Source organism: Hemiscyllium ocellatum, chromosome 1 (assembly GCF_020745735.1).
Source record: "Hemiscyllium ocellatum isolate sHemOce1 chromosome 1, sHemOce1.pat.X.cur, whole genome shotgun sequence".
NCBI lineage: Eukaryota > Metazoa > Chordata > Chondrichthyes > Orectolobiformes > Hemiscylliidae > Hemiscyllium > Hemiscyllium ocellatum.
This window is the reverse complement of record NC_083401.1, coordinates 40,742,185-40,814,273: the sequence shown is the minus strand read 5'-3', so window position 1 is coordinate 40,814,273 and position 72,089 is coordinate 40,742,185. Positions and strand designations below refer to the sequence as shown.

General features: G+C 42.1%; 2 protein-coding genes across 6 annotated transcripts; both read left to right on the top strand.

Moving 5' to 3' along the window:
• The first annotated feature begins 19,326 nt into the window (after window positions 1-19,326).
• LOC132831426 (UPF0729 protein C18orf32 homolog) lies at window positions 19,327-40,012 on the top strand. Its single transcript, XM_060849609.1, has 3 exons — window positions 19,327-19,448; window positions 35,114-35,289; window positions 38,182-40,012. Exons 2-3 carry the CDS (start codon window positions 35,116-35,118, stop codon window positions 38,284-38,286), a joined length of 279 nt encoding a protein of 92 aa, XP_060705592.1. The 5' UTR covers window positions 19,327-19,448; window positions 35,114-35,115; the 3' UTR covers window positions 38,287-40,012.
• A 13,609-nt stretch (window positions 40,013-53,621) lies between these two features.
• Window positions 53,622-62,818, top strand: LOC132831138 (zinc finger protein 664-like). 5 transcript variants are annotated; one of them, XM_060849241.1, is made up of 3 exons: window positions 53,622-53,705; window positions 58,305-58,391; window positions 60,598-62,818. In XM_060849241.1, exon 3 carries the CDS (start codon window positions 60,616-60,618, stop codon window positions 61,801-61,803), a length of 1,188 nt encoding a protein of 395 aa, XP_060705224.1. In that variant the 5' UTR covers window positions 53,622-53,705; window positions 58,305-58,391; window positions 60,598-60,615; the 3' UTR covers window positions 61,804-62,818. The 5 variants fall into 5 exon arrangements, with proteins under 5 accessions (XP_060705224.1, XP_060705156.1, XP_060705304.1 ...); XM_060849173.1 differs by having other exon boundaries at window positions 58,305-58,437; XM_060849321.1 differs by lacking the exon at window positions 58,305-58,391 and having other exon boundaries at window positions 53,623-53,705.
• Window positions 62,819-72,089: the final 9,271 nt, after the last annotated feature.

The following is a 72,089-nucleotide window of genomic DNA, read 5'->3' as shown; positions in this document are numbered from 1 at the left end:
GAATACAGGGGGAACTAGCCATTTGAATACAAAACTGGTTTGAAGGCAGAAGATAGAGGGTGGTGGTGGAGGGTTGTTTTTCAGTCTGGATGCCTGTGATCAGTGGAGTATCACAAGGATCGGTGCTGGGTCCACTACTTTTCATCATTTATATAAATGATTTGGGATGTGAGCATAAGAGGTATAGTTGGTAAGTTTGATGATGATTCCAAAATAGGAGGTTTAGTGGACAGCGAAGAAGGTTACCTTGGATTACAACGGGATCTTGATCAGATGGGCCAATGGGCCGAGAAGTGGCAGACGGAGTTTAATTCGGATGAATGCGGAGTGCTGGAATTCGGGAAAGCAAATCTTAGCAGGAGTTATACACTTAATGGTAAGGTCCTAGGGAGTGTTGCTGAACAAAGAGACCTTGGAGTGCAAGTTCATAGCTCCTTGAAATTGGAATACAGATAGATAGGATAGTGAAGAAGGCGTTTGGTATACTTTCTTTTATTGGTCAGAATATTGAGTACAGGAATTGGGAGGTCATGTTGCGACTGTACAGGATATTGGTTAGGTCACTGTTGGAATATTGTATGCAATTCTGGTCTCCTTCCTATCAAAAGGATGTTGTTAAACTTGAAGGGGTTCAGAAAAGATCTACAAATATGTTTGCCAGAGTTGGAGGATTTGAGCTATAGGGAGAGGTTGAACAGGCTGGGACTGTTTTCCATGAAGTTTCAGAGGCTGAGGGGTGAGCTTATAGAGTTTTATACAGTCATAGGGGCATGGATAGGAAAAATAGACAAAGTCTTTTCCCTGGGGTGGGAGAGTCCAGAACTAGAGGGCGTAGGTTTAGGAAGAGAGGGGAAAGATATAAAAGAGATCTGAGGGCCAACATTTTCACGCAGAGGGTGTTACGTGTATGGAATGAGCTGCTAGAGGAAGTGGTGGAGGCTGGTACAATTGCGACATATAAAAGGCATCTGAATGGTTATATGAATAGGAAGGGTTTGGAGGGATATGGGCAGTGTGTTGGCAGGTGGGACTATATTGGTTTAGGATATCTGTTTGGCATGGATGAGTTGGACTGAAGGTCTGTTTCCATGCTGTATATCTCTATGACTTTCTTTTTCCTCCCTCTCTTTTTCTATCTCTTTGTTTACAGGTCCTTGGTGAGGCCTCTTCTGGATTACTGTGTCCAGTTCTAATCACACTGTTACAGGAAGGAAATTATTAAGTTGAAGGAAGTCCATTAAAGATTTACCAGGATGTTGTCAGGAATGGAAGGTTTGAGCTACAAAGAAAAGCTGGATAGGTGAAGACTTTCTTAAGTGGTGTGTAGGAGGTTGAGGGATGATCGTAGAGTCTTATAAAATCATGAGCAATATGGATTAGGTGAATGGCAGGTATCTTTTCGCAAGGGTGGGAAATTTTAAGACATATTTCTAAGGTAAGAGGACAAAGATTTAAAAAAGACATGAGGGCAACTTTTTTTTTATATGGAGAGTGGATCATGTGTGGAATGAACATCCAGAGGATACAGGTGCAGTTATGATATTTAAAAGACATTTGGATAATTATATTATTAAGAATATTTTAAGGGATATGGGCCAAACGAAGGCAGGTGGGACTAATTTAGTTGGGATTATGGTCGGCATGAACTGGTTGGACACAAGGATCTGTTTCCATGCTGTATGACTCCTATGACTTATTTCAAGAATGAGTTTGCAGTAGTCATGCCTACCTATACTATCATGGACAGAGGAATCTGCAACAGGCAGTGTGGTGAGAATGATATCAATTATGATTTTTTTTTCTCTTGCTGGTTTCCTTACCATCTGCCAAGACTCAATGTTGCAGCTTTGTCCTTTTGGACTCTGCCAACATGGTAGGTAGTGGTAATGCTCAGCCACTCTTTGTGATGGAAATTGAAGTCCTCCAACATGAGTGCATTCTGTACCCTCGCCTCAGTGCTTCCTCTATGTTCCATCCATCAGAAGTGGACAGAGGTAATGATGTGTGGCAGTCAGCAGGAGGTTTTTATGTCCATGGCTGATCTGATGCCATGAGACTTTATGGGTTAGGATTCAACATTGAAGTCTTCCAGTAACTCCCTTACTACCTACACAACTGTGCTGTCACCTCTGTCGTGTCTGTCTTGCCAGTGAGTTAGAAATGCAGGGTTACATGGATAGGGTAGGGGACTGAGTCTGGACAGGATCCTCTTTGGAGGGTCAGTGTGAACTTGATGGGCCAAATGGTCTGCTTCCACACTGTAGGGATTTTACGAAATGGCCTGAGAACTGGTTGGCAGACAGATGTGATCATGATATTGCTTTAAGAGGTTATTTTGTATTTTTGTTTTAAAGAGAGGTTTTGATCTGCCTAGTTGAAATGCCAGTAAGCAGCTTGTGAGGCCTTGGTGATTTTAGAAAGTTGGAACAATAGAAGCATCCTGGATGGGTGTTGCCAGCTCTCATAGACTAGGATTTCTAGTTTTTAAGCTTTGAGCTTCAGCATCAGTTGCTGCTGGTGTCTCAACAAAATTGGAAGCTGCAGTTAAGATCTCTTGGCTGCTACTCTGGGTTTTAACTTAATATCTTTTCTCTCTCTCTGGATTGCATATGAGAAAATCTGATTTCTGAATTTGCCTTTTTGACGAGGGCAATGTGTTTATGGGATGTTACTATATTGGAACAGTTAATTAGTAATAATTACAGTATCCATTATTCTATTAAGTTTCTCTTTCTTTTGATGTATTTTGACTAGAATGTTTGAATTGTGTTTTGCTTAATGTTGAGTAGTTTGACCAGTTGAACTGCATCTGGAACATGGCACTTTACATTTACCTTTAAAATTCGAAAACGTTAAGATCGAGGCTACATTCTTAAAATATTTTGAGGCAGTCTGGTTTTGTCTATAGCACAGGAAACAAAGAATGGCAATAAAGTGGTATAGGAACAGGACTCAGCCAGACAGTCCTTAAGCCTGCTCAACCATTCAAAGTGATCATGGCTGAACTGTGGCCTAACTTCATATACCTGCCTTAAGCCCAAAACCCTTACTACCTTTTACTTAACAAAAATCAATCTTAAAATTAACAACTGATAAAACACCCATTGCCATCTGTGGAAGTGAGCTACAAATATCAACCACTGTTTTTGTGTAGAATTGCTTCCTAACATCTCTTCTGAATGGTTTGGCCCTAATTTTCAGACTGTGCCTATAGTTTAGTGCGACCAACAAGAGTGTGCAATCACTGGGAGTTGAGCTAAGTATGGGATTTTGAGTATAGCTCTTCATTGTTTGCATTCTTAAAATGTAAAATTGTGGGTAAGGAGGGGTAGACATTTAAGGGTTGTATTTTTTTCAGGCCTAGGAAAGTTTAAACAATCTCTCCTAGTTCTGTAGCTACTTAATCTAATTAAGTAAACTGGTTGGATCTAGTTCTCGCAGGCCTTGGACTATAACAATTCTATATTCTTCCAGCACAGAGTGTGCACTTGATGTGATTTGAGCTAAATATGGGAATTTAGGCAAGTGAGAGAGGGAACCATTGCTGTGTTGTGTTGTGGCCATTTTTGCCAAGGGCTGATTTGTGGTTGAGGTGCTGCTGGTTAGATCGGGCCTCGGTGAATATCAGGCTTTGTTGAGGTGGGTGAGCAGCAACAAGGTTAGAGTAAGAATTTTTTACCCCAAGTCTGCTTGTTGTTAAAGTGGCAGAGATGGCAGTCAGTGAAGTGCTCTCCAATGGTATGCTTCTCCTGTCAGAGATTTGGGAGATCAGGGAGCAGTCAATTGACTCGAGGGAAATGTGTCTGGCAGTAGGTCCTCTCTAGCATGGATTGGTTGGATGCACTGAGGAGCATACAGGAGGCAGAGAGTGTGATAGATAGTATCTTCAGGGTGGTGTTGTTGGGGTAGTTATACTAGTGGGGTGGGCACACTAGATCTAGGGAGGGAAAAAACTATAACTGTAACAAGTGCTTCTAATACCGGGCCTGAAATGGTTAAACTATCATGATTACTGAACTGGAAACTGCTGCAAATGTGTTGCTGGTCAAAGCACAGCAGGCCAGGCAGCATCTCAGGAATAGAGAATTCGACGTTTCGGACAAAAGCCCTTCATCAGGAATGAAGGCAGTGAGCCTGAAAGCGTGGAGAGATAAGCTAGGGGAAGGTGGGGGTGCGGAGAGAGTAGCATAGAGTACAATGGGTGAGTGGGGGAGGGGATGAAGGTGATATCTTCGAGTAAAAAATGAGGTCTGCAGATGCTGGAGATCACAGCTGCAAATGTGTTGCTGGTCAAAGCACAGCAGGCCAGGCAGCATCTCAGGAATAGAGAATTCGACGTTTCGAGCATAAGCCCTTCATCAGGAATAAGAGAGAGAGAGCCAAGCAGGCTAAGATAAAAGGTAGGGAGGAGGGACTAGGGGGAGGGGCGATGGAGGTGGGATAGGTGGAAGGAGGTCAAGGTGAGGGTGATAGGCCGGAGTGGGGTGGGGGCGGAGAGGTCAGGAAGAGGATTGCAGGTTAGGAGGGCGGTGCTGAGTTGAGGGAACCGACTGAGACAAGGTGGGGGGAGGGGAAATGAGGAAACTGGAGAAATCTGAATTCATACCTTGTGGTTGGAGGGTTCCCAGGCGGAAGATGAGGCGCTCCTCCTCCAGCCGTCGTGTAGTTGTGTTCTGCCGGTGGAGGAGTCCAAGGACCTGCATGTCCTCGGTGGAGTGGGAGGGGGAGTTAAAGTGTTGAGCCACGGGGTGATTGGGTTGGTTGGTTCGGGCGGCCCGGAGGTGTTCTCTGAAGCGTTCGGCAAGTAAGCGGCCTGTCTCACCAATATAGAGGAGGCCACATCGGGTGCAGCGGATGCAATAGATGATGTGTGTGGAGGTACAGGTGAACTTGTGGCGGATATGGAAGGATCCCTTGGGGCCTTGGAGGGAAGTGAGTGTGGAGGTGTGGGTGCAAGTTTTACATTCCTGCGGTTGCAGGGGAAGGTGCCGGGGGTGGAGGTTGGGTTGGTGGGGGGTGTGGATCTGACAAGGGAGTCACGAAGGGAATGGTCCTTGCGGAACGCTGATAGGGGAGGGGAGGGAAATATATCCTTGGTGGTGGGGTCCGTTTGGAGGTGGCGGAAATGGCGGCGGATGATACGTTGTATGCGGAGGTTGGTGGGGTGGTAGGTGAGAACCAGTGGGGTTCTGTCTTGGTGGCGGTTGGAGGAGCGGGGCTCAAGGGCGGAGGAGCGGGAAGTGGAGGAGATGCGGTGGAGGGCATCGTCGATCACGTCTGGGGGGAATCTGCGGTCCTTGAAGAAGGAGGCCATCTGGGCTGTGCGGTGTTGGAATTGATCCTCCTGGGAGCAGATGCGGCGGAGACGAAGGAATTGGGAATATGGGATGACGTTTTTACAGGGGGCAGGGTGGGAGGAGGTGTAGTCCAGGTAGCTGTGGGAGTCAGTCGGTTTATAATAGATGTCTGTGTTGAGTCGGTCGCCCGAGATAGAAATGGAAAGGTCTAGGAAGGGGAGGGAGGAGTCTGAGACAGTCCAGGTGAATTTCAGGTCGGGATGGAAGGTGTTAGTAAAGTTGACGAACTGTTCAACCTCCTCGTGGGAGCACGAGGCAGCGCCGATACAGTCATCGATGTAGCGGAGGAAAAGGTGGGGGGTGGTGCCAGTGTAGTTGCGGAAGATGGACTGTTCCACATATCCTACGAAGAGGCAGGCATAGCTGGGGCCCATGCGGGTGCCCATGGCAACTCCTTTAGTTTGGAGGAAGTGGGAGGATTGAAAAGAGAAGTTATTCAGGGTGAGGACCAGTTCAGTCAGTCTGGCCTCCTAATCTGATCAGAGGCTAGCTGATAGACAGCCTGTTAATTGTACCTCTGGAATTTGTAACTGGTAGACATTGCTAATTGGATCAGTTGAGCTGTCGATTGAACCATCGAAACTACTCACTTAAATGGTAATGAACTATTGTTTCTGGTAAACCACTAATTAAATAAGCAGGACCAGTGGCCCCACAATGTCTACGGGACTGGTCGCTCCGAGGCAAACGGACAGACAGCTCAAACCATCCAACCAGAGAGCGGAACGCTTTGCCCGGGAACGAGTAGCCAACAGGAAGGCCAGACGTGGACACCTGACCTGGAACACTGGTCAGTGAGGAGTATAACTGGAGCAAGCCCGAACAGAAGAGCAGAACGCGCCTTCTCCAGCAAGCCAGACGGCTTGCTGTATCACGGACGATTCTCTCTCTCTCCCAAACAAAGCGGGTTGTATTCTGAATCTGGTCGGGTGTCTCTCTCTCTCTCTCTCTCTCTCTCTCTCTCTCTCCAAAACGAACACCGGGACGGTAGTTTCCGTCCTAACAGAGGTCATGCCACAGGTACACCCAGGTAAATGGGTGACTGCCAGGACAGCTAGGCAGGTAGTGCAGGAGTCTCCTGTGGCTATTCCCCTCTCAAACAAGTACAGCTGTATACCATTTTGGATGCTGCTGGTTGGGTTGTGGGGATAACCTGTCAGAGGAAAATAGCAGCAGCAGCCAGGTTTTTGGCACCAGCCAGGCTCTGCTGTAGAGCAGGGTATGGCAAAGTCCAAGCAAACAATTGTGATAGGGGACTCTTTAGTCAGGGGCACAGACAGGCATTTCTGAGGTAACGATCAAGACTCCAGGATGGTGTGTTGCTGCCTTGGTACCACAGTCAAAGATGTTTTGGAACAGTTGCAACAAAATCTCAAAGGGTAGCATGAGTAGCTGGAGGTTGTTGTACCCATTGGTACCAATTACATAGGTGGAAGTCCTCGAGAGTGACTATGGGAAGTTAGACAGGAGATGTATAAAAAAGCAGAACCTCATCGATAGTAATCTCTGGATTACATGCTTGTGATAATAGGATTGGAGCTGTAGATGTGCAGGCACATAGTTCATTAAAAGTGGCCTCACAAGTAGACAGGATGGTGAAGAAGACATTTAGCACTCTTGTCTTCATCGATCAGAGCATTAAGTTACTGGATTTGGGACATCATGCTATGGCTGTACGAGACATTGTAAAGGGCACATTTGGATAATTGCGTACAATTCTGGTTGCACTGATAAAGGAAGAATGTTATTAAATTGGAATGTGTGCAAAAACGATTTACAAGGATGTTAGCAAGACTGGGGGCCTTAAGTTGTAAGGAGAGACCTGCAGCTCAGAAGCTGAAGGAAGATGTTATAGAAGTTTATAAAATCATGAGAGGCACAAATAAGGTGAATAGCCAGTCTTATCCCAGGGTAGGAGAGTCCAAAACTAAAGGGCACAGGATTATGGTAAGAGGGGTAAGATTTAAAAGTGATCTGAGGGGCAACTTTTTCACACACAGCGTGGCGCTTGTCTGGAATGAGCTGCCAGAGGAAGTGGTAGAGGCGAGTACAATTACAACCTTGAAAAGATATTTGGACAGATACATGGATAGGAAAGGTTTAGAAGGATATGGGTCAAATGCAGGCAAATGGGATTGGTTCAGTTTAGGAAACCTGGTCAGCAGGGATGAGTTGGGCTGAAGGGTCTGTTTCATGCTGTATGACGCGAAGACTCTAATCCCCAACCAGTGGAAATCGTTTACCTTTATCTACCCTGTCTTTTCCTGTTCCTACCTTCACTTCAATGAGATCACACCTTGACTTTCTAAATTCTTGAGAAAACAGGCCTAATTTGTGTAATCTCTCATCATAATTTTGTGAACCAGATGAGTTTTTAGAACAATCGATAATGGTTTCATGATCATCATTAAATTATACTCATCAGGGAATGATCATCTCAGTTGATAGTTTGTTTAAAACATGTTCACTTTTACAAGTTATGAGATGGACATTATAGCAAATCCAGTCTGTGCAACTTTCAGACTCTGTGAAGCTGTCACTACAGGAAGCATTAAATTGCACATTTTTTAACCTTAGTGAGACAACCTCCTGGAGAAAGATGTCTCTCAAAAATGTATGGGAGCATGCATACTACAAAAGAGCAAATGGATTGCATTGGGTTTAGAAGCTCTGTTTATAATTAATTACAACTATTCAACTTAGTGAAGAGGATATATTCACTTCAATTTTAGAGTAGTACATTTCATACATATCTATTCGGCAAAAGATTTATGATAGAGACTGACTATAAATCACTTGAGACAATTTGGAGAAAACCATTGACCGCTGAGTAATGATGGCCTGATTCAATTTAGCACCATCTTGAACGAGACCATTATGGCCTTTTTGGGATTATCTTGGCGTCTCCCAAGGAAGCATTTTTAAAGGAATTTAGATCATCATATTAGAATCATTGCAACCAAATATCCTTCAAAGCTTCACTTGTCACCTCTGGACAAATGGAGATATAAAGTTTCAATAGATTGTCAGTATGTCAGAAGTGATACCAAATTTTTATTAAGGGCCACGAGGTACGCAAAAAAGTAATTGACACCACACGGTATCCCTGCCCATCCTTAGTCCAAAATCAAATCCTTGATCTCTTTCATGTCCATAGAAATGACTACATTGTCATTTGAAACAACTAGTTTTCAGGATGCTCCTCCTTCATCAGTGTTCAAAAGCTAGTGCTTTCAAATAAACCCGTTGGACTATAACCTGGTATTGTGATTTTTATTTTTACCTTCTCCAACGCAGTCCAACACTGGCACCTCCATATCATACACTGTCAGTGTTGACATGATATCAAACATACCTTGTGGATTTATGGCCTTCACCTCAGGACAGAACTAAGCAGGATTGAGCGGGGAGAGCAGCGTGGGAAGTTAAGAGTTTGATTCTGAGGGGGAAATTGGAAAGTGATGTCACAAGCGGGCTGTGATTTTACTGGTTATTAGGAAATCTGCTAACTTTGAATCTTTGCAAATTATTTATTACAACTTGCATTCAGATTGAGAAAATATGCAGATGAAGAAACAAATAAACGCTTAAAAAACTAAATTCAAAACTAATTAAATAAGCATGGATGTTCAGGTGATGTGTTGTTTCTTCATGATGTGGGAGATGGTGGACACAATTGTGGTTCCCAGTGACCATGTCTGAAGTAAATGTTGGTTGCTGGAAGAACTCTGGCTCAGAGTTGATGAGCTGGAGTCTGAGCTTCCAACATTGCAACACGTCAGGGAGGGGAAAGGTTACCTGGACTCTGTCTTTCAGGAGACAGTCACACCCCTTAGACTAACTAATTCAAATTCACATGTGGTCAGGGACAGGAGGGTGTGGCTATGAGTGAGGCAGGTAGAGGGATCCAGGAGATGGATTTGCCAGAGCCGCAGCCTCTGTGCTTGTCCAACAGATTCAAGAGTTTTTCTCCCAGTATGGACAGGAATGGGGACTGCAGGGAGGATGAGCCAACTGACCACAGCACCGTGGTGCAGGGAACCATTCAAATGGGGGGAGAGAAGAAAATGTTATTGTAATTGTGAATAGTATAGTTAGAAGCACAGACACACTTCTCTGTGACCAGGATCAAGAATCCTGAGGGTTATGCTGCCTGCCTGGTGCTCGGGTTCGGGATATCTCATCTGGGCTGCAGAGGAACTTGGAGTGGGAGGGTAAAGAGCCAATGGTCGTGGTCCACGTAAGTACCAATGACATAGATAAAACTCGGGCAGAGGTTCTGTTAAGGGAGTAGGAACAGCTTAGAGCTAAATTAAAAAGCAGAACCAAAAAGGGTAATAATGTCAGATTACTACCTGAGCCATGAACTAATTGGGAAAGGGTCAATAAGATTAAAAAGATAAATGTGTGGTTTAAAGATTGGTGTGGGAGAAATGGGTTTGAATTCATGGGACATTGGTACATGTACTGGGGAAGAAGGGACCTATTATGATGGGACAGTCTTCATCTGAACTGTGCTGAGACCAGAGCCCTAGTGAATTGCATAGTTTGGGCTGTAGACGGGACTTTAAACTAAATGGGGGGGAGGAGAGGATTCAGTTATAGGGGAATTTCGAAAACCTGAATTAAAGGAGGAGGTAAGAGTACAGAACTTAAAGGAGGTTATTAAATTCTCCAGCACAGACTCAAATAGGACAGAGTGTTTGGAAAGCATTAGCAATCAAACTTCAAGCACACCAGACATACGAATGACAATGAGAAGAGGGTTGGTTAACACAGGACTCAAGGTGTTATTACTGAATGCACACAGTATAAGGAATAAGGTAAATGAGCTTTTGGCGTAGATCAAAATTGGAAGGTATGACATGGTGGGCATCACGGAGAGGTGGCTGCAAGGGGATCAGGATATTCAAGGTTGTACATACTACTGAAAAGATAGGCAGGTGGGCAGAGGGAATGGGGTTCCCTTGTTAGTAAGAAATGAAACTAAATCAATAGTAAGTAACAAAGTAGAGTCAGATGATGTAGCATTTGTGTGGATAGAATTGAGGAACCGCAAAGTTTAAAAAAAACGTTGTTGGAGTTACGTACGGGTCACCAAACAGCAGTCAGGAGCTGGAGTGCAAGATACACCATAGAAAAGATGTGTAGGAAAGACAAAGTTACAGTGATCATGTGGGATTTAAATATGCAAGCAGTCTGGGAAAATCAGGTTGTGGTGGCTTGCAAGAAAAGGAATTTGTGGAATGTCTACAAGATGGCTTGTGGTGGAGCCCAAGAGGGAACAGACAATACTGGGTTTAGTGTTGTGCAATGAGGCAGACTTGATAAAGGAGCTTAAAGTGGCAGAACCCTAAGGAGGCAGTGATCATAATATGATTGACTTTACTCTGCAATTTGAGAAGGAGAAGATGGAATCAGAAGTAATGGTATTACAGCTGAATAAAGACAACTGCAGAGCCATCTGGGAGGAGCTGGGTAGAATTGACTGGGAGAGGAGCCCAATAGACAATAGACAATAGGTGCAGGAGTAGGCCATTTGGTCCTTCGAGCCAGCACCTCCATTTATTATGATCATGGCTGATCATCCACAATCAGTATCCTGTTCCTGCCTTATCCTCATAACCCTTGATTCCACTATCTCTAACAGCTCTATCCATCTCTTTCTTGAATGTATCCAGACACTTGGGCCTCCACTGCCTTCTGGGGCGGAGCATTCCATATATCCACTACTCTCTGGGTGAAGAAGTTTCTACTCAACTCTGTTCTCAATGGCCTACCCTTTTTCAAAAACTGTGTTTTCTGGACTCGCCCATCAGCAGAAACATGCTTCCTGATTCCAGAGTGTCCAATCCATTAATAATTTTATAAGTCTCAATGGAAAGACAGTGGAACAGCAATGGCAGGAGTCCCTAGGAATAGAAATTATAGAGTCATAGAATCCTACAGCCCTTTGGCCCAAACTGGTCTATGCTGACCAAAATGTCAGTCCACGCTAACCCCATCTCCCTGCACTTGGCCCATATCCTTCTAATCCTTTCTTATCCATGTATTTGTCCAAATGCCTTTTAAATGTTGTTAATGTACCCGCTTCAACCACTTCTACTGGTAGCTCATTCCATATGCACACCACCTTCTGTGTAATAAAAAGGTGCCCTTCAGGTTGCCTTCTATTCTTTCCCCTCTAATTTTAAACTGATACTCTCTCATCCTCGATTTCCCAACTCTGGGGAAAAAGACTGAATTCACTCTGTCCATGCCTCTCATGATCTTATACACCATGATAAGGTCCCACCTCAGTCTCTTACGCTCTAAAGAAAAATGTCCTAGCTTGTCAAACCTCTCCCTATGACTCAGACCGTTGAGTCCAGGCAACATCCCTGTAAACTTCTTCTGCATTCTTTTCAGTTTAATAATATCGTTCCTATAACGAGGTGACCAAAACTGAACACCATACTCCAAACGCAGCCTCACAACGTCCTGTATAACTGCAACATAATTTCCCAACATCTATACTCAATGCCCTGACTGACGAAGGACAGTGTGCCAAAAGCATTCCTCACTGTCCTGTCTACCTGTGATTCCACTTTCAGGGAACTGTGCACCTGAATTCCAAGATCCCTCTGTTTCACTACACTCCTTAAGGCCCTACCATAATACCCAATCCTGTCTTGATTTAACTTTTGAAAATGCAATACCTCACACTCATCTATATTAAACTCCATTTGCCATTTCTTGGCCCACTGATCACGGTCCTGCTGCAATTTCTGATAACCTTCCTCACTGTCCACAATACTGCTTATTTTAATGTCATCTGCAAACTTACTAATCACGTCTTGTACATTCTCATCCAAATCATTGATATAGATAAGAAACAGTAATGGGCCCAGCAAATACCCCTGAGGCGCTGTACTAGTCACAGGCTTCCACTATTACCCCCTGCTTCCTACCATTAAGCCAATTTTGTATCCAGTTTGCCAACTCACCCTGGATTCCATGCAATCGAACTTTCTAGAACAGCCTACCATGTGGAACCTTATCAAAGGCCTTACTGAAATCCATATAGACTACGTCGACTGCCCTGGCCTCATCAATCTTCTTGGTCACTTCATCAAAGAACTGTAACAAATTTGATCTCCATGTTGACTACTGCTAATCAAACCCTGTCTTTCCAAATGCATGTATATCTCCTCTTTCAAAATCCTCTCAAGTAACATACCCACCACAGGGGTTACGTTCTGGTCTATAGTTCCCAGGATTTTCTTTGCAGCCCTTTTTGAAGAATGGCACAACATTGGCTACTTTCCAGACCTCCGGGACCTCACCTGTGGCTAACGATGATTTAAAAATATCAGCCAGGGCCCCACAATTTCTTCTCTAGCCTCTTGCAGTGTTCTGGATATATCTGGTCAGGACCAGGAGATTTATCCACCTTTACACATTCTAATACATCAACACCTCCTCTACTGTGATATGGACTGTCCATAAGATATCACCACTAACATCCCCAAGTTCCCAAATCTTCATGTCTTTCTCCATGGTAAACAGAGAGGAGAAATATTCATTGACGACCTTGCCATTTACTGCAGTTCTACACATACATGTCTAATTTGGTGCTTGAGGGGCTCTATTCTCTTTCTAGTTATTCTTTTACCTTTGATATACTTAAATACCTCTTTGGATTCATGCTAACCTTCTCAGCCAAGACTATCTTGTGCACCCTTTTTGCCATCCTGATTTCCTTCTTCAGTAAACTCTTGTATTCCCTGTATATCTGCAGGGATTCCCTTAATCCCAGCTCCCTGTACCTGAGCCATGCCTCTTCCTTTTTTCTGGCCAAATATCTCTTGTTACCAAGGATTTCCTATTCCTGCAAACCATGCCCACCCTACTCATAGGAACACATAAACCTTAAATTTTATCTCTCTTACTTTTAAGGGCATCCCACTTGCCAGAGGTCCCTGCAAGCAAACTACCCCTACACGTTCCTGTCTAATTCCATCAAAATTCACCTTGCCCAAATTTAGAACTTGAACCTGTGGACCAATTTTGTCCCTCTCCATAACTAATGTAATATTAATAGAATTATGGTCATTGGTCTCAAAGTGCTCCCCCACTGTTTAGGATACAAATGCTACAGGAAGGATAGAAAGGGAGGCAAGACAGGAGGGGGAGCGGTGTTTTTGATAAGAGATAGCATTACAGCTGTGCTGAGGGAAGATATTTCCAGAAATAAAACCAGGGAAGGTATTTGGGTGGAACTGAGAAATAAGAAAGGGATCATCACCTTATTGGGATTGTATTATAGACCCCCTAATAATCAGAGGGACATTGAGAAACAAATTTGTAAGCAGATCTCAGCTATCTGTAAGAATAATAGGGTGATTATGGTAGGGGATTTTAACTTTCCAAACTGGGACTGCCATAGTGTTAAGGGTTTAGATGGAGAGAAATTTGTGAAGTGTGTACAAGAAAATTTTCTGATTCAATATGTGATGTACCTATTAGAGAAGGTGCAAAGCTTGACCTACTCTTGGGAAACAAGGCAGGGCAGGTGACTGAAGTGTCAGTGGGAGAGCACTTTGGGGCCAGCGACCATAATTCTATTAGATTTTAAATAGTGATGGAAAAGGATAGACCAGATCTAAAAGTTGAAGTTCTAAATTGGAGAAAGGCCAATTTTGACTGCATTAGGCAAGAACTTTCAAAAGCTGAATGGGGGCAGATGTTCACAGGTAAAGGGACGGCTGGAAAATGGGAAGTCTTCAGAAATGAGATAATGAGAAACCAGAGAAAGTATGTCAGGGTGAAAAGGAAGGCTGGTAGGTATGGGGAATGCTGGCTGACTAAAGAAATTGAGGGTTTGGTTAAAAAAAAAGCATATGACAGGTATAGACAGGATAGATCGAGTGAATCCTTAGAAGAGTATAAAGGAAGTAGGAGTATACTTAAGAGGGAAATCAGGAGGGAGAAAACGGGACATGAGATAGCTTTGGCAAATGGAATTAAGGAGAATCAAAAGGGTTTTTACAAATACGTTAAATACAAGTGGGTAACTAAGGAGAGAATAGGGCCCCTCAAAGATCAACAAGGTGGTCTTTGTGTGGAGCCACAGAAAATGGGGGAGATACTAAATGAGTATTTTGCATCAGTATTTACTGTGGAAAAGGATATGGAAGATATAGACTGTAGGGAAATAGATGGTGACACCTTGCAAAATGTCCAAATTACAGAGGAGGAAGTGCTGGATGTCTTGAAATGAATAAATGTTGATAAATCCCAGGACCTGATCAGGTGTACCCGAGAACTCTGTGGGAAGCTAGGGAAGTGATTGCTGAGCCTCTTGCTGAAATATTTGCATCATAGATAGTCACAGGTGAGGTGCCGGAAGACTGGAGGTTGGCAAACGTGGTGCCACTGTTTAAGAAGGGTGGTAAGGACAAGCCAGGGAACTATGGACTAGTGAGCCTGACGTCAGTGGTGGGCAAGTTGTTGGAGGAAATCCTGAGGGACAGGATGTACATCATTTGGAAAGGCAAGGACTGATTAGGGGTAGTCAACATGGCTTTGTGCGTGGGAAATCATGTTTCACGAACTTGATTGAGTTTTTGAGCAAGTAACAAAGAGGATTGGTGAGGGCAGAGAGGTAGATGTAATCTATATGGATTTCAGTAAGGCGTTCGACAAGGTTCTCCATGGGAGACTGATTAGCAAGGTTAGATCTCACGGAATACAGGGAGAACTAGCCATTTGGATACAGAACTTGCTCAAAGGTAGAAGACAGAGGGTGGTGGTGGAGGTTAGTTTTTCAGACTGGAGGCCTGTGACCAGTGGAGTGCCACAAGGATCGGTGCTGGGTCTTCTATCTTTTGTCATTTACATAAATGATTTGGATGCAAGCATAAGAGGTACAGTTAGTAAGTTTGCAGATGATACCAAAATTGGAGATGTACTGGACAGCGAAGAGGGTTACCTCAGATTACAACAGGATCTTGACCAGATGGAAGTGAGGACTGCAAATGCTGGAGATCAGAGTTGAAAATGTGTTGCTGGAAAAATGCAGCAGGTCAGGCAGCATCCAAGGAGCAGGAGAATCGACGTTTCGGGCATGAGCTTTTCTTCATTCCTGAAGAAGGGCTCATGCCCGAAACGTCGACTCTCCTGCTCCTTGGATGCTGCCTGACCTGCTGCGCTTTTCCAGCAACACATTTTCAGCTCTTGACCAGATGGGCCAATGGGCAGAGAGGTGGCAGATGGAGTTTAATTCAGATAAATGCGAGGTGCTGCATTTTGGGAAAGCAAATCTTAGCAGGACGTATACGCTTAATGATAAGGTCCTAGGGAGGGTTGCTGAACAAAGAGACCTTGGAGTGCAGCTTCATAGCTCCGTGAAAGTTGAGTCACAGGTAGATAGGATGATGATGAAAGCATTTGGTATGCTTTTCTTTATTGGTCAGAGTATTGAGTACAGGAGTTGGGAGGTCATGTTGTGGCTGTACAGGACATTGGTTGGGCCACTGTTGGAATATTGCATGCAATTCTGGTCTCCTTCCTATCGGAAAGATGTTGTGAAACTTGAAAGGGTTCAGAAAAGATTTACAAGAATGTTGCCAGGGTTGGAGGATCTGAGCTATAGGGAGAGGTTGAACAGGCTGGGGCTGTTTTCCCTGGAGCGTCGGAGGCTGAGGGGTAACTTTATAGAGGTTTACAAAATTATGAGGGGCATGGATAGAGTAAATTTACAAAGTCTTTTCCTTGGGTTTGGGGAGTCCAGAACTAGAGGGCATAGGTTTAGGGTGAGATGGGAAAGATATAAAAGAGACCTAAGGGGCAACTTTTTCACACAGAGGATGGTACGTGTATGGAGTGAGCTGCCAGAGGAAGTGGTGAAGGCTGGTACAATTGCAACATTTAAGAGGCATTTGGATGGGTATATGAATAGGAAGGATTTGGAGGGATATGAGTCTGGTACTGGCAGGTGGGACTAGATTGGGTTGGGATATCTGGTCGGCATGGACGGGTTGTTTCCATGCTGTATATCTCTTTGACTGTATGTTACCTCCATCACCTGTCCTGTTCATTTCCTAAGAGCATGTCGAGTTTTGCCCCTTCCTGAAGAGGGTCCTGTATATACTGCTTGAGGAAACTTTCCTGAAAGCACTTAACATATTCCACTCCATCTAAGCCCTTAACACTCTGGCAGTCCTAGTCTATGTGAGGAAAATTAAATGCCTTACTTTGATAACCTTATTGCTCCTGCAACTCGGCATATTGGTTCCTCTAATTCCAATTGATTATTTGGGGGGCTATAGTACATTCCCAATAACGTCACCGCCCCCTTCTTATTTCTTAGCTCCATCCACAAAGCCTCACTGAAGTAATTCAAGAGACAGTAAAAATTGAACCAAAGGAAAAAGAAGCATAGTATAGGCAGGATGGCTTTCTTAAGGAAGTCACGGATAGCATAAAAGCAAAAGAGAAAGCATATTATGTTGCAAAGGACAGTGAAAAACCAGAAGACTGGGATGTTTACAAAGACCAACAGAAGGCAACAAAAAAGAAATAAGAAGGGAGAAGATTAAGTATGAGGGTAAGCTAGCCAGTAATATAAAGGAAGACTGTAAGAGTTTCTTTAGATATATAAAGGGAAAAAGAGGGGCACAAATTGACATTAGATAGCTGGAAACTGACACTGGATAGTGGGAATTAAGGAAATGGCTGAGGAACTGAATAATTACTTCACATCAGTCTTCACGGTGGAAGACACGAGTAATATCCCAAAAATCCAAGAGGGGGCTGAGTATGGTGGCCATCACCAAGAAGAAATTGCTCGAAAAACTGAGTGGCTTGAAGGTGGATAAACCTCCTGGACCAAATGGACAACACCCCAAAGTTCAAAGGGAGGGTCTCAGAGGACTGGAAAATCACCTGTTTAAAAAGGTGTAAGGCAAAGAATGGAAAATTACAAACTGATTAACCTAACCTCAGTCATGGGTAAGATCCTGGAATCCATTGTGAAGGATGAGATTTCTGAATACTTGGGAGTATATGATAAAATATAGCAAAGTCAGCATAGTTTCATCAAGGAGAGGTGAGCCTGACAAATCTTCTAGAATTCTTTGAGTAAGTAATGAGCAGGTTAGACCAAGGGGAGCGAATGGATCTTATCTATCTGGACTTTAGAAAGCCCTTGACAAGGTGCCACACAGGAGGCTACTGAGTAAACTAAGGGCCCGTGGAATTAGAGGCAAGGTGCTAGCATGGGTAGAAGCTTGGATGTCAGGCAGAAATCAGAGTGGGGATAAAAGGATATTTCTCAGGATGGCAGCCAGTGACAAGTGGCGCTGTGCAAGGCTCAGTGTTTGGATCACAGATTTTCACTTTATACATTAACGATCTAGGTGAAGGAACTGAGGGCATTCTGGCTAAGTCTGCCGATGATACAAAGATAGATAGAGGGACAGGTAGCATTGGGGAGGGGGGAGGCTGCAAAAGGATTTGGACACGTTAGGAGAGTGTGCAAAGAAGTGGGGCAGATGGAGTATAATGTAGGAAAGTGTGAAGTCATGCACCTCAGCAAGAAGAACAGAGGCATGGACTATTTTCTAAATAGAGAGAAAATTCAGAAATCTGAAGTGCAAAGAGACTTGACGGTTCTAGTCTAGGATTCTCTCAAGGTAAATTTGCTGGTGGAGTCAATCGTTAGGAAGGTAAATGCAACAATGGCATTTATTTTGAAAGGCTTGTATGTACTTCTGAGGCTCTATAAGGCTCTGATCAGACCACGTTTGGAGTACTATGTGCAGTTTTCGGCCCCAAATCTCAAGAAGGGTGTACTGACCCAGGAGAGTGTTCAGAGGATGTTTGTGAGAATGGTCCCAAGCATGAACAGCTTAACATATGAGGAATATTTGAGGACTCTGGGTCTATACTCAATGGAGTTTAGAAGGGAATCAATAGGAACTTACAAAATAATGAATTACCTGGACAGAGTGGATGTTGAGATGATGCTTCCATTGTTAGGAGAGACTAGGACCCGAGGCACAGCCTTAGACTAAAGGGAAGAGCTTTTATAACAGAAATAAGGAGAAACATCTTCAGCCATAGAATTCATTGCCACAAAAGGCTGTGGAGGCCAGGTCATTGAGTATATTTAAGACAGATTTAGAGAAGTTCTTGATTGTCAAGTGGATCAAGAGTAATGGGGAGAAAGTGGGAGAGTAGAGTTGAGCAACCTATCAACCATGATTGAATGGCAGAGCAGACTCAATGGCCTAACTTTTTGCTCCTATGGATCACGGAGTGCCCTATCATTTGTGAATTACAAAGTACATGACACAGAACTTCACACATACGTTAAGTTTTATTTTTAGTTTATTTGATTCCCTGGTTAGATCATTATGATCAATGGTCACAATTTATTGGTAAACCGTTGAATGTCTTGTGAAACAAATGGAATATAAGATTACAGTACTTCTCAGCATTATGTCAGGGTTAACGGTCTACTTGAACAATTTGGTTTTACTTCTAAAGCACCATAATTATCTCCAGTCTCAACCGTCTGCTTCATCAATTCTCTTTACCACCCCTTCAGCTACTCTCTCCTCCACCTTCATCATTCTACTTCTCTCTCTCTCTTTCGAGGTTCATCATTCTCCTCCAAGCTTCATCGTTCTTCTTCTCCTCCTCACTCTCCCCTCCAAGGTTCATCATTCCCAACTCCACCATTCTACCCTCACTTCCAGAATTTACTCTCTTTACCTCCTCCCTGTTGACAGACATATGATTGGTCACTTCATGTAGCGGTCTCTGTGACGTCGAGGACCTATGACGCTATGCACACACCGCCAACCAATCATAGCCCGCGCCCTCAAACATCAACCAACCAGGACCCGGCCTGTCCCCCGGCTGATGAAGGGCCAATAAGCGATAGTTACGGGGTAGATTGGGTCATAGGTAGCCAGTCAGGGAGCAGGAGTTGACCTTGTGACACGGACGTCAGTTGGGGCCCACACTTGCAGCTGCCTTTGGGGGAAGCCTTGTTGTTTGAGTGGGGCCGTGGAGGGTTGTTGAGTTTTGGAGCTGTTGTCGGTGAGTGAGCGCTCTCTCCCTAGGGCGGTAAACGGTCACCTTTAACACTGTGTACTCAGTGAAATGTGTGAGGAACTGGCCGTTACCTGTTAGGTAGGCCGTGGCGGTGTCAGGTTATTCGCAGGCCCAGGAAGTAAATAACAAGGCAGGAGTTCCCAGCGCTTGCTGCCACTTCGACGGCCACCTTTGCTAAACCGAATGAATCAGAGAGGACAAACTACGATGAATTTCGTTTTTAGACCCTAACAGCATCATACACAGAATTTGATGCTGCGGCATATAAGACGGTAGGATGCCGGAGGGATACAGAAGGTTATTTATATATTTATTTTTAATGTGCTGTGGGCGTCGCTGGCTCGGCCAGCTTTTGCTGTGCATTCCTAATTCCTCAAGCGTTCATCACGTTACTATGGTCCAAAGCATAACGCTACCGCTCTGGATTGCTCATTTAATAACATTGTCACCATAAAACTACCTCCTTGTCTGCCCTTCAGACTTTAGTACCCTGATAGCTGAAAGCACAGGCACCAAGAACAGTTACATTGGAATGTTGAAGTTAAAAAACACACACCAGGTTATAGTCCAACAGATTTATTTGGAAGCACTAGCTTTTGGAGTGCTACTCCTTCAGGTGGTTGACATCGAAGTCAGATGAATGTGGGTACCTACCTTGAGTTGAGGAACTAGAGATTACAGAAATGGAGTGTTGCCAGGCTCCTGGGAGAGGGGGAGATTTAGTGTGAATTTTCAGTGAGATTGGGATGTTGGGTAATCAGGGTTAGGGAATTTGGAGTTGGGAGGAAACTAATCTAAAAAAAGTGGAGGAATTGAGATTTGATTAAAAGTTAGAATGTGGTGTTCCAGGAGGATTAGTGTAGAGGCTACTATTAATAGTTCATACTATAAAGAACTTGGAATTTTAGCCTAATAACAACAAATTGCAGACAATTTAAACTTGTAGGATGACATTATAGTTAAAGAAAACTGCAACATGATGCAATAAATAATTGGAAAACTTGTAGATTTGGCAGTAAAATGGCAAATTAACTTGGATTAATTTGAGATGTATAGAAATCTTATCAATGTTGTAATAAAACTGATTTGGAGTTTTGAATTGGAAGCAAACCAGACAGACACAGACAGACAAAGACCCACATACACACACGTTTTGTGGGGTGAATTTGTACTTGCAGAGTAACATTGTACTTTGCTCAAAAACTGCATACATTCATGTAGAACTCTGATTCTAATCTCTTAAGTGAGATCAATCTAAACATCATGGCATAGACAGAGAACACAGGGGGCTAACACCTTCAACATATTGTTTAGCTATCACCATTGTTAACAGCTAATCTGAGAATACAACTTTAAAAAAAGGTTTTGTGACTTACACATGGAAGTGAAGCTATCACTGTATTCTAACAGATGAAAGGCTTAACAGACAATCAGTTTTTCAGTGTATAATTTCAGTTACATCACACTGTAAATTTTTGCTATAAATTCTGTGTTACAATCGAGCCCTCCACTATCACCTGATGAAGGAGCCTCGCTCCGAAAGCTAGTGTGCTTCCAATTAAACCTGTTGGACTATAACCTGGTGTTCTGATTTTTAACGGAATAAAACTGAGTGGTATGGAAGAGCAAATTGATCTAGAATATAGGTAAATAGTCATTTAAAGCAATATTCTAGCTTAGCTAAATTAAATACCAAGAAAGCCCTAGAATTTATTTCTAGAAATATAGAATTCAAAAATAGGATCTCAGACCCTGTTTTTGCTAAAACTGCATGAGGCACAAGTCCCACAATCTATAATCAGAGCCATACAGCACAGAAACAGACTCTTTATGTCCAACTCATCTGCGCCGACCTGACATCCCAATCTGATCTAGTTCCATTTGACAGCATTTAACCCATATCTCTCTCAACCCCATCTATTCATATACCCATCCAGACATCTTTTAAATGTTGTAATTGTATCCACCTTCCCTAGCTTGGCAGCTTGTTGACTGAGATGGTGGTGCATGTATGGAAAAAGCTGCCCTTCAGGTCATTTTAAAATCTTTGTTCCCTCACCTTAAACCTATGCCCTCTAGTTTTGGACTTGCCTCTCCCTAGGCAAATGACCTTAGCTATTCACCCTATCCATGCCCCTCATGATTTTATAAACCTCAGCCTCATCTGGTGAACATTTTGAGCTCCTTTGTAGAAAGATACTGGTCTAGAGGCAGACCAGAAAAGGTTCATTAGGCTGATAATAGGTATGGGAGAGATTCTTATGCTGCTTTTCGCAGCAGAGTGTGGCGGGAGCTGGGCGGAAGTGAAGTCGGAGCGCAAAGCCGGTCGGGAAGGTAAGTGATTGTTATTTGAGTGGAGAAGGAACCCGAGACACATACATGTAGTGTCTCTCACCTTCCCTCCTCCTCTAACTTAAAAAAAAGTAAGCTACTTAGTGTTCTTGTTTTGGAGACACTGTAGAGTTATGGCAGCGCAGGCAGTGGAATGTTCCTCCTGCAGGATGTTTGAGGTAGGGGTGACCACCGATGCTCCTGCTGACTTCAGCTGCAGGAAGTGCAGCCAGCTCCAGCTCCTCACAGACCGCGTTAGGGAACTGGAGCTAGAATTGGATGAATTGAGAATTATTTGAGAGGGTGATAGACAGAAGCTACAGGGATGTAGTTACGCCAGAGAACAGAGGTAGCTGGGTAACAGTTAGATGTGGGATGGGGAGGAAGCAGGCAGTGCAGGGATCCCCTGTGGTCGTTCCCCTCAACAATAAGTATACCGCTTTGGATACTGTTGGGGACGGCCTAGCAGGGGTAAGCTGCAGTGACCGGGTCTTTGGCACGAGGTCCGGCTCTGAGGCTCAGAAGGGAAAGGGGGAGAGGAGGAGAGCCCTAGTTATAGGAGACTCTATAGTTAGAGGGACAGACAGGCAGTTCTGTGGACGTGGGCGAGACTCTCGGATGGTTTGTTGCCTCCCGGGTGCCAGGGTCTGAGACGTCTCGGCCTTCAGAATCCTTAAGGGGGAGGGTGTGCAGCCAGAAGTCGTGGTGCACTTTGGCACCAATGGGATAGGTAGGAAGAGGGATGGGGAGGTCATTCAGGAACTCAGGGAGTTAGGCTGGAAGCTAAAAGCTAGGACGGACGGAGTCGTCATCTCTGGGTGGTTGCTGGTGCCACGTGACAGTGAGGCAAGGGAGAGCGTGCAGTTGAACACATGGCTGCAAGGATGTTGTAGGAGGGAGAGCTTCAGGTATTTGGACAATTGGACTGCATTCTGGGGAAGGCGGGACCTGTACAAGCAGGACGGGTTGCACCTGAACCAGATGGGCACCAATATCCTGGGAGGTAGGTTTGCTAGCACTCTTCGGGGGGATTTAAACTAATTTAGCAGGGGGATGGGATCTGGGCTTGTAGTCCAGCAAGTAGGTTAGCTGTTTTTCAGGATGTCCAAGAATGTAGGGAGGCAGTGGAGAAGGTAGCACTGACAGGGAATACTTGCGGACACAGAGATGGGCTCAAGTGTGTATACTTCAACGCAAGGAGTATCAGAAATAAGGTGGGTGAACTTAAGACGTGAATCGGTACTTGGGACTACGATGTTGTGGCCATCATGGAAACGTGGATAGAAGAGGGACAGGAATGGTTGTTGGAGGTTCCTGGTTATAGATGTTTCAGTAAGATTAGGGAGGGTGGTAAAAAAGGAGGGGGTGTGCCGTTGCTAATTAGAAATGGTATAATGGCTACAGAAAGGCAGTTCGAGGGGGATCTGCCTTTGGAGGTAGTATGGGCTGAAGTCAGAAATAGGAAAGGAGCAGTCACCTTGTTGGGTGTTTACTATAGGCCCCCCAATAGCAGCAGAGACGTGGAGAAACAGATTGGGAAACAGATTTTAGAAGGGTGCAGAAGCCACAGGGTAGTAGTCATGGGCGATTTCAACTTCCCAAATATTGATTGGAAGCTCTTTAGATCAAGTAGATTGGACGGGGTGGTGTTTGTGTAGTGTGTCCAGGAAGCTTTTCTAACTCCGTATGTAGATTTTCCGACCAGAGGGGAGGCCATATTGGATTTGGTATTTGGTACTTGGTAACGAACCGGGATAAGTGATGGGCTTGTTAGTGGGTGAGCATTTTGGTGATGGTGACCACAATAACCAAACCTTGGTTACGGAGAGAGATAGGTGTGTGCAACAGGTAGGTATTACAATTGGGGGAAGGGTAAATACGATGCTGCAAGACTGGATCTGAGGAGCATAAGTTGTGAGCATAGGCTGTCAGGGAAGGATGTCATTGAAATGTGGAACTTTTTCAAGGAACAGATACGACGTGTCCTTGATATGTATGTACCTGTCAGGCAGGAAAGAGATGGTCGTGTGAGGGAACCTTGATTGACGAGGGAGGTGGAATGTCTTGTAAGGAGGAAGAAGGAGGCTTACATAAGGTTGAGGAAACAAGGTTCAGACAGAGCATTGGAGGGATACAGGATAGCCAGGAGGGAGCTGAAGAAAGGGATTAGGAGAGCTAAGAGAGGGCATGAAAAATCTTTGACGGGTAGGATCAAGGATAACCCCAAGGCCTTTTATGCGTATGTGAGAAACATGAGAATGACGAGAACGAGGGTAGGTCCGATCAAGGACAGTAGTGGGAGACTGTGTATTGAGTCGGAAGAGATAGAAAGGTCTCGAATGAGTACTTTTCTTCAGTATTTACAAATGAGGGACCGTATTATTTAAGAGGAGAGTATGAAACGGACTGGTAAGCTAGAGGTGCAAATGTGTTGCTGGTCAAAGCACAGCAGGCCAGGCAGCATCTCAGGAATAGAGAATTCGACGTTTCGAGCATGAGCCCTTCATCAGGAATAAGAAGATTTTAACCTACTGCGAATCCTCTTACAAGGATGCCTATCTCCAGCATCTGCAGACCTCATTTTTTACTGGTAAGCTAGAGGAGCTACTTGTTAGGAAGGAAGATGTGTTGGGCATTTTGAAAAACTTGAGGATAGATAAGTCCCCTGGGCCTGACGGGATATATCCTAGGATTATGTGGGAAGCAAGACAGGAAATTGCAGAGCCGTTGGCAATGATCTTTTCGTCTTCACTGTCAACGGGGATGGTACCAGGGGACTGGAGAGTAGCGAATGTTGTGCCCCTGTTCAAAAAAGGGAATAGGGATAACCCCAGGAATTACAGGCCAGTTAGTCTTATTTCGGCGGTAGGCAAAGTAATGGAATGGGTACGGAGGGATAGGATTTATTAGTATCTGGAAAGACACTGCTTGATTAGGGACAGCCAGCACGGATTTGTGAAGGGTAGATTTTTGCCTTACGAGTCTTATTGAATTCTTTGAGGAGGTGACCAAGCATGTGGATGAGGGTAGAGCAGTGGATGTAGTGTATACATGGATTTTAGTAAGGCATTTGATAAGGTTCCCCATGGTAGGCTTATGTGGAAAGTCAGGAGGCATGGGATAGTGGGAAATTTGGCCAGTTGGATAGAGAACTGGCTAACCAGTCAGAGAGTGGTGGTAGATGGTAAATATTCAGCCTGGAGTCCAGTTACAAGTGGAGTTCCGCAGGGTTCAGTTTTGGGTCCTCTGCTGTTTGTAATTTTTATTAATGACTTGGAAGAGGGAGTCGAAGGGTGGGTCAGTAAATTTGCAGATGATACGAAGTTTGGTGGAGTTGTGGATGGTGAGGAGGGCTGTTGTCAGCTGCATAGGGACTTAGATATGATGCAGAGCAGGGCTGAGGAGTGGCAGATGGAATTCAACACTGTCAAGTGTGAGGTTGTCCATTTTGGAAGGACAAATAATGCAGAATACAGGGTTAACAGTAGGGTTCTTAGTTAGGTGGAGGAGCAGAGGGATCTTGGGGTCTATGTTCATAGCTCTTTGGAAGTTGCCACTCAGGTGGATAGAGCTTGTAAGAAGGCCTATGGTGTATTAGCGTTCATTAGCAGAGGGATTGAATTCAAGAGTCGTGAGGTGATGTTGCAGCTGTACAGGACCTTGGTAAGGCCACATTTGGTGTACTGTGTGCAGTTCTCTCGGTGGAGCAGGTAAGGGCTGTTTGGCGGTGTCTCTCTGTGGACATGATTACGTTTTTTAATGGTTTCAATTTAAAAGTTTTTTTAAAGCGCGGAGCGGACCCGGAAGCTGGTGTAGCGCAAGCTTACTTGGGTAAGTTTTTCGTATAAAGGCGCGCAGGAGAGGAACCGAGGCACTATGCGGGTAGTGCCTCCCACCCGCCCTCCTCCTCTAACCTAATAATAAGTCCGGTTGTGGTAAGCAGGTAAGTGCTGCATTTTGCTTGTTCTATTCCTTAGACCTAGTTTTTTTTAAAGTTACTTTTTAGGGGGGCAGTGAAGGCAGTGCAATGTTCCTCTTGCAACATGTTTGAGGTGAGGGATGCCATGGTCGTCCCTGCTGATTACACTTGCAGGAAGTGCACCCATCTCCAGCTCCTCCAAGACCGTGTTAGGGAACTGGAGCTGGAGTTGGATGAACATAGGATCATTCGGGAGGCAGAGGGGGTCATAGATCAGAGCTTTAGGGAAGTAGTAACTCCAAAGATTGCAGACAGATGGGTGACAGTGAGGGGGACTGGGAGGAAGCAGCCAGTGCAGGGACCCCCTGCGGTCATTCCCCTCAAGAACAAGTATACCGTTTTGGATACTTGTTGGGGGGACGACCTATCAGGGGTAAGCAATGGGATTCAGGCCTCTGGCACGGAGCCTGTCCCCGTTGCTCAGAAGGGAAGGGTGGAGAAGAGCAGAGCAATATTTATTGGGGACTCGATAGTTCGGGGCACAGGCAGTTTTGCGGGGGCGAGAGAGACTCACGATTGGTATGTTGCCTCCCAGGTGCAAGGGTACGTGACGTCTCTGATTGTGTTTTCTGGGTCCTTAAGGGGGAGGGGGAGCAGCCTGAAGTTGTGGTCCACATTGGCATCAACGACATAGGGAGGAAGAGGGATGAGGATGTTAGGCAGGCTTTCAGGGAGCTAGGTTGGAAGCTCAGAGTTGGAACAAAATTGTTGTCTCTGGTTTGTTACCCGTGCCACATGGTAGAGAATTAAGGAATAGGGAGAGAGAACAGTTAAATGCGTGGCTACAGGGATGGTGCAGGAGGGAAGAATTCTGGTTTCTGGATAACTGGGGTTCTTTCTGGTGAAGGTGGGACCTCTATAAACAGGATGGTCTACACCTGAACCTGAGGGGCACCAGTATCCTTGAGGCGGGGGGGGATGTTTGGTAGTGCTCTTTGGGGGGGGGTTTAAACTAACTCTGCAGGGGTAAGGGAACCTAGACTGTAGCTTTAGGGTACAGGACCTGGAGTGTAGGGAGGTTAGGAACATGGCATCCATCTCGAAGGAGGGTGCCTGTAAACAGGAAGGTGGCTTGAAGTGTGTATACTTCAATGCGAGAAGTATACGAAATAAGGTAGGTGAACTTGCAGCGTGGGTTGGTACCTGGGATTTTGATGTTGTGGCTATTATGGAGACATGGGTAGAACAGGGACAGGATTGGCTGTTGCAGGTTCCAGGGTTTAAATGTTTTAGTAGGGTCAGAGGTGGGGGTAAAAGAGGGGGAGGTGTGGCATTGCTTGTCAAAGATAGCATTACAGCGGTGGAAAGGACGATGGATGAAGACTCACCATCTGAGGTAGTTTGGGCTGAGGTTAGAAATAGAAAAGGCGAGGTCACCCTGTTAGGAGTTTTCTACAGGCCTCCTAATAGTCCTAGAGACGTAGAAGAAAGGATTGTGAGGATGATTCAGGAGAAGAGTGAAAGTAGCAGGGTGGTTGTTATGGGGGACTTTAACTTTCCAGATATTGACTGGGAAAGCTATAGCTCGAGTACGTTAGTTGGGTCGGCGTTTGTCCAATGTGTGCAGGAGGGTTTCCTGACACAATGTGTAGACAGGCCAACAAGAGGTGAGGCCATACTGGATTTGGTTTTGGGTAACGAACCAGGCCAGGTGTTTAGAATTGGAGGTAGGTGAGCACTTTGGGGGACAGTGACCACAAATCGGTGACTTTTACTCTAGTGATGGAGAGGGATAAGTGTGCACTGCAGGGCAAGAGTTACAGCTGGGGGCAGGGAAATTATGATGCTGTAAGGCATGACTTAGGATGCGTGGCTTGGAAAAATAGGCTTCAAGGGAAGGGCACAATCGATGTGTGGAGCTTGTTCAAGGAGCAACTATTGAGTGTCCTTGATCAGTGTGTACCTGTCAGGCAGGGAGGAAAGGGTCTTGAGGGAGCCGTGGTTTAATAAGGAACTGGAAGCCCTTGTTAAAGGGAAGAGGGCGGCCAATGTAAAGATGAGGCATGAAGGTTCAATTGGGGCGATTGAGAGTTATAAGGTAGCCAGGAAGGATCTAAAGAGAGCTAAGAGCAGCAAGGAGGGGACATGAAAAGTCTTTGGTTGGTAGGATTAGGGAAAACCCAAAGGCTTTCTATAGGTATGTCAGGAATAAAAGAATAGGGTAGGAATAGGTCCAGTCAAGGATAGTAGTGGGAAGTTGTGCGTGGAGGCTAAAGAAATTGGGGAGACACTGAATGAATACTTTTCGTCAGTATTCACTCAGGAACAGGACATTGTTGCCGATGTAAATATTGAATCACAATTAATTAGAATGGATGGCTTTGAGGTATGTAGGGAAGAGGTGTTGGAAATGCTGGAAAGAGTGAAAATAGATAAGTCCCCTGGGCCTGATGGTATTTATCCTAGGATTCTCTGGGAAGCAAGGGAGGGGATTGCAGAGCCATTGGCCTTGATTTTTATGTCCTCGTTGTCTACAGGAATAGTGCCAGAAGACTGGAGGATGGCAAATGTGGTTCCCTTTTTCAAGAAGGGGAGTAGGGATAACCCTAGTAACTATAGGCCGGTGAGTCTCGCTTCTGTTGTGGGCAAAGTCTTGGAGAGAATTGTAAGGGATAGGATTTATGAACATCTGGATAGGAATAATGTGATCAAGGATAGTCAGCATGGTTTTGTGAAGGGCAGGTCGTTCCTCACAAACCTTATTGAATTCTTTGAGGAGGTGACTAAGGAGGTGGACGAGGGTAAAGCGGTAGATGTGGTGTATGTGGATTTTAGGAAGGCGTTTGATAAGGTTCCCCATGGTAGGCCACTGCAAAAAATACGGAGGTATGACATTGAGGGTGCGTTAGAGGTTTGGATTAGGAATTGGCTGGCTGGAAGAAGACAGAGGGTAGTAGTTGATGGTAAAGGTTCATCTTGGAGTGCAGTTACTAGCGGTGTTCCGCAAGGATCTGTTTTGGGACCATTGCTGTTTGTCATTTTTATAAATGACCTGGAGGAGGGGCTAGAAGTTTGCGGATGATACAAAAGTCGGTGGAGTTGTTGACAGTGAGGAAGGATGTGGCAGTTACAGCGGGATATAGATAAGCTGCAGAGCTGGGCAGAAAGGTGACAAATGGAGTTCAATGTAGCTAAGTGTGAAGTCATTCACTTTGGTAAGAGTAACAAGAAGATGGGGTACTGGGCTAATGGTCGGATACTTGGTAGTGTGGATGAGCAGAGGGATCTTGCTGTCCATGTACACAGATCTCTGAAAGTTGCCACCCAGGTACATAGTGTTGTGAAGAAGGCATATGGCGTACTGGCTTTTATTGGTAGAGGAATTGAGTTCCGGAGTCCTGAGGTCATGTTGCAGTTGTATAAGACTCTGGTGCGGCCGCATCTGGAGTATTGTGTGCAGTTTTGGTCGCCATACTATAGGAAGGATGTGGAGGCACTGGAACGGGTGCAGAGGTGGTTTACCAGGATGTTGCCTGGTATGGTAGGAAGATCGTATGAGGAAAGGCTGAGGCACTTGGGGCTGTTTTCTTTGGAGAAAAGAAGGTTTAGGGGTGACTTCATAGAGGTGTACAAGATGATTAGGGGTTTAGATAGGGTTGACCATGAGAACCTTATTCCACGTATGGAGTCAGCTACTACGAGGGGGCATAGCTTTAAATTAAGGGGTGGTAGGTATAGGACAGATGTTAGGGGTAGACTCTTTACTCAGCGAGTCGAGTTCATGGAATGCCCTGCCAGTAGCAGTGGTGGACTCTCCCTCTTTATGGGCATTTAAACGGGCATTGGATAGGCATATGGAGGATCGTGGACTAGTGTAGGTTAGGTGGGCTTGGGTCGGCACAACATCGAGGGCCAAAGGGCCTATACTGCACTGTATTTTTCTATTTTCTATGTTCTGATCGCCTCACTTTAGGAAAGATGTGGAAGCTTTGGAGAGGGTGCAGAGAGATTTACCAGGATGTTGCCTGGAATGGAGAATAGGTCATACACAGATAGATTGAGAGTGCTAGGCCTTTTCTCATTGGAAGGGCGACGGATGAGGGGTGACTTGATAGAGGTTTATAAGATGATCAGTGGAATAGATAGAGTAGACAGTCAGAGACTTTTCCTCGGGTACAACAGTGTGTTACAAGGGGACATAAATTTAAGGTGAAGGGTGGAAGGTATAGGGGGATGTCAGGGGTAGGTTCTTTACCCAGAGAGTGGTGGAGGCATGGAATGCGCTGCCTGTGGGAGTGGCGGAGTCAGAATCATTGGTGACCTTTTAAGCGGAAATTGGATAGGTACATGGATAGGTGCTTAAGCTAGGATAAATGTTCGGCACAACATTGTGAGCCGAAGGGCCTGTTCTGTGCTGTATTGTTCTATGTTCTAAGAGTCTGAGACACGTACAGCACGGAAACAGACCCTTTAGTCTAACTTGTCATTCAAACCAGATATCCTAAAATAATTTAGCCCCATTTGCCAGTACTTAGCCAATGTCCCTCTGAACCCTTCCTAACATTACCCATCCAGATGTCTTTTAAATGTTGCAATTGTACCAGTCTCCACCACTTCCTCTGGTAGCTCCAGCCATTTACATGAGAATATTGTCCCTTAGATCTTTCCACTTTCACCTGAAACTTATGCCCTCCAGATCTGGACTCCCCCACTCCGGTGAAAGTACCTTGTTTCTATCCATGCCCCTCCTGATTTTATATACCTCTGTAAGGTCACCCCTCAGCTTCTGATGCTCCAGGGAAAACCGTTTCAGCCTCACCCCACAGTTCAAACCTTCCAACACTGGCAATGTCCTTGTAAATCTTTTCTGAACCCTTTCAAATTTCGCAACATGCAATAGGAGAGAGATCGGAATTGTATACAATATTTCAAAAGTGGCCTAACCAATGTCCTAGACAGCTGCAAAATGAACCCCCCCCCCCCCGCCCCAAACACTCATGCTCTGATCAAGCGAAGTTAAGGTTGAGTCTGAGGAATGGGAGGCAACCTTACAGCATTACATATACAGCATTCTTAAGGGACTTAGGGAAGATTTGGGAAAGCCTCAGACCAGAGGGTGTAATCTCAGAATAAGGGGTCACTCCAAGATGGGAAATTTTTTGTAAGTAGTGAATCTGTAGAATTCTCAGCAGAGGGTTGTTGAGGCTGGGCCGATAAGTACATTTTTAGGCTGACAGAATTTTTGATCAGGAAGGAAATCAAGGTTTATCGAGAAAACATAGGAAAGTGGTTTGAGGATTATCAGATCTACTGATCTATAGTGAAGCAGAGTCGATGGGCTGAATGGCTGCCTCTACGCCTTTTGTTGCCTTGTCTTTGTGGACTTGTGATCAACTTTTACTTCTGTACGGTGCACAGTTTTGTCACCATTCCCTAGAAGCACTAGAGCGATCACAATATTAGGTTGGTTCCAGATCTGAGACTACAGCTGTTGAACTTTTTTTAGTAAAGAGAGGACTTGGAGAGCTGGTAGAAGTTGTTAAAGTTGGGTTGGACAAGCTAAATGCAGAAATCTTTGCATTGGTAGAAGAATCCAAAACTAGGCATAATAAGAATTGAGATCTGAGAAGGATATATAGAGAATTATTTTTTGGTGATTAGAAACTGGAACTTGTTACCACAAGTAAAGATTGGCTTAACTAATTTCAAAAGGAAACCGAATACTTATTTGAGGAGAAAGGGGACAAAGTACTGCTGACAGGCTACAATGAAATGGGAGTAAGCTCAGAACGTGTTCACATCATGATAGATTTAATTTTCAAAGTCTTAACTTACACAGTGCAACTATCATATGCACAGGAAGGGACCACCATATTGTAGTAAGTGGAATAAACATTGATAGCTCACCAAAATATACAGGATATTGGGGAAATTTCAACTAGATTCTGCTATATCATCGGGTTTCAAATTGCTGACCATTTTGAGAGTTAATTTAAGAAATACGTATGCATGAATACTCATTGGAAGTCAAGATGTAAGTTACTGAAGGTTTACCAATGATTGCAGAGGTGCCCCCATACAGTAGTTTGAAAATTAATGCTTGTTAGCTTGAATAGTATAATTGTGTATAGTGTAAGAGAAATAATTATCAATTAGTTAGTTGATGCATGTCTGGTCAAACCTGACTTGAGACTACCCAGTATCAAGCATTTCTTTATCCCTAATGGAGAGGTAGATAAATTGATTGTTCTTCCACATATTCCTATAACTCTTATTTCTCATTTGGTAATAGATGCAGGATTTCAACCCAGTATACAAATTTAAATAACTTTGGGTCGCCTTCCTAACCTGCAATCTTCTTCCTGACCTCTCCGCCCCCACTCCACTCCGGCCTATCACCCTCACCTTGACCTCCTTCCACCTATCGCATCTCCAACATCCCTCCCCCAAGTCCCTCCTCCCTATCTTTTATCTTAGCCTGCTGGACACACTTTCCTCATTCCTGAAGAAGGGCTTATGCCCAAAATGTCGAATCTCCTGTTCCTTGGATGCTGCCTGACCTGCGCTTTTCCAGCAACACATTTTCAGCTCTGATCTCCAGCATCTGCAGACCTCACTTTCTCCTCTCTGGATTAATAGTCTAGTTTTATTGAATTCAAATTCCACCTATCAAATTCTGCCCCGTCTAAGCTCCTGGAACTAAGAGATTTCCAGTGAATATTGGGAAAGTTAAAATCACACATTCCCACAACCCTGTTTTTACATCTTTCCACAATGGGAACCTAGATCTCCAGAACATTAGGTCTCTTGATTAAGAATCTAGTGATAACACCACTAGATCATTGCCACCCCTCAACAGTCAAAATAGTTTTGTGAAAGGGGAATCTTTTGAAGTTCTTACTAAGAATGCAAGGAGTATAACAGGTCAGATGAGCTTTGTGCCTGAATAAATACAAAGACTAAGATGTGGTAGCCATTACAGAAACTTGGTTGGGAGAAGGGCAGGGCCTCAGCTCAATGGTGCAATCTACATATTGTTTCAAGAATCTCTCCTGGATGCACCTATCAAATTCTGTCCCATCTAAACACCTGTCACTAATGAATATTGGGCAAGTTAAACTCACTACAACTCTGGAGTTTTTACCTTTTTTAATTATCTGCTTCCATATCTGTTTCTCTAATTCCTGCTGGCTATTCGAAGGCCTAAAGTATAACCCCACCATAGTGATTGCACCTTTCTCGTTGAGTGCTACCATATGGCCTTGTTAGATGAATCCTCCAAGAAGCCCTCTCTTAGTAAAGCTGACTTTCTCCTTAATAATGCAAATCCGCCATTCTTTTTATGATCGTCTCTATCATGCCTGAAACATCTAAGCGTTGGAACGTACAGCTGATAGCCCTGCCCTCTTCTCAACCAAATTTTTGTAATGGTGGCACATTTTGTCCATGTATTTATTCATGCACAAGCTCTTCTGACCTATCTGTTATAGTCCTTGCATTCTTCAAAAGAACTTCAATAGATTTCCCTTTCACAAGGTTATGTTGACTGTTGCAGCTGTCAATGATCTAGTGATGTTATTGCTCGACTATTAATCCAGAGACCCAGTGAATGTTCTGGGGACCTGGATTCCCGTTATGGTGTCTACATAAATTCAATAAAATTGGATCATGAAACCATTGTCAAATTTGTAAAACTCATCTGGTTAACTAACGTCCTTTATGGAAAAAAACCTATCATCCTTACCTGGCCACATGAGACCGCGATTGACTTAACTGTCTTGTGGGCAATTATAGGGGGGCAATAAATGCTGGCCTAGCCAGTGACGCCCACATCCTGTGAATGAATTTTTAAAAACTGGTAGGTTACCCTGAACTTACCTGATGTGCCCCGCTAAGATTTCATTAATAAAATTAATTGTCTAGGGGAGGCAATGTTCTGGGGATGTGATTTTGAATCCTGATGGTAGAATTTGAATTCAAAAAAATATCTGGAATTGGAGTTTAATGAAGTCCCATGAATCCATTGTCGATTTTTGGAAATATCTATCTGGTTCGTTAATGTCCTTTTTTAGGGAAGGAAATTGGCATCCTTACCTGGCTGACGTACACATGACTCCAGTCCCATAGCAATGTGGTTGACCCTTAACTGCTGTCTGGGCAATAAGGGGTGAGCAATAAATGCTGAACAAGTCAGCAATGTCCTCATCCCATTAATGAACAAAAAAAATCCAACTCTGGAGTGAGCCTGGCCAGGTGATCAAAGTTTAGGGAACAGTGATTATAATTCTGTAAGTTTAAAGATAATGGAGTGGTGGATAGTGAGGAGGGGCATATCAAAGGGTGCAGCAGGATTGAAATCAGGTGGAAATCTGTGCAGAGAAATGACAGATTAGTTTAATGGAGTTTAGTCTGGACAAGTGAGGTGATGCATTTGACCTCCCAAAGTGCGAGGAAAGTAAATAGCCGGGCATTTAGGATCATTGATACGCAGTGGGATCTTGCGCTCCAAGTCCGTAGCTCTCTGAAATTAGCAGTGTCTGGATAAAGTGGTAATGATAGCATATGGCATTCTTATCTTTATTAGTCAGCACGTTGAGTATAAAGGTTGGCAAGTCATTTTGCAACTGTATAGGACTTCTGTCAGGTCGCATTTGGAGCACTGTGTGCAGTTCGGGTCACCGCACAATAGGAAGGATGTTGATGCTTCTGGAGAGAGTGCAGAAAATGTTTAACAGGATATTGCCTGGATTGGAAATCGGGTAAACTTGGATTGCTTTTGTTAGAGCATTGAAGGCTGAGGGCATCTGATATCTGTATATAAAATTACCTAAAGATGTGCTGGATAGTCTACCACTTTCCTAGGTAGAAATCTCAAATATGAGAGGCATGAGTTTGAGATGATGGAGGAAAGTTTAAAGGAAATATGAGTATGTTGAATTGTGAAGGGGACATTGAAGGTTACAAAAATACATAGGTTGTGAGTGGGTAAAGGTATGGCAAATTATATATGATGTGGGAAATTTGATGTGATGACAAACTTTTAAAAAAAAAATGGATGGTGCTATGATGGTTTGGTGCTATCTTCGTGAGCACAACCAAGCTGGATCCAGGCATATTTGTTACCATTAAGTAGATTTTTAAATATAATAATGCTTTTCACAAAATGTATTGGTCCAAGATTCTTGTTTAAAACTGACAATATGGTGTGGGCTAAAATGTGTCTGTAGTGTTGACTTGTAACTCAGTGAAAAGAGTAGAAATAAGTTTCATTCTTGATATCCAATGTGAATTTAAGGTCATTACTGCAAATCTACTGTTATGTTGAGAAAATTACCATTTTATCTGCAGAACTTTGTTCCATTTGTAATAACTATTTTTGTCTCCCTGTTCTGATCTACAGCAATGGTCTGCATTCCTTGCATAGTCATTCCAGTCTTACTGTGGGTTTACAAGAAATTCTTGGAGCCTATCTTATATCCTTTCATTTCTCCATTTATCTCCCGTCTATGGTCTAAGCAAGCAGTGAAGGAGAAAGTCACTACACCGAAAGCTGAAGCTTGTAATGGAACAGTAAAGGTAATACAGTTACTGTTTTCACTTATTGTACGCATTAGATTTCTTTTGCTTTCTGAATTCATTGTGGTTGATTTAAGGATGGAGAGTTTAATTGGACTAAGACTGAGAATGATTTGGCATGGTGGCTCAGTGGTTAGCACTGCTGCCTCTTGGTGTCAGGGACCCAGGTTTGATTCCACCCTCTGGTGACTGTTTGGGGTTTGCACATTCTCCCAATGTTTACATGGGTTTTCTCCAGGAAGGTGTGCTCTGGTTTCCTGCCATAGTCCAAAGGTGTGTAGGCTAGGTGGATTACCCATGGAAATAGTGATACAGGGCCAAATTTGGGCTGTGGGTGAGATGCTGTTCAGAGGGTGGTGTGGACTTGATGGACTGAATGGCCTGCTTCCACACTGTAGAGGTTCTATGATAACGTCCAGTAGTGCTGAAGGTTCCATAACCATGAATCCACAAGAATTACATTTTTTTCCTGATTCCTATGACCTGCTCTGAGGCCAGATATTTGAGCTAAATTCCGAAAAGCTTTCTCGACTTTTCAGTGTAAGGACAAATTTCCAATCTCGCTACTCTCTCCAAAATTAAGGAAAAGAGATGGGCAAATTCCATTTTATCCTGACCCTTTTCCATACTCGGAGATGTACAGCATGGAAACTGAACCTTTGGTCCAATGTGTCCATGTCGACTAGATATCCTAACCTAATCAAGTCCCATTTGTCAGCACTTGGCCTATATCCCTCTAAACCCTTCCTATTCATGCACCCATCCAGATGCCTTTTTAAATGTTGCAATTGTACGAGCCAGATCTGGTTCTGCCTTCAGTACCTTGTGTCAATTTTCTTTGAACCAAAAGTACTTAATTCTGAGCAGGCTGATCCACATTGGGCATCTTGCTTTATTTGACTCAGCTAACTGGGGTGCGAATTTGGGGTATAGATGTCTTTTCTTTCAGAAGTGATCATACTAGCTACAATGGGCATGTTTGATTTGGACCAGAACTCAGTTACAATCAAAAAGCTATTAAGTCTGCATTCTAAAAATTGGCAACATCATTACTATCCTGTTTTGTATCACGTCGTGCTAACTTGGATTTTTTCCCCACTGCTCATTTTTCTGTTATGATTGTTACAGGAGAGAAAGAACAAATGTAAGAAAGTGAAGACATGTGAGATGAAAGCTCAGAAACTAACTGTAGAGTTTTAGCACAGATATCTACAGTGCTGCACAGGCCACTAAATGAAATCATTAACCAGCTGGCATTAATAAAGGAAGCAAATACTTCTCTGTGTTTATAGTGTTATTTTTATAGTGCAGGGGAGAAATATACAGATAAAGTTAAACTCTTCTAGATCTGAGCCACCATTGTTCATTCCAACGCAGATGTTACCTCATTTATGAAATTAAACATATGGCACCATTTTGAAATTCTCCTCTTCCAATTAATATCGACTATATTGTTCTCAATTTAGTACCAGTACTTTTATCATTTTGAACACATTTTGAGGAGGTTGAAATGCTTCCTGAAATAGGAGCAAGACAGAGTTCAAACTCCTCTTTAATGTACCATTTCATTAAAATTTTAGTTGACTGCCAGATATACCTGCAAATGGTCACTTAACCAGTGACATTGTAGATTTCTGAAGAAGAGAGTACCTGTATATGTTTCTATATTCTTTGCTTCCTGACGTACCAGTTTCCTGTTCTGTTATCCTGACTTAAAGCCAAAGCCATACATTACCAATCTGCCTGTTTCTCTGTGCAGGTATTTATTTGGTTAAAATGAATTTTGCATCTTTTTGTGCATTGAACTTGCATTAATTGTTTTCGATCACATTACCCAAGTTCTCGTGATTCCACAGCATTACCCACAGTCAGCCTCGGGAGCAGTGAGAATTCTGCCCATACCTGTTAAGAGACAGCTTGTTAACAGTCTTGTAAAAGTTTTAGCGATCAGGGATGCAGTCCATTGAGAGAGTTTGAAACAGTGAGGGGCCTTTAACAGTAGTTAATTTTCATTTAGGTTTCTTTTCTTTGATCACAGTTCAGTAAAAGTTTGTGATTTTAGTCTGTTTATGATCTCTTCTTTCGCTTGCTATGCAAGGTCTCGGCAATTAAGCAGCTGTTTTGTGACCAGCTGCTGAAATGTGCACAGGAGAGGAGAATTTATCAACTTTCTCTTGGACTTATTTTTCTTTGTGGATTTTCTCAATTGTTTCCACTTTATAGCTGATTTTTAACACTAGTTATCCTTGTATATTTTACTCTTTTTTTTTGGCTACAATTTCACTTTAATTTTTTTTGCTGTGAATCTGCATCGGGTTTTCACTAACCAGTCTGTATTAATGTGCTGGCAAGGGTAGTTTCCTTGTAGTCAGTGATACATATCAGGGTATCTTGTTCATTATTGGGTTTGGGTTTGTTGAGTTGGTCAGGAGCTGGTCAATGGTCTCCTGAATATTGATGGGATTGTGATGGCCCCTTTTTCATTGGCAGTCAAGTAACCTAATGAGCAAACTCAAGTAGACAGTGGCTATGTGAGGCAGACTGAGGATAGTGTTAGTTCAGTTGTCAATCACCAGATATGCCTGTCTTTGCACAATGTAGCTCCACGAGCAAATCTGAATGTCACATTTCCTTTTGCATCACTGAAAACAGCAAGGTGATTTGAGAATTTAAAGTTGAAGTTAATTATAGTAATTTAATTATAGCCAATTTTGATAGTCTGGACAAAATTAACTGAGTGGTTTGGTGGTTTCAGAACAGTATCTGTAGAGTCATGATCCTTCACATTAACTTTTCTTACTGAAACCCACTAAGTTTTCTGGAAAGAGGAAAAATAATACTGTGCTGCTTTAATTTCTCAGTTGCTGATTGTTTTGTCTTTTTTTTCTATAGTCTGAATATGCAGCTATGAATGGGGAATGGGATTGCATTGACAAAGCTACAGATGACATCACCACAAAAGGACCAACAGATGTTTCAGACAAAAAGACTGATTAAGACCTCTGTCAAGAAATGACCTGGCATGATGTGTCCTGAAAGTAATATTTTAAACAGAATGGAAGTAGATTTATTAACCATTTAACATTTAGTGTCCAATAACATCTTGTCACTCTTGTGTTGCACTCTGTCATGCTGTATAGTGGCTTTCTTTAATGCTGTGATATGATTCCCATTTTTGTGATGAACAAATTATTCCATTTGAATTTCATGTTATTTAAATTCTTTGATAGAGGAGTTACTGTGTTAATGCATATGTTCCTTAGCTGACACCATAGACTACAAAAAGGGAAATACATCCTGGTTAAATCTGAGGAAAAAGTAAGCTCACTTTGTATCCACAGTTGATATCATCATGAGACAAATGAACCAGTAGATCTCTGCTTCAGACCCTGCTCACTGCTGATTTAAGAAAATGTAGTTGACTGTCCATTGCAATAATCTATCAATTTTAACATAATGAAATATCCTAAGGTGATCAAAGACTGCAATCTTAATAATTTGACAGAAGAACAATTTACCTAACTGCTTATTTGAATCCTATTGTAATTAATTACTTGAATAAGAGTGAAAAGTTTCAGTGAACCACCATCATATCTGCTGATGCATGGATTATGGATGAGGGTAGAATTAACTTTGTCATTGACCTTAGAATAACTTTAAGATTAATATATTTTATCAAGTTAGTGACGGATACATGGTTGCCTATAGTTATAGCTGAAGAAATATGCTTATAGCTCCAAGAGAATGAATGTCATCAGAAGAGTTACTAAAAGGTATTTCTAAATGAGGAAAGGTGGAGGGTGCTACTGTTAAAGAGGAATATTAGGAGAGTCTGTGTCGTAAAGGAGACGAGTGTGATTTAAAAAGAAAATCTTATTGCCCATTGTATTATTAAGCAATGTTGACAGTAATGTTTAAGATTTAGTATCTGCCCTACAACTAAACGGATACAAGTAATCTCTCTGAGCAGGGACAAATAGCTGAGAATTTCACTTCTGACTGCTGACCAAATGATATTCTGTATATTATCAGTCACAAATGGACTTCAGTTTGAGTGATACTTTGCAAAGGTAATTAGTTTGACAGACTCCAATATGTGCACGAAGAATGGCAAAATAAAAATTTAAATGATGCAAGGAGTAATACCTTCAGAGGGGAAGCAATCGGTATAACTGCCAGCTAGACTTTCAGACCATGTTGTGTTTATGTAAACAGCAAGTTCTCAATCCTAATTGAAACTAAAAGGCAAGGAAGTTTAAGAGAAACCAATGTCCTATCCCACCATTTCCTTCTAGATTATTTCCAATACACATGTAACCGCAAAGAGCCAGGAGAATTACCTAAAAATGTCTCTTTTGCTGAGCAGCATACTGCAGTAGGCTATATGACATGTTCCTAGTTTCTTCTGAGGCACAGAAGGAGCTATTCTTTTTCAGGGTCCATTGAAGCGTCACTTAATGTGATGCATACTATTTACTATAATGTAAATATCACTTATGTTTTATCACTTGTTGTCTAAAATTGGTTCGATGAAGAACCAAAAATACTTGTCCCAGTTGTGGAGCACTCTGGGGGAAATCCTGGCACTTACGGTTCACCTCAAGATGATGTAAGACACTGTAAGAGGAAGGGAAGGAAATTTAATTTTATGGTGTATAATTTGAGAGAACAGAATGGTTAAAGTTGATGCAAAAATAATTTGAAAATAAATTCACAAAATAAAGTTGTACAGGATTTTTTTTTTAAGGCTTAACATGACTCCCTTAGTTTTCCTACATGTCAAACTATTTTGTTTAGTCAGATTTGTGACTTTATCACTTTGCTCCTCTCTCAACCCTTTAAATTGTGCTAATTGTTGCTAATTTCTGAATCTGCTGAATAATTTTCAAACTTTTAAATATGTAAATCATTGAAAAGTTTTAATACAATCACAATAAGAGGCTAAAGGTGTGCCAATTATTTAAATTTTACAGCAGCTATATTTGCTACAATTTAGCAAAAATAGTAGCTAATATTTGCCTCGCTATTGAAAGTCCATTTAATTGAGTCCAGCTCTTGTATTTGTTCAGTAGGTACAAACTAAAACTGTAGCATACTAAGTGTCAATTTCAGTCGAAGTACCTTTTTTCTATTCTTGGAATCTGGATGTTGCTGACTAAGCCCTCATTTATTTCTCATCCTTAATTGCCTTAAGAGATATGTGTTTTAAGAATCAACCACGTTGCTATGATAGACAAGCAGGAGGCTGGAAGAATGCAGCAAGTCAGCATCAGGAGGTGGAGAAGTCAATGTTTTGGGTGTTAGGACTGTCTATGGGCCTATAGTCATGTAGGTCAGACCAGATTAGGATAACAGATTTCCTTTCCTAAAGGACATTAGGAAACCAGATGGGCTTTTAGCAACAATTTGACAATGGTTGCATAGTCATCATTAGGTTAGTTTTTTTTCTTTTAGATTTTTGTTTATTGAATTCAAATTTCACAATCTGTCATGGTGAGATTCAAACTCTTGTCTTCTAAATATAAGCCTCCGGTTCTGAATTTAATTATCATGCCATCCATTTGAATACTATGAATAACTGGTTTGTTTAGTAGGCAACTCACTTTCTAATAAAACAATATTAATTTCAGTTTGTTTGCTAAAAGGAGACAAGAGGTTGAGGCTTCTGAACTTGTACTCATCAAAACTTGGATTCCAGCAACAAACTTGAGAAAAGTTATACCTTCGCCTCAATGAATGTCAGGAAAGAAGTGGCTTCAAACTCATTTTCTGTTGTCTTTACCATTGTGTGCAGTTCTTTGGACATGAGTCCTCTTCCTGTTCCACAGACTTCTTTACCTGCCACCAACACTTTGTCTTTACATAGACCCCTTCTTTTGGTCTATTTTCTGCACTCGACCTGTTTATTAAGTGCCATTGATGTGACATCTTTCACCTTTAATTTTTCTGCTCCCCACAACATTCTCACCTCAGTGTCTCACCTTACTGCGCACCGTGCTGTCTGATAAAACCCGTCCACAAGGGTATTGGTGTTTATTGTCTGGCATACCTCTACCTTGTGGAGGCTGAGTTTAAGCTGTTGGACATTTCTTATATCCTCACTACCATGACCCCTCCCATTGAACATCAGTCTGTTATGCCCATGACTGTCACTAACTTCATCTCATGTGGCAATCTTTCTCAAAACCCCTCTTCCTCTTCCCAACTCCGTAATTGTTTCCCATCTCAATCTCCCAACTCTGTGCAGTCTGCTTTTACCTTCTGCTGAGGTGGACCCGTAGTTCCAGCCTGTTCCTGTCCCAAGAAACTTTTACTTCATCCTAGTTTCACTATTTTGTCGCCCATTGTCTATTTGTTTCCACTTCCACCATTCATCTGACTGTTGGATTCCAAATATCTGGTTTGCCAGCATTAGCTGCTTCCTCTTCACCATGGACAAACAGTCTCTCTACATGTTCATCTCCACCCCAAACCCCTCCCTCTCTTCGCACCCCCCCCCCCCCCCCCCAAACAAAATAAAATGAGTGTTCTCTGCTTTCTTGGCAAAAACCTGAACTGTCCCCATCCCATGCTTACCACCCTTTGTCTGGCTGAGTTCATCCTCACCTTAAACAGCTTTTTGCCTTTAATTCCTCTTCCTTTCTTCAGGTCAAAGATGTAGCCATTGGAACTCTCATGGGTGCCAGTTATGCTAGTCTCTTAAGAGTTATATGTAACATTCCAATCAAACTCCTATTTATTGCTCACAATGTAGTATCCTGTATATTGGGAATATCAAAATACAGAATGGATAACTGCCTTGCTGAATACTTATGCTGTCTCTGTAAAAGGGATTTTGACCATCTAGTTGCCTGCTGCTTTGCCACACCACTGAGTTCTCATGCCCTCTATGTTCCAGGTCCTGCTTTCTATGGGTTTGCTTCCAACCGTTTACATGGATTGTTGTCACTACCAGGACTTCATCTTCCTCCTGGCTTAGTACCAGCAAGTTTTTTAGTTGTCTATCTTTTTTTTTCATGTTCTTGTGCTCTCCCGCTCTTGTATCAGGTAGATTCTTATTGTCATGTTCCCATGGTGATGTGATCAGAGTTCGGCTCTTATATGATCCCCTTTTGAAAGATGCACAATGTATGTCAATTTATGTAGCCTTCATAAAACAGCATCCTGTGTTTTTATATATGTAGCTTCTAGCAAATGCATCACACTCTGACAAATACAAAACAATTCAAACTAATATAAAAAAACTGCTAATAACTAAGCTAAAAAAGGAAAGGCTTAACTAATAATAATAAAAATGATAACCATAATGAAGCTCAGTAAACAAAGCAATAGCCCTTGATCATCAAGCACATAAGTTTATACATATGAATATGTTTGTAGTTCCTCCCCTCTTGATACTGGATTCATTGCATTTTCCCAGATATCCTCTCACATTCAGAAGAGATCTCAATGTCCAACTTCCTCTCCCGTACTTTACAGAGCTGTTCGGTCTTGCCCGAGGGACCTTCTCCCAATGGATAAACATTATTTGTTAGCAATGCATCGTCATCACTCAACACCCTCTTCTTCATGTTGGATCTATAAGGATCAGTTAGAAGTGTGCTCTCTTTGTATGAAGTTTCTAATTTGAAACAAACGAAAGAGGTCCCTACTAGGCAATTCATATTTCTGAGCCAACTGGTGAAAGGACATCATTATGTCCTCTTCGAATAAATCACCCAGGCACGACATGCCCCTAGTTGTCCATAGTTTAAACCCAGAGTTCTTCATCACTGGCTGAAAGCCTGGCATACAAACTACGGGTGTCAAAAATTACGTTTGGACAATACCCTCCAAGCCTTGACAATATTGATGACTGTTGGGCTATAGCAATATCCATTGTTCTGTTTTTTTTCCCTTAGAACAGTGGGCTCATAAGGGGGCATCTTGCCTGAGATGCTTCAATGTCCAACCACAGTGAGCAAGGGTCCCCTGGGCCCAATCATTCATGTAAGATAGCAATGAGCTTAACTGATAGTTTTTGATATCTGAGAGGCCCACTGGACAACGCTAGCTGGAGCAGCATTTATTGTCCATACCTAGTTGCCCTTGAAAAGATATTGGTGGACCGTTGCCTTGAACCACTGCAATCCTTTTGGTGTAGTTGGTCCCATAATATATTTTGGGAGGGAGTGCCAGGACTTTGACACAGAAGAAGCGGCAATGTATTTCTGCATGCTGATGCTGTGTGTTGCAGGAGAACTTGAAGGGGTTGGTGTTCCTACATAGCTGCTACCCTTGTCCTTTTATGTGGTATTGGTCACGGGCTTTGGAGCGTGCTGTCTTAGGAACTTCAGTAAATTTTTGCACTGCATCTTGAAGATGGTACCTTGCTGTTTTTGAGTGTCAGTAGTTGAGGGAGTCAATGGAATCACATCCAGAAACAATCAGGTGGACCACTTTGTCCTGGATGATGTCATGTTTCTTGAGTGTTTTGCAGCTAACTCGTCCAGGCAAGTGGACAGTATTCCATCACACTGTTAGCTTGTAGAATATGGTTAAGCTTTTGTAAGGACTATTGCTAATAGCTTGCTCAGTTCAGGTAATCCCCATGATGTTGATAGTGGGGGTTTGATGATGCTTATGCCATTGAATATCAAGGAGCAATGGTTAGGTTCTGTTTTTTGTTGGAGATGGTCTTTGCCTGATGCTTACGTGGTGAAAATGTTCCTTGGCATTTGTCAGCCCAAGCCTGAATATTGTTCAAATCTTGCTGTATTTGAACCTGGATGCTTCAGCATCTGAGGATTCTGAATGGTGTTGCATATTGTTTAATCATCAGCAAATATCCCCACTTCTGGCCTTACAATGGAGGGTAGGTCATTATTGAAGCAGCTAAAGATAGCTGAGTCTAGGATATTCCCTGAGGAAGACCTGCAGAGAGATCTTGGAGATGAGATGACTGACTTCCAACAATCATAATCCCTGTGTCAGGTAGGGTTGCAGAATTTCCCCTGATTCTCATGGACTAGTTTGGCTAGGAGTCCTTGATACCACACTGTCAAATGTGGCCTTGACTTCAAAGGCAGTCACTCCCTGCTTACCTGTAAAATTCAGATCTTTTATCCATATTTGAACTAATGAGATGGGTTCTGAAGAAGTGACACTGGGCTTGAAATATTAATTTTTCTGTCAACAGAGGCTGCTAGATTTGAGCTTTTTCAATATTTCATGTTTGTATTTTTCAGATTTCCAGCATTCACAGTTCTTTGTTTTATTATAATGGAGAATATTGAGCTGTAATAAAATTATGATGTGGCTTCAGACTCCAATATTGTGAATACATCACCGATATTTCGGAAGTATGTGAAGAGCAGAGGGTGAGAGCATTGAAGATGGCCTTCCCATGGTAACCAAGAAACATGTTGATAATAGCTTATATAGTTCAGTTGAATTTCAGAGACACCATGTGTGATCACATAGGGGCAAGGTATCATCCCCTTTCAGATATATGTTCAGGCCATTATGTCAAACAGCCATTCGTAGTAAATTAATGGACAGCATGATAATACTTCTACTGTCCATATGTTGGTCACAATTTACATCTATTACACATTTGAAGAAAGTAGTGGTAAAGTCACTGACTGATATTCCAAAACCCAGGTTATTGTACTGGATTTGAATTCCACCGTGGCAGATGGTGAAATTTGATTTCAATAAAATTCTGGTCTAAAAGGCGAGTCTAATGGTGACCACAATTAATTTTTGTTAAAAAAACCCATCTGGTTCACTAATATCCTTACCTGATCTGCCTACCTGTGGCTCCAGACCCATAGCAATTTGGTTGACTCTCATCTCCGCTCTAGGCAATTAGGGAAAGGTAATAAATAATGACCTGATTCCCGATGAAGGGCTTTTGCCTGAAATATTTATTTTTCTGCTCCTCAGTTGCTACCTGACCTGCTGTGCTTTTCCAGCACCACTAATCTTGACTCTGATCTCCAGCATCTGCAGTCCTCACTTTCGCTTAATAAATAATGGCCAAGCCAGTGACACCCACATCCCATTAACTTAAAAATAAAAATGTAAATTTCAAAAATATTTTAGGTGATTACAGGCACCCTGATTAAATATTTCAAAGCTTCAACTTCTAGCCATCTTTTAGTAACATTTTAAGCTCTGTGCCAATAAACATTATTTAAAATCTTGTTACACAAATCCTTTTAATATAATCTCTGAGAACTTAAATCTCTTGTTTAAAAGTTATCACTCTATACATACAACAATATCCCTCACTATACTTTTATCACCAAACTAAGGGGGGAGTTAACTTATTCAATATGGACATCATCTAGGACAAAGAAGCTGACTTGATTGGCACTGACTCCCTCCCTAAAGCCATTGTGGGTCAACCAAACTGAAAGTGGACTGCAGCAGTTCAAGAAAGCTGCACACAACCACCTTATCTAGGGTGTCTAGGGACAGCCATTGACAACCCGTTCTATAGATGAATTTAAAAAAAGCAAACAAATGGCATTCAGATGAGTATGTTAGGAACAAGGCCTTCGAGTAGCAAATAGGTAAAGTTAAAACTTATGGGATCCAGTGTAACTTGGCAAAATGGATCCAAAGTTGGCTTATTTAAAGGAGACAGAGCATGGTGGTGGAAGGCAGTTTGTGTAACTGGAGACCAAAGTGCAGTGGCATACCACATGGGGATCAATGCTGGTTCTTTTATTGTTTGTGATATTTATTAATGCTTAGATGAGAATATGGGAGGAATGATTAGTAAGTTTGTAGATGACATAAAGATTGGCTGACAGTAGAGAGGAAGGTGTTAGGTTACAGGAAGATGTAAATGGATTAAGCAGATTAGTTGCAGATGGAATTTAATCCTGATAAATGTAAGGTGAGTGCTTTGGAAAAGGGAACAAGACAAGGGAGTACTCAATGGATGGCCAGATGTTAGGGAGCTTAGGGGAACAGAAGGATCTTGGGGTGCTTGTCCTGAAGGTAGCAGGTAAAGTTAATATGGGATTACATAGATTGTGAGCAGAGAATGTAAAGGATTATGAGGAGCAGGGTGAATAGAAAGCAACTGTTTCCCTTAGTTGAAGGGTCAGTAACAAGGGGGCATAATTTAAAAGTGAATGGCAGGAGGTTTAGAAGGGATTTGAGATACGCCTTTTCACCTCGAGGGTTCGGAATGCACTGTCTGTGAGGATAGTTGAGGCAGGAACCTTTTAAAGGTATGTGAATGAGCAGTTCAGAAGGCATTCAAGGCTACAGGCCTAGTACAGGAATGCATGACTAGTGGAGGTCGTATAATTTTTTGACAGTACATAGTTGATGCGTCAAAGGGTCTCTTCTGCATTGTATGATTCTGTAGTCCTGCAGGTTCTTCTTAGTAACATTTAAGAGTTAATGCCAAAATTGAGAGAGCTGTCTGAAAGACTAGTCAAGCAAAAGCCTGATATTATCATACCGAATTGTAACTTGCAGACAATGTTCCAGTTACCACCATCACCAACCCTGTATATATCCTATCTCACAGACAAGACAGTCAGGAGGGAATTGCCTTTGGAAGTTCTCAACATTGAACCATATGAAGTCTCATGACATCTAGTTAAACGTGGCAAGAAAACATGCTTCTGATTACCAAATAGCACTCCTTCCTCTCCCATATCAGCTGATGAAACAGTATTCCTCCAAGTGGAACACCACTTGCAGAAAGCAGAGTGGCAAGGGCACAGAACGTACTCTGATGGATGTTTTTAGAATTTTCTTCCTCAAAAGGCAATGGATACAGAATTTTAAAATAGTTTTAAGGCAATAGATAGATTCTTGATTACCAAGGGAAGAAAAATGATCAGGAATATACAAGAACATAGACTTGAGGTTAAAATAGGATCAGCTATTGAATGGTGGAGTAAGCTCAAAAGGCTTAGTGACCTGCTTTTGTTTGTATGTGTATTCGACTTCAGTGTCCATAACCAAGAGTGGCTTGGCAGCACCACTACTGACTGAGCTGGGTTCGAGCCCTAAATGACATAGCTGCTAGACTGGGTCCAAGGCAGGATGTGAAGGAACAACAAAGAAGGGCAAAATACACTTCATTAATCTCATCCTCCCCAATCTGCCTGCCACAGGTGCATCTGTCCATGACAGTATAGAAAGAGGAGTGACCTTGTGGAGACAAAGTTCATCGTAACATTGAAAATGCCCTCCTGTGTAGCACTTCCACTATGACATCTAGCAACTCGAGTGGTCAACCATGCGATGCTGTAAGCTGACAATAGCAGCAGAATTGTAGTCCAACACAATTGGCAATCTTATGGCCCAACATATCTCCTACTTGATCTACTATTATCAAGCTGGGAAATCAACCCTGGTTCCATGATGAGCCTAGGAGGGCATGTCAGGAGCAGAACCAGGGATACATAAAAATTAGGTGCCAAATCATTGAAGCCAAATCACAGGACTACTTGCATGCCAAATTGCGTAAGAATCAACTAATAAACAAATCAAAGTGATTCTACAAAAAACAGATCAGGGATTTACAGTCTTCTTCAATGTGAATGCAGGTGGACAATTAATAACCTCCTGGAGGTTCCACAAACATCGATATCGTGAATGATGGCGGACCCCAGCACAGTAGTATGAAAGATAAGCTTGAAGCATTGCAACAATCTTTAGCTAGAAGTGAGAAGTGGATAATCCACCTTGACCTAGAAGTCCTTCAGCATCTCAGAAGCAAAATTGCAGCTAACATGATTTAGTGCTCATATCAAGAAATTGCTGAAGGCAGTACATAACTGTGAAGCTTACGGCCTCTGACAATATTCTGGCAACAGTATTCAAGATTAGTGCTCCAGAACTTGCCACACCTTAGCCAAACTCTTCCAGTACAGCTGTAATATTGCTACCTACTCAACAACACAAAGAATTGCCAAGATTGTCCCATACACAAAAAAGGACAAATCCAAACCAGTAAATTAATTCCCATCAATAATGTGGAAAGTGATGAAGAGGTCATGAATAGTGCTATGAAACCGCACTTACTAAGAAAAACCTAAGGAAGAAGTATGGACACAACACCACAAGAGGCCTTAGTTTCACAGGGTAGTGTTCAAGGTGCAACCATTTTCAACTGTTTTGTCAATAATTTTCTCTACAGTAATGTTTGACAATTACACGATGTTTAGAACCATTTGCAATTCCACAGGTAATTACACAATCCATGTTCAAATGCAGGAAGACCTGAACAATATTCAGACTTGAGCTAAGTCGTATGGTATTTTTGCACGGCACAAGTGCAAAGTAATGACTATCTCCATGAAAAGAGAATCCCACCATCATCCCTTATCATTCAACAGTATCAACATCACAGACCCTACGATCCCTGAGCTTTAACATTGACCAGAAACTGAACTATACTTTAAATACTGTTTGGAAGCTAGAAATTCTGCAGTGAGCAGCACATATCTTGTCTGCCTGATGCCTGTCATCAGCAAGCATAAAATTGACACCATGTGATACAGAGTATCTTGCTTGATTGGCGCTTCAAACACCAATTGTGACATAAAACACAAATTGCTGGGAAAGCTCAGCAAGTCTGGCAGCATCTATGGAGAGAAATCAGAGTTAACGTTTCAGGTTCAATCACCCTTTCTCAGACCCAGTGTTGACATTCTCTCTTAACCACTGATGCACAGTAGCAGCGATAAGACCATAACACGTAGGAGCAGAAATAAGGCCATTCAGCCCAATGAATCTGCTCTGCCATTCAATCATGGCTGATAAGTTTCTCAAACACATTCTTCTGCTTTCTTCCCATAATCCTTGATCCCCTTGATACTCAGGAACTTATCCATCTCAGTCTTAAATATACCCAATGACCTGGCCTCCACAGCCTTCTGTGGAAGTAAATTTCATAGATTTGCCACTCTCTGGCTGAAGAAGTTTCTCCTTATCTTCGTTCTAAAAGATCTTCCATTTACTCTGTGCCCTCGGGTCCTAGTCTCCCCTACCAATGGAAACATCTTCCCAACATCTACTCTGTCCAGGCCATTCAGCATTCTGTATGTTTCAATGAGATCCCCACTCATCCTTCTAAACTCCATCAAGTATAGACCAGTCCTCAAACATTCCTCATACGTTAAGCTTTTCATTCTTGGGACCATTCTTGTGAACCTCCTCTGAACATGCTCCAACGCCAATGTATCCTTCCAGAGATATGGGGCCCAAAACCATGTATACTCCCATGTGGTCTAACCAGAGCCTTATAGAGCCTCAGAAGTACAGCCCTGCTATTACATTCAAGTCCTCTCAAAATAAGTGCCATAATTGCATTTGCCTTCCTAACTACTGACTCAACCTGCAAGTTTACCTTGAGAGAATCCTGTACTGGAACTCCCAAGTCTCTTTGCACTTTAGTCTTCTGAATTTTCTCCCCATTTAGAAAATAGTCCATGCCTCTATTCCTGCTAAAGTGCGTGACCTCGCACTTTCCCATGCTGTACTACATCTGCTACTTCTTTGCCCATTCTCCTAACCTGTCCAAACCCTTCCCACCTTCTCAATGCTACTTGTCCCTCTACCTACCTTTGGATCGCCTGAAAGTTTAGCCAGAATGCCCTCAGTTCCGACATCTAGATCGTGAAAAGTTGTGGTCCCAACAGTGAACCTTGCAAAACACTACTTGTCACCAGCTGCCATCCTGAGAAGGATCCTTTTTGCCCCACCCTCTGTTTTCTGCCAGTCAACCAAGCTTCTACCCATGCTAGCACCTTGCCTCTAACTCCATGGGGCCTCATCTTACTCATTAGCCTCCTGTGAGGCCCCCGTGTCAAAGGCCTTCTTGAAGTCCAGGTGGATAACATCCATTGGCTCTCTTTGGTCTAACCTGTTCATTATTTCCTCAAAGAATTCTAGAAGATTTGCTAGGCATGACCTCCCCTTGATAAAACCATGCTGGCTTTGCTCTATTTTACTGTACACTTTCAAGTCTTCAGAAGTCTCATTCTTCACAATGGATTCCAGGATCTTACCCAAGACCAAGGTTAGACTAATTGGTCGGTAATTTTCTGTCTTTTGCTTTACTCCCTTTTAAACAGGGGTATCACATTAGTGATTTTCCAGTCCTCTGGGACCCTTTCTGATTCCGGCAATTCCTGAAAGATCACCACTAATTCCTCCATTATGTCTTCAGCTATCTCCCTTAGAACTCCGAAGTCCAGGTGATTTACCTACCCTCAGTTTTTCTAATACCTTTTTCCTGGTAATGGCCACCATACTCAGCCATGCATATCTTTACAAAATGCACTGCTGTAGTTCCCCAACGCCACTTGAACTGCATATTCCATTTTGCCACTTAAACATTCAGGGGCAGTATGGGAACACTACCACTTTCGCGTTCCTCTCAAACCACAAAGAGCAAAGAGAACAAAAACAAAGAAAATTACAGCACAGGAACAGGCCCTCCGAGCCTGTGCCAATCCAGATCCTCTATCTAAACCTGTCACGTATTTTCTAAGGATGTGTATCCCTCTGCTCCCTGCCCATTCATGTATCTATCTAGATATACCTTAAATAATGCTAACATGCCCACCTCTACCACCTCTGCTGACAATGCGTTCCAGGCACCAACCACCCTCTGCGTAATGAACATTTCATGCATATCTCCTTAAACTTTTCCCCCTCACCTTGAACTTGTGACCCCTAGTAATTGAGACCTCAATCTAGGAAAAAACTTCTTGCTATCCATCTCATGCTTTTGTAGACCTCAATCAACTCCCCCATCAACCTCCATTTTTCTAATGAAAATAATCCTAATCTATTCAACCTCCCTTCATAGCTAGTACCCTCAATATCAGGCAACATCCTGGTGAACCTTCTCTGCACCCTTTCCATCTTTGTGATAATGTGGCAACCAGAACTGTACACACAACAACAGTTTATATTCCAACAGGCTTATTTGGAAGTACTAGTTTTCAGAGCGCTGTTCCTTTATCAGGTGGTTGTGGAGCCTGGCTAGGCTCATTCCCCAACACCAGGTCCAGTATGACCCCTTCCCAAGTCGGATTATTTACATACTGCCATAGAAAACCCTCCTTGATGCTCCTCACAAATTCTACTCCATCTCGGCCTCTAACACCAGCCTTTTGTTCCTACATCTTTCCATAATCTGTTTATATATTTGTTCCTCTACCTCAGGCTCGCTGTTGGGAGGCCTGTAGTACAGCTCTAACATTGTTACCCCATCCTTCCTATTTCTGAGCTCTGCCCATATTGCCTCACTGTTTGAGTCCTCCATAGTGCCCTTCTTCAGCACAGCTGTGATATCCTCTCTGACCAGTAATGCAACTCCCCTACCCCTTATACGTCCCTCGCTATCCCACCTGAAGCATCGATATCCTGGGATGTTTAGTTGCCAATCATGCTTTTCCCTCAATCAAGTCTCAGTAATAGCAATAACATCATATGCCCAGGTACTAATCCAAGCCCTAAGTTCATCTGCCTTACCAACTACACTTCTTGCATGATAACAAATACACGTCAGACTACCAGTCCGTTTGCATTTATCATTTGCTGTCTGCTTACTCTTCCCCTTAGTCACGCTGACTTCATGATCTAATTCCTTACTGTCCAGTAACCTCATTTTGTTTCCATTCCCCTGCTACATTAGTTTAAACGCTCCCCAATGGCATTAGCAAAAGCACCTACGAGGACATTGGTTCCAGTCTGGCCCAGGTGTAGACCATCCAATTTGTAATAGTCCCACCTCCCACAGAACCGGCCCCAATGTTCCAAAAATCTGAACTCTTCCCTCCTACACCATCTCTCAAGCCACACATTCGTCAACCCTATTCTTTCATTTCTACTCTAACTAGCACGTGGCACTGGTAGCAATCCTGAGCTTACTACCTCTGAGGTCCTACTTTATAATTTGGCTCCTAATTCCATAAGTTCTGCCTATGGGGCCTCATTTCTTTTTTTAACCTATATGATTGGTGCCTATATGCACCATGACAACTGGCTGTTCACCCTCCCCCTTTAGAATGTTCTGCAGCTGATCTGAGACATCCCTGAGCCTGAGCAACATACCATTTGGGAGTTTTGTTTTTGACCACAGAACCACCTATTGACTCCCCTTACAATTGAAACCCCCACGGTATAGCCCTTCCACTCTTTTTCCTGCCCTTCTATATAGCAGAGCCAGCCACAGTGCCATGAACCTGGTTACTGCTGCCTTCCTCTGGTGAGCCATCTCTCCCAACAGTACCCAAAATTATATACCCGTTTTTGAGGGAGATGACTGCAGGGGACACCTGCACTGCTTTCCTCCTCTACCCTAACTCATTGTTCATTCACTGTTATGGAGTCAAATTCCTGGAATTAGTTTCTAACAGTACTGTTGTTAAACCTATGCCTCGTGTACAGTAGGGATCCATCCGGAAGGACAATTAGAAATAGGTAATAAATGCTGGTCTAGATAGAATACAATACTGTATCAAGAAACAGTTGAATGGATTGAACACAGAGAAGGAATGGACCTTGACAACATTCAACTTTTATGCTGAAGACGAGAAACTAGAAAACGTGCAGCACTTAACCTGGCTGTTGCAGTGCAGTTACAACATTAGTATGAACCAATTGATGTGGAAAGTTGCCCAATTACATGCTGTTCACATGAAACAGGACAAATCGAACCTGGACAATTATTGTGTCATCAGTGAGCCATCAATCATCAGCAAAGTATTTATGATGCCATCAATAGGAAATATGCTATCTTGGGTTTTTTTTTCAGAACTTAAATTTGACTAATGTTTCTTTACGCCATGGATCTGACATGATCTTGAAGTCACTCATTGTCTTCTTATATATGGAATTCAGTTCTTTTGACCATTTACAATAATTATAATTTTGATGTAGATAAACCTTTGAACCTAATCACAGAAAATATTGGAAACATTCAGTAGAGCCACAACATCTGTGGAGAGAGAAAAGCAGGTGCCACGTTTCTCTATCCACACGCTGCCTAGCCTATTGAGCATTTTCAGCATCTTGGGTACTTATTTTTAAGATTTTCAGCAGCTTTTTGCGACAGTTTTAAAATTTACAGCTTGGGATTACTCTCTGAATAATAAAGGAATTGCACTTAACTTAGAGGGAAAGAAGTGAATAAACATCACGTTTAAAAATATTCAGGGGGAGCTGCTTTTTCCGACGAGGACCGAAGAAATGGCAGCCAGGTTCTCCAGGGTGCTTCACGCTCCTGAAAGTCCTCTATCTCCGGGGAGTAGCACGCTGTGTGCGCGCGCAGGCAGTCAGCCCCGAGTTCTCTCCGCGCCTGCGCGATGCAGGAAGACAAGGGGTAGTGGTCGGCGGTCGATGTTAAATCCGTGAAGCTGCAGCCTTTCCTTGGGATTGGGGGGGTAAGTGGGGATTCGGTGCAAACTGGTGAGGAAATAAATTAACTTGTGGGAGGGTTATGACCTGCTCATTTTAATTTCCAGCGGAGAAGCAAGGTTTTTGCCTCCACCATCTGGCCGTTTGCTGGCTCCGCCATTTTAACCACTTTCCTGCCACTTCGGCCGGGACGTGAAATCGTTTCGGCCTCGGGGAGCGGGCCGGACTGGGCTCGTTGTCATTAGTCTGGCCCAGTCAGTGTAACTTTATCGGGCTCGATCACATGGGGCCTCGGGCCAATACATGGGCGATTGGCTTCATCGCCTTCACGGTTTGAGGCCTTCACTTCAGGCTTCCTCTGATTGCTCAGCAGCAACTTGATCGATCTCCGGGCCATCCTCAGGCGCTCTTGATAAATGAGTTAAATATGTCTGTACTAGCACCACTGTTCCCAACTTTTATTTAAAGAACGGCCAATTATTTTACTGTAAGAAAGTACAGATTAGTCGGGGTTTCATCGCAATACAAAAGGACATTATGGGTCCGCCCCAGATCAGGGAAGGAGGACTGAGATATACTTGAACAAATTAGTACTGAGGGGGAGAAGATATTTCTGATCTGAGCAGTCTTGGAAGCGATAAATTCCCAGGCACAGATAAGGGGTATCCAAGGCTGCTAAGGGAGTCCAGGGAGAAGATTGTAGACTCGCATTCATTTTCAATCCTGTGACTACCAGAAGAGTGCGTGAGGTCAAGGGAATATGCACTACTACTCAAGAATGATAGTAGGAATAAACTAGGAACCCACAGGTCAGTGTATCTAACATTTAGGAAAAAAAAGGCAGAATTAACTTCCACTTAGAGAGGCAAGGGTTAATCAAGGATAGTCAGCAGAGCCTCGAAATAGGGGAGATTATGTGACTGGTGACATTATAGAGTTATAGAGATGTACAGCATGGAAACAGACACTTCAGTCCAACCTGTCCACACCGATCAGATATCCCAACACAATCTAGTCCCACCTGCCAGCACCTAGTCCCATCCCTCCAAACCCTTCCTATTCATATACCCATCCAAATGCCTCTTAAATGTTGCAATTGTACCAGCCTCCACCACATCCTCTGGCAGCTCATTCCATACACATACTATCCTCTACGTGAAACTGTTGACCCTTAGGTCTCTTTTATATCGCTCCCCTCTCAACCTAAACCTATGCCCTCTAGTTCTGGAGTCCCTGATTCTTGGGAAAAGACTTTGTCTATTTATCCTATCCATGCCCCTCATAATTTTGTAAACCTCATCCCTCAGACTCTGACGCTCCAGGGAAAACAGACCCAGCCTGCTCAGACTCTCCCTGTAGCTCAGATCCTCCAACCCTGGCAACATCCTTGTATATCTTTTCTGAACCCTTTCAAGTTTCACAACATCTTTCCGATAGGAAAGAGACCAGAATTGCATGCAATATTCCAACAATGGCCTAACCAATGTCCTGTACAGCTGCAACATGACCTCCCAACTCCTGTACTCAATACTCTGACCAATAAAGGAAAATATACCAAACGCCTTCTTCACTACCCTATCTACCTGCGACTCCACTTTCAAGGAGCTACGAATCTGCACTCCAAGTTTTCTTTGTTCAGCAACACTCCCTAGGACCTTACCATTAAGTGTATAAGTCCTGCTAAGATTTGCTTTCCCAAAATGCAGCACCTCACATTTATCTGAATTAAACTCCATCTGCCATTTCTCAGCCCATTGGCCTATCTGGTCCAGATCCTGTTGTAATCTGAGGTAACCCACTTCGCTGTCCACTACATCTCCAATTTTGGTGTCATCTGCAAACTTACTAACTGTACCTCTTATGCTCGCATCCAAATTATTTACGTAAATGACAAAACATAGAAGACCCAGCACTGATCCTTGTGGCAATCCATTGGTCACAGGCCTCCAGTCTGAAAAACTACCCTCCACCACCACCCTCTGTCTTCTGCCTTTGAGCCAGTTCTGTATCCTAATGGCTAGTTCTCCCTTTATTCCATGAGATCTAACCTTGCTAATCAGTCTCCCATGGGGAACTTGTCGAACGCCTTACAGATATCCACATAGATCACATTTACTGCTCTCCCCTCATCAATCTTCTTTGTTACTTCTTCAAAAAACTCAATCAAGTTTTAGAGACATGATTTCCCACGCACAAAGCCATGTTGACTATCACTAATCATCCTTGCCTTTCCAAATACATGTTACATCCTGTCCCTCAGGATTCCCTCCAACAACTTGCCCATCACTGAGGGCAAGCTCACCGGTCTATAGTTCCCTGGCTTGTATTTACCGCCCTTCTTAAACAGTGGCACCACGTTGCCAGCTTCCAGTCTTCGGGCACCTCACCTGTGACTATCGATGATACAAATATCTCAGCAAGAGGCCCAGCAATCACTTCTCTAGCTTCCCACAGAATTCTCGGGTACACCTGATCAGGTCCTGGGGATTTATCCACTTTTAACCATTTCAAGACATCCAGCACTTCCTCCTCTGTAATCTGGACATTTTGCAAGATGTCACCATCTATTTCCCTACAGTCTATGTCTTCGATATCCTTTTCCACAGTAAATACTGATGCAAAATATTCATTTAGTACCTCCCCCATTTTCTCTGTCTCCACACAAAGGCTGTCTTGCTGATCTTTGAGGGGCCCTATTCTCTCCCTAGTTACCCTTTTGTCCTTAATATATTTGTAAGAACCCTTTGGATTCTCCTTAATTCTATTTGCCAACGCTATCTCATGTTCCCTTTTTGACCTCCTGATTTCCCTCCTAAGTACATTCCTACTTCCTTTATACTCTTCTAAGGATTCACTCGATCTATCCTGTCTGTACCTGACATATGCTTCCCTCTTTTTCTTAACCAAACCCTCAATTACTTTAGTCATCCAGCATTCCATATATCTACCAGCCTTCCCTTTCACCCTGACAGGAATATACTTTCTCTGGATTCTCGTTATCTCATTTCTGAAGACTTCCCATTTTCCAGCCATCCCTTTATCTGTGAACATACGCCTCCAATCAGCTTTTGAAAGCTCTTGCTTAGTACTGTCAAAATTGGCCTTTCTCCAATTTAGAACTTCAACTTTTAGATCTGGTCTATCCTTTTCCATCATGATTTTAAAACTAATAGAATTATGGTCGCTGGCCCCAAAGTGCTCCCCCACTGACACCTCAGTCACCTGCCCTGCCTTATTCCCCAAGAGTAGGTTTTGCACCTTCTCTAGTAGGTACATCTATGTACTGAATCAGAAAATTGACTTGTACGCACTTAAGAAATTCCTCTCCATCCAAACCTTTAAAACTATGGCAGTCCCAGTCGATGTTGGAGAGTTAAAATCCCTTACCATTCTACCCTATTATTCTTAAAGATAGCTGAGATCTCCTTACCAGTTTGTTTCTCAATTTCCCTCTGACTATTAGAGGGTCTATAATACAATCCCAATAAGGTGATCATCCCTTTCTTATTTCTCAGTTCCACCCATATAACGTCCCTGGATGTATTTCCGGGCCACTGTTTTTGTAGCAAAATCCATGTAACAAGTACATGTGACAATAAATATAACATTGTGTCTAATAAATCTAATTGAATATTTTGAGAAGGTGACTTGGTATGTAGATGAAGGTAGGGCAGTTAATGTTTTCTCCATGGACATAATCCTCAGGTGCTACCTGACTGGCTGTGTTTTTCCAGCACCATGCTCTTTACTCTACATGGACATCACTTAAGCTTTTGGTAAGATCTTTGACAGTCTAGTTAAGATGCTAAGAGCCCATCGAATCCAGGACAGTTTGTCTAATTTGAACCCAAAACTGGCTTAGTAACAGGAAGCAGAAGGTGATAGTTCAAGTAAAACAAAGAACTGCAACTGCTGGATATCTGAAGCAAACAAAAACAGAAGTTGCTGGAGAAACTTGGGAGGGATGTGGAGAGAAAATAGAGTTAATATTTTGAGTTCATGGGCTAGTATAGAAAGTTAAGAACATTCTAAATGTTAACTATTTTTCTGTCCTTGGATGTTACCAGACTGTTGAGTTTCTCAATAAATTTCTGTGATGGCTGAAGCGTCTTTTTGTGACTGGACACTTGTGTCCAGTGCAGTACCACTGAATTCGGTGATAGGTCTTTTTCTGCTTATGCCTGGATCATTGATCTACACCACGAGTGTAGGAGGTTTGACCAGGAAATAAAGAAGGAAAGCTTTAGATTACGAGATGATATAGATGAACTGGCTGGATGGGCTGAACAGTTGCCAATGGAGTTTAATCTTCCAGAGCTAACAAGGCAAGTGAGTTTTTGTCTGCTTGGTTCATGGGAAGTACAGAGGGACCTTGATCTGTATGTCTCTGAAGGCAGTAGGACAGGTAGATAAAGTGGTGAAGTAGCTGATGCGCTGTACACAATTTTCCGAAATTCCTCAGATTGTCGTTGTTCAATAATTCTAAAATGTTTTTTGAAGAGAAACGTCTCCTTGATTTAGCTTTTAATTTGCCAACCTCTGTTACTTAAATTTTATGAAAACAAATTGTCGGCATTATTTGTTTTTGTTGATTTTTAATCAGAATTCCCTCTGTTTTGGAATAGTCTCAGCAGATTGGAAGCCTATTCAAGAAAGTAGAAAAGGAGAAAACAGGAAACTTCGGGCCTTGCATCAGTGACTGCAAACTCCTGGTATCTATTCATATGGAAGCCTAAAGTCACAGTATAATTGGACAGAGTCAGTATGGTTATACAATAGGAAAGTTGTTTTCTTTTTCAAATTTTTGGAGTTTTATGAAATTGTAACTAGAATGGTATATAAAGGGAAGCAAGTAGTATACTTGCATTTCCAAAAAGGCCTTTATTAAGGTGCCATATAAGAGGCTAGTATTTAAAATAATAGGTTCAAAGAATAATGTGTAAACATGGATGGAGATAATATGGGAAAGTGGTAGTAAGCAAAAAAAATTGTTAAACTTTTAAATATTGGTATTCAAAGAAACATTTGTGTGCTTTGCAGATTCCACTGACAATTAGAAAGTCATATCACACTGTATGACCTTTAATTGCAAGGGCACAAGTTAAAACAGGGGAATCCAACAATTATAAAGAGCTTTATTGAGGCCACACTTGATGTACTGTGTGCAGTTCTTGGCACCACGTTGCAGCAAAGATATGGTTGTCTTGGAGGGAGTATCAGCATTAAGTTGGTCCCTTGGATGACAGAGTTGTCCTGTGATAAGAGACTAATTAAATGGGTCTGTATTCTCTTGAGGCTGGAAGAAAGAGAAGCAATCTTATTGAAACATAAAAGATTCTGACAGGGTAGACTGAGTGGTTGCTTCCCATGACTGCGAAATCATAAGCTCTTTATTCAGTTGTGAATCTTGGAATGCTGTACTTCAGAGAGTGTGGATCACCATCTTCAGAGCAGTTTGGGGTGGGCAGTATATGCTGGCTCAGCCAGCAACATCCCCATCCTTATGTAAATGTGTGAGAGACATTTTTTTGTGTCTCTGCAAATCAAGAATATGGGGACTTGAGGGAAAAACAATTGGGGTAGAAGATTAGCTGTAATCATACTGGATAGGGAGTAGGCTTAAGGTGCCTTTTAATCTATTTCTGCTCCTGTTTCTTCTGTCCTTCTAAAGGAATAACAATATACGTTGAAGCCTAGTTAGTGTGTGTGACTCACACAAAATTCTCTTGATCCTGCTACTCTTGCTGACGTTGGTCGTGACCATTGGGCCTGAAGATGTTGTTGAGATAAGTCATTGTGGTTTGTTCTGCAAATAGTACCTCCAGCAGCCACAATACACCAGTGATAGTTATAAAGACGTCAGTGGTCAGAGAATAAAAACTTCCATTTTATTAAGGTGCACTATCCACACAGATGACTAGCATTATAAAAGGCAGGAGAGCAGGAATTATACAATTATTAATTAAACATCTGACGTGGAAAAAGTCACAGAACCTGTTGCTGGGATCAGAGTAACTGAACACTTGGAAAAATATTAATGGATCAGAGAAAGAGTAGAAATGTTCATGGAGTCTCTTCAGTCCATTAGTTGCTTCATTATTCACTACTACTTACAACTAGATGTGGCAAGATTGCAAAGCTTTGATATTGATTAATTATTATGGAAATGCTTAGCTCTGTTTTAAACCACGCTCCTTGTTCAATACATATGAAATCCCGTGTTCTAGTTTCTTCAAGTTGGTAACTTGTTTTCAGCTTCAAGTAGAATATATAAGAGAATTGAACCATTCGACCTGTTTTATTCTTCCCATTCTGCTTATTTCATTTGAGCTTTCAGCTGTATTTTGCTAATGGTTTTCCTCTTCATCTTAAGTCTTTTCAAATCTGTTTGCCTCAGCTACTTGTGATAGCAGATTTATCGTGAAAGCCTCTGTGAATAAAGGACATTCTGCTTCCCCCTCCCCACCCCTTTGATTAATCAGTAACTTACTTATGGCTCCCAGTTTAGGATTCTGTCATAAATAGAAACATTTTTGCCACATCAAATTGTTAATTATTTTGCAGTCCAATGTTTTTTTTAAAATATGGAAAGCTGTTTAATTCTTACATCTGTAAACTTGCTCCCTACTTATCATCACTTGCTGCACTTACATCACATTTACCTAAATTAATGCATTTTGGAAAGACAATTTGGGACAGGACTTCTACACTTGTTGGGCCGAAGGGCCTGTTTCCATGCTCTAAGTAAATATCAGTAGCAGAAAATAATTTATATGTGAGACTTCCTCTCTGACTTCTCCCAGTAATTGGGCAGCTGTCTTAACATACATTGATTGTGTTTCTTTATAATATGTGGTGTGTAATAATTAAATTCCACTGTAACTTGTGGAAAACAATAATCGTGATCTCTTATTTTAGGAGATTCTGACAGTACCAATGGAGAACACACAAGAATCAAACTCTGCTCTTCAGTCAACTGAAATCTGCCAAAAGGGGCCCACATTGAATATTTCTAAAAGGCCCGAACGCCGTCAGCGTTCCCGAGATAGACTGAAACTCTTTATCTGCTCTGAATGTGGTAAGAGCTTTAACAAATACTCGCACCTCAAATTGCACCTCTTGGTCCATACAGGAGAGAAACCTTTCAAATGTCGAGTCTGTGATAAGGAATTCAATCATCCATCCAGCCTTCGTAAGCATGAGATCACACACACGGGAGAGAAGCCATTCAAATGCTCCGACTGTGGAAAAAGTTTTAATGACTCATCAAATCTGTCTCGGCACAAACGCATTCATAGTGGTGAGAAACCATTTAAGTGTAACATGTGTGACAAAGGATTTACTTATTCTCACCATCTTGTATCGCACCAACGCACACACACAGGAGAGAAGCCATTTCAATGCACAACATGTGGGAAAGAGTTCAGTCAATCATCCACACTGGTGATGCACAAACGAACTCATGCTGACAAGAGACCATATAAATGTGGAACATGCGGGAAGGGCTTTCAGTTGTCACGCCATTTGGTGGCTCACCGTCGCACACATGCAGGAGAAAAAGCATTCCTGCATGAGAAGGAGTTCAAGCAGGATTCTGGTTTAATGAAACATCAGCGGATTGATACAAAAGAGCTGCCATATAAATGTACCTTCTGCAGCAAAACGTTCCGTCAATCTCACAACCTAATGGTCCACAAGCGTGTACATATGGTCAAGAAGCCATATCAGATCTCCACACGCAGGCAGGAATTCAACCAGCAATCATCCCACGTGAAGAATGACCATACGCACACAGAAGAGAAGCCATATTTATGTTCTGCTTGTGAAAAGAGGTTCAAGGGCTCCAGCATTTTAGTGACACATCACACTAACACCGATGACAGTTCTTGTCACTGTGTTGGATGTGGAAAGGTCTTCAAAAACTCATCCAATCTTATCCAGCAACAGCTCAAAGAAGATGACCACACAAACATACTAGGTGTGAGAAGGGCTTCAAGCGTACACGCAAATCACATGTGTGATGTATTGAGCCATCAGAATGTCCATGCAGGAGAGACTCCGTTCAAATATACAAGATGTCGGAAAAGCTGTAAAACTCCTCCATCTGTCACATCACCAGTGTAGCCACAGTTCCTGAGATCTTGTCCTCTTCTCTTCCTCTCTTCATTACACACAAGATTAAAAAAAAGTTTTGGATAACAACTTCAGCCCTTTAATCATTTCAATCTCCTATTCGTACTTTTAAGCTTGATGGAATGCGTATTGCAGTGTGCCACTTGAAGGAGGTGCTGATGCATTACAATTTGTTGGCTAAGACAATTTTGAGTACATCTAGTGGGTATCCATACTCGTATCAATGCCTTTTTGGAAGTTGCTTTCAAAGTGACATTTCAGATCAGAACCTCTGGGACCAATTTAAGAATTTTATCAAGTGGAGAATCATTGCATCAGAATGTCAGTTAAAAATTGAGATTTTCTGATGTCTTCCAAGGCATTGTCCAAATAAAGAACAACGTAATGGAGCCCAATTTGTTGCTCTATGGTATAGAGTCTAAAGCACTTGGAGTTCAGGAGGTGAGAGCTGACAGATATCCAGAAAAATTATTAACTCAGTGGACAGACCTTTTTCATTGCAAAGACATTCACGGGTGGGCAGACATTTTTGTGTAAGATTTTCAGCATTGACCTGACATCACCATGTCCTGCTATATTTTCTGTCCAGACAGGATTGGGCTTCTGGACCATCTCTCACAGGCGCAAGGAAATTCAGAGTCTTTGTTTTGTACATTTGGTTTTCATACAACAACATTTATATGTTTATATTGGCAAACCAACTAGAGATATGGATCCCCAATCTCCTTCCCAAGTCTGCCAATATCATATTCTTCAAATTCTTTTTTTCTGATTTAATTAATACCATTGAGAAATGCAGGAAGGCAGAATCTTCAAAGAAATGTCAGCAGATTGACCTCACATTTTGATATCAATAAGCAATTGGAAAAATTGGACTGAAGGCAGCATAGAATGCTTCCTGTGTGGTAAGCTAATTCAACACAGATCAGGAGCCACTAATGACTAAAAAATGTTTTATGAAACTCAAAAATGTTCTCCCTTGAAATAAAGCAAGTTTAGAAAGCCATTTATGTGCTGTTCAATATATTTCTCACATTTTTAAAATTAATTCTTTCATAAGTTGAGGACATTGATTGAAAAGCAAGCATTTTTCTGCCCGTTCCTAATTAGCATTGAACTTGCTCGACTGTTTTGGAGGGCAGTTGAAAGTCAACCATGTTCCTGGTCTGAGATCATATGTTGGTCAGAGCTGATATGGATGGTAGATTTCCCTCCCTAAAGGGACATCAGTGAACCAGACTGTCATAAATTGTTTCATGGTCACTATTATTCCGACAAAATTTCAATTTCCAATTTTATAAGTTTAAATTAAATTCCACCAACTGCTGTGGTGGACTGTGAACTCATACCTCCAGGGTGATAGCCTAGACTTCTGGCTTGCTCATCCAGTGGCATCACCACTACTTTTCCACACTGTCACATTTTGCTGGATTTCTAATAATATTGAGAACAATTTAATTGTTTTCCTTCCCATTTACCCAAGTAGTCAAACTTGAGAAAACATTCAGTAATGATTATTTGAAAGGTGGTGTTTCTTCAATGATGCATTGAATTTGTCCCAGGTAAAAGAGATTGAGTTTTGATAAAGAGCTAAACTCTGCTGTTGCCCTACAGGTGCTGCTAGATCTGCTTTACCAGCAATTTCTGCTTTTGCTGTCAGGGATTAGCTTGTTGATGATGCTGGATTTTATATATGCGTGGAACTGAAGAAGGGCTGTTATTCCAGTTTCTTTGGCATCACCTTGTCTACAAGCTCAGAATTGATGTCAAAACAGAAAATACTGGAAATACTCAGCAGGTCTAGTAGCATCTGTGGAGAGAAGAACAGAGTTAACATTCCAAGTTAATGAGTCTTCACGGGCCTGGCAAAAGTTAGAAATGTAACCATTTTTAAGCATATGAAACAGGAGAGAATGGGGAAAAAGGGAAGGTCTGTGATAGCATGCAAGATGAAGAGATTAAGTGATCAGAATTGGTATTGCAAAGCCAAAAATTAGGCAAAGAAGCAAAACCTGTCTAGAGAAGATGTGAATATGAACCACACGAGAGAAATAAAACTATGAAAGGAAATAAAATATGGGTCAGGTTTAGCTTATTTCAACATTTTGTTTTTATTTCATGTTTCCTATATTTATTTTTCCTTGTTTCAAATTAGAAATTGTTGCTTTGCAGTATTGAACATAGAATCAGTACAGAAGGAAATTGTTCAGCCTCTGTCATGCCTCTGTTGATACTCTGGAAGAGCAATCCTGGTTAAACTCAATTTCCTGCTTTTTGTCTGTAATTTTGTAAGTTCCTCAGCCTCAAATACATTCAACCCATTTTTAAGATTATTAAAGATTCCACCCTTTTTCAGGTAAAATTACAGATCCTCATAATTCTTGAGTGGGAGGGGGGACTGTTGCAAGGAATATAATCTTAAGTCTTCCAATCCCTGAATATAAACAAAGTCCTTTATCCTTTGTAATGCCCTTGTAAATGTCCACTGCACCCTTTCTAAATTGATTAGTAACTGACGTTACTACGCTAGTGGTTTATAAAGTATAAGCATGATTTATTTGCATTTACTTTCTATATCTTCATAAATAATCCAAGTAACCCATATGCTTTTTTAGCCATTTTATGAAGCTATTCCACCACCTCAACCTTTTTTGTTATTTGATCAAAGAATTTAACCATAACCAAGGGAATCAAACTTAATATGAAAATTCCGTGCTGACCCTCTGACTTGATAAATTTGTTTTATTCATGCTAATAATTTCCAATTACAGATGTTAGTGATTGGCTTCTAGTTTCCTGGTTTATCCGTCTTCCTCCATTTCCGTAGTTGTATAATATTAGTAACTTACTATGGTGACACTATTTATGTATCCAGTGGAAATTGAAAGACTGTGACCAGTACTTCTGCCACTTCTACCTTGGTTTTTTTCAGCAGACGAGCATGGATTCCAGCTGCACAAAGTGATTTACCAACTTTGTACTTTTAGTATATCTTCTCTATTACTATCAAAAACATCCATACTCTCTTCTGTTGCAAACAATAGAAAAAGTAGATAGTTCATTTATAGCTTCAAAGGTGCAAATCCAAGGGGGTACTCATAGATGAAAAAGGGGTCCTGGACTACAAATATAAAAATTGGTAAAAATTACACCTCAGGTTAGGAAGACCATTACAGTATTAAGCCAAGTGCCTGGCTTTATTACAGGATGAATAAAACTGAAAAATAGGGAGATCTGCTAAATCTGTATCTAACCCCAGCTGCATTACACTTAAGTGTGCAGTTCCGGTCACCATTTTAGAAAAGAGATATAACACATTGGAGAAGGTGTAGGGAAGGTTTTAAAGGATGATATGTGTAGGTATATATGAAAAGAATGTCAGATTGGTCTCTTTAAAAAGAAGGCACAAGAGTGATCTAATGAAGGTGTTAAGAATGTTGAAAGTTTTGATAATGCATCAGTGATTAGTACTGTTGCCTCACTGCACCACGGACCCAGGTTCAATTCCATTCTAGGGTGACAGTCTGCGTGGGTTTCTTCTGTGTGCTCCAGTTTCCCCTCTCAGTCCAAAGATGTGGAGGTGCTGGTGAGATCACCTGACGAAGGAGCAGCACTTGTGATTTCAAATAAACCTGTTGGACTATGTACCTTCTAACACAGTCCAAAGAAGTGCAGGTAAGGTGGATTGGCCATGCTAAATTGCCCATAGTGTTGAGGGATGTGCAAGGTACATGGCTTAACCTTGGGGAATGCAGAGCTACAGGATAGGGCAGGGGGTGCATCTGGGTGTTCTGCTCTTCAGAGGGTTGGTGTGGATTTGATGGGCTGAATGGCCTGCCTCCACACTAGGGATTCTATGAAAGTGAGATAGAGCATTACTAGAGATAATCAATACCAGATAATCATGAAAAATTAACAGGAATTTCAGAAGGAACATCTGAAGTGGGGTGAGAATGTGTAACACATGGGAAGTGGTTGAAGGAAATAGAAAAAATGTATTTAATGGGAAGCTTGATCAGCATACATGGAAAAAGCAAATTGAGATAACTGCAATAACTGTGAGGTGGGGAAAGATGAGAGGAGACTCCAATGGGATAAATGTCAGCATAGACTTGTTGGACCAAATGGCCTGTTTCAATTCCATATATCCAATGTAATTTCACCATTCCCTTGTTGATTTTCATTTGTATTGTTTTTCCAACTTTATTTTCAGCTCAATGCCTTTCCAATTTGAGTGCACTAAACTGCAGCAATGTTGTACTTGCCATTGCAGGAGACATTTTAAGTCTAATAAGAGCCTATAGACATATTCGTGTAAGATACCTGTTAAAATGTTTTGCAGTATTTTGACAGTTGAAAACCTAATGACTCCCTTCAAAAAGAACTTTTTGAAAGATAGGAGACCTTGGACGAAAAGTCACAGACATTGTTGGGATTTTATTGTACAGAGTAGCTCCCACGATATGAAAAAATGAAATAGGGGACCTTTATCAGAGATACTCACTTGGTAACATGCAGAAGGCTTTGAGCTTGCACATGGCTTGGCCATACTAATTATGCTGCCCACCAAATGCAGCTTTATTAGAATGCTAATACTTGGAGGAGACTTCAGACCAAGTTGTAGTCTACTTGGTCACATATTTAGTAAAGTTTTGATAGGTTGGTACTTTGATGGATTGAAAAGATGACATCAAAGATTAATCATCTGCAGTAAACAAAATGTACACTTCTACTTGTGTGTAGGATGGGCATGGAACAGTTCCTGTCTGAAGATTTTCAAGCTGATTTCCTTTATCAGTGATGTGTTTATGTAAGCTCCAAAAAATAAACAGAGTGTTATCTATCCACTCTTGAAAACATCTATTGTATTGCTTATTTCTAATTAGGAAAGTCCAAGGGAGACATATAGCCCAAATTTATAATATACAGAAGAGAAGCTATACAGGTTATTCAATGGTCAAATATCCATCTATTGAAGGTTGTAGGTCCATACAGTAGAGCCTCCACATTTATGGATTCTTTTTCCACGGTTTCAGTTATTTGTGGTTTACCGCAGCCTGAAAATACTAAATGGAACATTCCAGAAATAATTCCAGGGTCTGCTGGGGAGGTAAGTTAAATGATAGTTCGCTATCAGCGGTTTTGGGCATGTGTGGTAGGTCTTGGAACGTATCAGCTGCGGTTACAGGGTGGGTTGTTGGGGGGAAAGGGGGGGGTGGGGGCAGTGAACAAGACAGCACCTGTGCTCCAGTTTGTCCTAAATGAAATTTGACTTTTTAAAAAATATTATTTCACATATGATACAGAGCAGACCTGTGGCTCTTCATTAGGGATATCAATCAGTTCAATTTCACTGATGTTTCCCCATTGCTGTGTATATTTATTTTCCCTGTAGTGCGTTTTTGAAGATAACCGTAAATGACCCTTTCAGTTAATGAATTCCAGATCAAAACTTGCACAAAAATAATTTTGTGCAATTTATCTAATTTTTTTGTCAATCACTTTAAATTTGTCAACTGGTTACCCACCCTTTTGATGGTTTATCTTTACCTTAATAGTTTCATTGAGCATATACATTGAGGTTCTTAGGTCTATAGGTAAATTAAAGTTAACAAGAATAATATGTAAGTCATGTTATTTGTAGGATAGAGAGAAAAATATTTATTTCATGTTTAAATAAACCTATCAACAACAGCTAAATGTACAGCCAAAGTTTACATACTGAGGCAAGTTTACTTATTGACATTCATCCTATTTTCTAATTCGTTTATGCTGAAAAACAGATATCAGAGACTAATCTAGCTTGAAAGGGTCTAACTTTCTTTTAAAATTATGGAGGTTAGTTATTGACCATTACACGGTGGCCAGTGTACTTGCCAGAATAAATCATCATTAAAATAAGGGAAAAAATGAACTATAGTGCTCTGTGCGAAACATTTAAAGCCCCCTATTCCTCTTATCTCAGCAATGTATTTACAGACATCAAGACTTCAGTGAAGATTTGTCATTAACAGACCAAGGCGTTTTGCTCAGGTTGGCACAATTGCAACCAGTTTCCTTCGACTAAATTTTTGTTGTATTCATTGGATGTTTTGACTGGCATCTCACCTTAAGTCAGAAATCACATGACACCAGCTTACAGTCCAACAGTTTTTTTAAAATCACAAGCTTTTGGAACACTGCTCCTTTGTCAGGTAAAGTGAAGGGAGGTGCATGGACACAAAATATATAGATGGAGAGCTAATAGCAGATAATTAAGATTGTCAATAGATAACTACAAATAGTGTGAGTCGTGTCAACAGCTGAATACCAAGTGAAGGGATGACATATGAACTGATTAAAGCAGAGGGATAATTACAAATAATCAAAAATAAGATCATGCTATATTTATCTCTAAAGCTAAACTCACTATACTTGAAATTCAGAGCAAACGAGAATTGCCTGAACCCACTTTCCAGAAACCTTTCAGAATTTCTTAACTTCAGAATGATAATCCTATTTCTAATCTTTATTGTGCATTCACACTAACTGACTGATTTCTAGATTCTGCCACGTCTTTGGACTTATTATTAGGTAACAGAGATTGCGATCTATTTTTCAATGCACTAAACGACCAATCCCCATTTATTTACTTCATTGAACATTGGAACAGGAGAATGCCATCCAGCACCTCAAACCAACTCTGCCATTCAATAAGATCATGGCTGACCTGTGGGGCCTAACTCCACGTGGTGCTTTGGACCCAACTCACTGATAACCTTGCTTGATAAGAATTTGCCTATCTTTGACTTAAATTTAACATTTGAATCAGCATTGACCACTGTTTGAGGAAGAGAGTTCCAGACCTCCACTAATCTTTGCATGTATAAGTGCTTTCTGATTTCTGAATAGCCTGCCCTAATTCTTAAGACTATGCCCCTGGTTCTAGAATCTTCAACCAGTTGACATCTACCATGTCTTTCCCTGTTAATATCCTGGAAACCTTAATTAGATCACCCCTTAGTCTTTTAAATTGATAGAGAATAAAGGCCTAATTTGTCTAATCTCTGAAGTCCAGTTAGCATCTTTGTAAACCTGCATTGAATTCCCTCCAGAACCAAAACATCCTTCCTAAGATGTGGTACCCATATCTGCTCACAGTACTTTAAGTGGAGTCTCATTAGATCATAAAACTGCATTTTAAAAGCACACAGGTCTCTAGACTGCTCACCAAAGTCTCAAAACAATTCTAGAACTGAAACTAAACCATTCCTCCCTCTTTGTAACAAAATATAAATTCAAGTTGTACCTTATTCCTGAACTCTCCACAAAAAAAATGAGAAGCTATCTTTAAGTATATTCATTTTTAATTGCAATTTATTCAATTGTTCCCACAGACAATTTTGGGTTAACGCGCGATTTGGCTATTAACATCACTGAAGTATTTTCGAGAATGCTTACCTCTGTTGGCAATGTAGCAATTCCACTGGGGTTCTGTTCGTGTGTCTCATTCCGTACATCCGCCAACTATGCCGATCTGCGCATATGCGACGTCGGTGCCTTTGTTGTCTTCATGCTGTTCTGCACATGCGCAACTTTTGCAGTAGTCTTCGTGCTGTACTGAGCATGTGCCAATGTCAGCTGCCGAGCTTCTATACAGAAAGCAAATTTCTTGCATTATTTAAATGCACTGTGTTAAGTTTACTTTTGTTTCATTAATAACTATGACTCCGACCTTCATTCAGGCTGTGCTATACTTTGCATTAGATGTTTGGGTGATTTTTGAGCGGTCATGAATAATATGTTTTGCTGGTCAGCCTCTAACCCCACTTTTCCCATAGGCCCATTACTTTTATTAAGCAAGCTTTCACTGGAATTCAACTATGACGTTATAGAATAACTACCTGTATTTTAAGTAGATTTCGCTCCAGCAATAACACATATTTACCTCAAATATTCAGGAGGTTGACATACAAACCATATTCTCCATACTCATTTTGATCTTGAGTTATTCTCCTCAGTAATTGCTTCTCTTCCTGCTGCAGAAATTATGTCAAAACTGAATTGTCATAGCATTAAACTAAAGAAACAGTCTTAGATTCTTCATTTGAAAAGTTTGATAACAAAGCTAGAAGATTATGGTAAAAAGTGAGGTCTGCAGATGCTGGAGATCAGAGCTGAAAATGTGTTGCTGGTTAAAGCACAGCAGGTCAGGCAGCATCCAAGGAACAGGAAATTCGATGTTTCGGGCAAAAGCCCTTCTTCAGGAAGATGATTATGGTCTTCTACAAATGAATATCTGCAGAGTTGTTGGATAACATAGACTTTAAAACTTTATAGAGAAAACACCAAACTCAAATCTAATTTTCAAAAATTGGGCATTTTTACTGGCAAAAAAATAATTTTAACTGTTAACATCCTTGGAGCTATTGACCAGAAACTGAACTGCATTCACCAAATTGAGGGTGGCTCAGTGGTTAGCACTGCTGCCTCACAGTGCCAGGGACCCAGATTCGATTCCCACCTTGGGCGACTGTGTGGAGTTTGCACATTCTCCCCGTGTCTGTGTGGGTTTCCTCCCACAATCTAAAGATGTGCAGGTCAGGTGAATTGGCTATGCTAAATTGCCCATAATGTCACAGGGATGTGTAAGTTAGGTTCATTAGTCAGGGGTAAGTATAGGGTAGGGGAATGAGTCTGGGTGGGTTACTCGGAGGGTCTGTTTCCATACTAGGGAATCTAATTTAAGTAAATGGAATGGCTACAACAACAGGTTAAAGGATAGGAATACTGCAGTGAGTAACTCACTTCTGACCCCTCAAAGCCTGTCCAGTATCTACAAGGCACAAGTCAGGACTGTGATGGAATACTCCCCAATTGCCAGGATGAGGGCAGCTCAAACAACACAGTTTATGTCATCTGACTCAGAAGAGGAGGAATGTAGTGATTGTAACGAGATCAGCAAGGTGGACTTCAAAATATGAGTTCCCTGATTGGACCTGATTAACAGCCCCAAACGAGGAGCCCTGGCTGATAAATAAAAACATTAGTGTCAAACATTGTGTTCACTCTGAAAGAGCTGGATCAGTGTCAAGGACTCTCCACATGAAAACAAAGGGTGACTTGGTGACAGCATACCAGCCTCTGTGGAGTTATTTTAGTTACTAGCAGCTTTGTCTCATAGATTGTTCCTGTTTCTCATCGTTGCAGTTTAGTTTTCTAGTTCTTCTAATCTCTGCATCTGTAGTATCAGGAGACATTAAAAAGCAATAATGTGACATTCTGGAAACTGGAAATACTGGGAATAGGGCCCCTCAAAGATCGGCATTTGTGTGGAGCTGCAGAAAATGGGGGAGATACTAAATGAGTATTTTGCATCAGTATTTACTGTGGAAAAGAATATGGAAGATATAAACTGTAGGGAAATAGATGGTGACATCTTGCAAAATGTCCATATTACAGAGGAGAAAGTGCTGGGTGTCTTGAAACGGTTAAAGGTGGATAAATCCCCAGGACCTGCTCAGGTGTACCCAAGAACTCTGTGGGAAGCTAGAGAAGTGATTGCTGGGCCTCTTGCTGAAATACTTGTATCATCAATAGTCACAGATGAGGTGCCAGAAGACTGGAGGTTGGCAAATGTGGTGCCACTGTTTAAGAAGGGTGGTAAGGACAAGCCAGGGAACTATAGACCGGTGAGCCTGACCTCGGTGGTGGGCAAGTTGTTGGAGGGAATCCTGAGGGACAGGAAAGGCAAGGATTGATTAGTGATAGTCAACATGGCTTTGTGCGTGGGAAATTATGTCTCACAAACTTGATTGACTTTTTTGAAGTAACAAAGAGGATTGATGAAGGCAGAGCAGTAGATGTGATCTATATGTACTTCATTAAGGCGTTCAACAAGGTTCCCCATGGGAGACTGGTTAGCAAGGTTAGATCTCACGGAATACAGGGAGAACCAGCCATTTGGATACAGAATTGGTTCAAAGGTAGAGGACAGAGGGTAGTGGTGATGGGTTGTTTTTCAGACTGGAGTCCTGTGACCAGTGGAGTGCCACAAGGATCGGTCCTAGGTCCTCTACTTTTTGTCATTTACATAAAAGATTTGGATGCGAGCTTAAGAGGTACAGTTAGTAAGTTTGCAAATGACAGCAAAATTGGAGGTGTAGTGGACAGCGAAGTGGGTTACCTCAGATTAGAACAGGATCTTGATCAGATGGGCCAATGGACTGAGAAGTGGCAGATGGAGTTTAATTTAGATAAATGTGAGGTGCTGCGTTTTGGGAAAGCAAATCTTAGCA

Coding starts and splice junctions, on each gene's coding strand:
- LOC132831138 (XM_060849241.1), top strand. CDS start 60,616: ATGGAGAACACACAAGAATCAAACTCTGCTCTTCAGTCAACTGAAATC.
- LOC132831426 (XM_060849609.1), top strand. CDS start 35,116: ATGGTCTGCATTCCTTGCATAGTCATTCCAGTCTTACTGTGGGTTTAC. Junction 35,290..38,181: donor CTTGTAATGGAACAGTAAAG/GTAATACAGTTA, acceptor TTTTTTCTATAG/TCTGAATATGCAGCTATGAA.